General features: G+C 33.9%; 1 protein-coding gene, 4 long non-coding RNA genes and 1 other non-coding gene across 9 annotated transcripts; 5 read left to right on the top strand and 1 right to left on the bottom strand.

The window, feature by feature from the left end:
* The first annotated feature begins 4,852 nt into the window (after positions 1-4,852).
* LOC105791263 (uncharacterized) lies at positions 4,853-8,527 on the top strand. Of its 2 annotated transcripts, none has more exons than XR_008188181.1 (7): positions 4,853-5,455; positions 5,683-5,884; positions 6,022-6,188; positions 6,278-6,511; positions 6,597-6,637; positions 7,402-7,642; positions 8,322-8,527. It is a non-coding gene; the product is annotated as an uncharacterized LOC105791263 (long non-coding RNA). The 2 variants fall into 2 exon arrangements; XR_008188180.1 differs by having other exon boundaries at positions 4,859-5,455; positions 5,792-5,884.
* Positions 8,528-15,865: 7,338 nt separating this feature from the next.
* LOC128042874 (uncharacterized) lies at positions 15,866-22,709 on the top strand. Its single transcript, XR_008198369.1, has 3 exons — positions 15,866-15,921; positions 21,557-21,634; positions 22,480-22,709. It is a non-coding gene; the product is annotated as an uncharacterized LOC128042874 (long non-coding RNA).
* Positions 22,710-29,401: 6,692 nt separating this feature from the next.
* Positions 29,402-29,508, bottom strand: LOC128032245 (small nucleolar RNA R71). The gene has a single exon (XR_008188373.1). It is a non-coding gene; the product is annotated as a small nucleolar RNA R71 (small nucleolar RNA).
* Positions 29,509-41,607: 12,099 nt separating this feature from the next.
* LOC105791261 (uncharacterized) lies at positions 41,608-42,539 on the top strand. Its single transcript, XR_008188200.1, has 3 exons — positions 41,608-41,737; positions 41,804-41,987; positions 42,235-42,539. It is a non-coding gene; the product is annotated as an uncharacterized LOC105791261 (long non-coding RNA).
* Positions 42,540-45,554: 3,015 nt separating this feature from the next.
* LOC105791262 (uncharacterized) lies at positions 45,555-48,608 on the top strand. Of its 3 annotated transcripts, none has more exons than XR_008198393.1 (5): positions 45,555-45,960; positions 46,164-46,226; positions 46,433-46,840; positions 46,975-47,236; positions 48,291-48,608. It is a non-coding gene; the product is annotated as an uncharacterized LOC105791262 (long non-coding RNA). The 3 variants fall into 3 exon arrangements; XR_008198392.1 differs by lacking the exon at positions 46,164-46,226 and having other exon boundaries at positions 45,557-45,960; positions 46,433-46,579; positions 46,667-46,840; XR_008198391.1 differs by lacking the exon at positions 46,164-46,226 and having other exon boundaries at positions 45,557-45,960.
* Positions 48,609-67,627: 19,019 nt separating this feature from the next.
* LOC105791260 (hypothetical protein) lies at positions 67,628-68,308 on the top strand. Its single transcript, XM_012619252.2, has one exon. The coding sequence runs from the start codon at positions 67,697-67,699 to the stop codon at positions 68,006-68,008; it is 312 nt and encodes a 103-aa protein (XP_012474706.1). The 5' UTR covers positions 67,628-67,696; the 3' UTR covers positions 68,009-68,308.
* The last annotated feature ends 3,781 nt before the right edge of the window (positions 68,309-72,089 follow it).

The raw sequence follows: 72,089 nt of genomic DNA, 5'->3' as shown, positions 1-72,089 counted from the left end.
AATTACATTAATTGCTAAGATTAAAGAGTATCTACAAATTAAATCTCTAAGATTACAAAATCATATCTTCTAAGATTGCATATCATATCTAAAATTGCATATCTTTGAAGATTATGTTTCCATATGCGTCAAGCTTGTAGATGGACCTTCAACCTTTTCAAGTAATGGGTCATTCCGATCGGGCCAAATGATATAATTTTGGACTGGACTTGGACTTTGTTTTATTATTTTGGGTTTTTTTTTGTGAGCTCGGGCTAAATTGGCCTATTACACTCATTTCTTGCTTAATTTAGACACTTAACCATATATATTTTGGGGCGTATTTGCTAAAATCACAAAATTAAAAAAGGAAGGAGAGACTCAAACTTGAGTGTCTAGGGAGGGCTACTAATGCTTTAACCATTTAGCTTATAGCTCATTTCTTGCTTAATTTAAACACATAACCGTGTATATATATATATATATATATATATATATTTTTTTTTTTGGGTGTGACTTTACCCTAAGTTGCCAAAAATAATAAAATGGGAGGAAGGGAGCTCAAACTTGGATCTCTAAGAAGGACTCTCTAACACTTAACCATTAAGCTTATAACTCATTTCTTACTTAATTTAGACACTAAACCATACATATATTTTGGGGTATGACAACTGGATTGTCGAAAATAATAAAAATATAAGAGGGATGAAGAAGACGGTGGAAATTCCTAGTAGAAGACTAATTTCCCAAAAATTAGGTAATTTTCCCTTTTGGTCACTCCTTACTGCTCCCCCTTTCTAATTAGGTTGTAACTCAATTAAAATACACTATTTTCAAAATAACTCTCGTAATTAAGTTTCATTTTAGATTAGTTAATAAAATAAAGCCTTATTATATTTAATTAAGTATTCGTGACCCTAATTTCGGTATCCGTCTTAAACTCTCAATTTATTTACAAATGCACAAAGATAACTTTATAAATCAGGACGCAACCACTCTCGATTTTCACAAACCCAATTCTTTTATTCCAATTTTTGGGGTGTGACACCCATTATATGTGAGTCCTATTTAATGGTTATGATTCTTCAAATATATTCTTTGCAACTACAATTATGAGTGTACTAGTAAATTTTAGAAAAAAGTAAACATCCATATATTAATTAAAAAAGTACTATATTATAATATAATGCAATTTATAATTTAATTTAATAATAATTAAAATATTTCATAACTAATTACGTTTTATTAATTTTAATTGAAAATATTTGAATTTAAATATAACTTTATTTGAAATATTTATTAAGGGTTTAAAAGCTGTTCAACTTTTTGAAAAAAGTTAAGTACCTGATTTTTTATATTTAATTGGATACCCAAAATGTGAAAATGCATCAATTAAACATTTTAATTATTGTTAACTCTTGAATTTTAAGCTTGACTAACGTTAATGGTTAAAATTTGTTTTCCTTTGTCTGTTTTGCCACGTGCGATGTCAAAAAAAATTTAAAAACTTAAAACCATTCATCTTCAATCATTAACATCCAGACCAGTAATCAACTTCTACCGATTAAACCCTCTTGGCCTAACTTTGTTTGTTTCATTTTAATTAGTAAAGAATGCTTGTGAATAAGGAAAGAACAATCGTGGTAAGTTCAAAAAGGAAAAATTTGAAGAAGAAACCACCATTGTCACTACCAATCTTGGCCTAACTTCAGTTTAAGGGTTTGTGCATGCCGGCGGTAATCCAATGTTGGAGAAAGGGATACCAAGTTGATAAAGGTGGTGATTAGGAGGCAATTTTCTATTGTAATTATATATATTAAAATTTTTATATTTTATTTGAATTTTTATATTTTTAAATAATTTTTACTGTTATAATGTTTTGAATTTTTTAATAGTATTTATTTTTAAGTAATTTGTTAGAGATCGACCCGATTAAGCAATGAACAAGTAAAAATAGCAAAAAAAAAAGAGAAATTGAACACACAAATTTAACATGGAAAAACTCTTCCAAAGAGGGTAAAAAACCACGGGCAAAGATAATTTTATTATAATGGCAAAAGAACGAAGAGTACAAAATATGGAGATAAAAACTAAACCCCTAAAACCCAAAAACAAAGAACTCTCAAAACGTAAATACAAAATTCTCTAAATGTGTTATGAGTTTTAATTTCTAATGGGTGTATTTTCTAAGGTTGTAAAAGAGCCTATTTATAGGCTAAATTCATATGTCAAATAATAATAAAATAATCTAAACTAATCAGTTTTTGATTGAAACAAGTAAATAAAATTTAACTAGAAGATTATTTCTCAAATTTGACTGAAATAGGAGTCATACTTAACAAATCTCCACCTTGACTCATATTTCTACAACGCCATCTTTACCAAAGCCTGCCACGAGCCTATCTTGAACTATGCAGGGAATTAACTGAGTCGAATCTGTGCTTAGAAACTGGAAGACTTCTAGCCTTCGACTTGTACACTGTCAAATCAAAACTAACCCAGGTCTGATTTTCACGAATACAATGCCCTAACTTTTCAAAACATGCATCCAAAAGAGATCCTCTCTTCAATGAAACGGTCATACATTTTTCCCTCCTATGACCAAGTTGCCTTCGCTCCAAACGAGTTGACTTCAACTCTGTAACGGACGAGGGACGTCTGATTTCACCGGTCACTGTAGAACCTTCCAGAATATAAAGACTATCAGTTCTTTTACCTTTTAATAAAACAAGAGCTCCAAGAGATTCTTTAATGCCTTTCGACTCAATGTTGATTCTGCATCCTTTCAAGTCTAAAATACTCAAGGAGATGAGATTCTTTCGTAAATCTGGTACATACCTGACATCTGAGAGTGTCTTAATCGTCCTATCGCGTATCCTAATTTTAACAGTACCAATACCAAGTACCTTACTAGATGAATCGTTTCTCATGCGCACAACTCCACCTTCAACCGAACTGTATGTGGAGAACTATTCTCTATTGGGACACATGTGAAAAGAACATCCCGAATCTGGGATCCACTCGGACGTGAGCTTGGAGTTTTCGCTCGTTGACACTAACAAGAAATCATCACCGTTTTTATCGGCCAAAGTAGCACTAGCTACATCTTCCTCGTTACTCTCAGCAGCTCTTTTATTTCGCAGTTTATAACAATCTACTTTGACGTGACCTAACTTTTTACAATAGCGACACCTTTTGTCTCCTTTCTTTGATGCTATCAAAATGGAAGCTTGACTATCTGTCTTGCTATCCAAATGAAGCTCATTGTCGAGTTTTTCTCTACTCAACAAATGACCCTTCACATATTCAAACGAGAGTTTGTTTCTACCATAAATCAGGGTCTCCCTGAAAGACTTGTATGAAGGGGGTAAAGAGCACAATAATAGCATAACTTGCTCTTTATCATCAATATGAACCTCAACGTTCTTAAAATCATTTAAAAGAGTAATGAATTGACTGATGTGATCTCTAAGAAGCTCACATTCGTTCATGCAAAACGTAAATAGACGTTATTTTAACACTAAACGGTTAGCCAGAAACTTAGTAGCATAAAGAGTTTCTAACCTTTTCCACAAGGCGGATGAGGTCTTCTCCATCAATACCTCCTGCAATACCGTATTCGCGAGGCAAAACTGTATTGCAGACAAAGCCTTTTCATCAAGCTCTTCCCATTTTGTTTTATTTAGATTCTCAGGCTTTTTCCCGGTAACAATCTTTTTTAAACTGGATTGAACTAGAATTGCCATTATCTAAACTTGTCACAGATTGAAATTTGTCTCACCATCGAACTTTTCAATTTCAAACCTTGTTGCTGCCATATATGAATGTGTTGATATATGAAAATTGAATTAGCTCTGATACCACTTGTTAGAGATCGACCTAATTAAGCAAAGAACAAGTAAAAATAGCAAAAAAATTGAGAAATTGAACACACAAATTTAACGTGGAAAAACTCCTCCAAAGAGGATAAAAAAACCACGGGCAAAGATAATTTTATTATAATGGCAAAAGAACGAAGAGTACAAAAAATGGAATAAAAATTAAACCCCGAAAACCCGAAAACAAAGAACCCTCAAAACGTAAATACAAAATTCTCTAAATGTGTTATGAGTTCTAATCTCTAATGGGTGTATTTTCTAAGGTTGTAAAAGAGCCTATTTATAGGCTAAATTCATATGTCAAATAATAATAAAATAATCTAAACTAATCAGTGTTTGATTGAAACAAATAAACAAAATTTAACTAGAAGATTATGTTTCAAATTTGATTGAAATAGGAGTCATACTTAACATTGTAAATTTTTTGAAAATTTTAAAATTTTTAATAATTTTTGTAAGTTTTGAAATTTTATCGATCTGGTTTATAATTTTTAGATTTTTTAATTTTAGAAAAATTGTTAATAAATTTTATTATTTTTCATATTTTATATTATGATTTTATAGATTTTTTAAATCATGAAAATAGTAATGCCTTTTTATGTTTTGTCGCAATTCATGACTAGCATGACACTTGATGAAAAATAGAATTTAACCGTCAATGTTAAATTTAATGGTTAACGTTAGTAGGAGAGCTTAATTGATGCATTTTACAGTTTGAGTAATCAATTAAGTGTAAAAAAAAAGAAAAAAGAAAAAAAAGATAGTCGATTATTTTTTTTGAAAAAGTTTGATGGCTTTTTAAATATATTTTTGGTGATAATATACCAAATGGTATCTTAGTTTGACTTGAAAGTTCAATATGGTACTTGAATTTTTTTTTATTCTAATTAAATACCTACTTTTTTGTTACACAAAGTTCAGTTTGACGGTGTCCTATAAGATGCTTTCAGCGAATTTCTGTCACCTTAACAAAAAAACGTGTCCTAGGTGTTTCTCTAAATTTACCTTAAAAAACGTGTCCTACACAAAGTTCAGTTTATTTTTTTATTCCAAAAAAACGTTTTTTTATAAAAACGCCACAAAAACATTTTACTTTCAAAAAAATTGCACCTTTTTTTCTCTAAATTTCCCCCCTAAAACCCCTAATTTTTCCCCCTAAAATTTGTATCCTCAAAACACCCTTTAGGGGTTTCTCTCCGCCACCACGTCTTCATCATCATCGTTCCCTACTTTTGCTACTTTAAGCTCCTCTTCTTCTCAACCACCGTCTTTGTTTTTCTCTTGTTTATCCGGTCGGTGTATTTTTTAGGAAAATCCAAATTTTCCCGAAAGATTTCCCGACCGACGATTATTCCATCTTTATCTTTTCGTCAAAATCTCGAAAATCGAAACAATTCCGGTGTTTCTGTTTTTGAAGCTAAAGAGTGATCTTCTTTTCCTTCTCCGGATCGCTTGATTTTGCCGCTAAACCTCTTCTGATTTTGCAGCTAGGTACACTGTGAGATCTTTTGGAATCAGGCGTAATGAGAAGATTGCTTGCTACGTGACTCTGAATATTTCAAGTACAAAAGATGAAAAACAAAGAAGAATCGTTTCAAGTACTCATCTATCTTTTTTTTCCTTCTTACTTTCACTTTTTAGGGTCTGAAATTTCTTGAACTTTGTTCAATTTAGTCGAATCTGAACTGCACTATGGATGCTTATCTGTATGCAAATTAAAATATTGTAGTCTATAAGTTTAAATCGGTATAAATAAATATAATTTTCCTTTTAGCTCGTTTCTCTTTGCCTTACAAGTGTTTTCTCTTCTCCTCCATTTTGGCAGGAAAATTGCAGTCACAGTTCGCTTTCCTTTATTTTCTTCTTGGAAAACCGTTTTGTTAACCTTTATTAACTTGAAATTAGGGTAATTATTTAGTTATTATCTATTGTAGAGGCCTTGTCGTCGTTTCATTTTCCCGGAGCCCGTCGTTTTATTTGGATTTGCTGAAAAACAAAGGACCTGACGTTGCTTCATCGGATAAACGGTGAACTTCTTTTTGGCTCTAATTTTTTTTTCTAAATGAAGAAACAAATTTAACCAATTTCCTGATAAATTAAAGCTTTAAAATTGCACGAATTCTGCTTTATTTCATTTAATTAATGAGTTAATTGTGTTTATCAGGTATCTACAGCTGTATTGTGTTTCAGTAGCTTCCTCACAAGATTATCATTTTTCTTAAAGGTACTAATATAATGACCTTGAATCCGACATCTCCTCTTCATCACTGAACGTGCAGACATTTGGTCATCATTGCCTAAGCTTACATCAAAGTGAATGGAGCTCAACAGGTGATTCATGCCTTGTTCATTTTTGTCATAATATTTCTCAAGCTTCTTTTATCTTACAAATGACTGCATTTCTTTTGGCATTGTTTCAGGGACATTCTTTATATTGTCAGCCTTTTGCCGTGCAAATTTCATCCTATTCGCAATAATGGTGTCCGAGACTAAAGGACGAACACTGGAGGAAATACAAGCATCAGTTAGTCATTCTTCCGTTTGAAATACCATCAGCAATTTGCTTTAAAATTTGATCTGTCTTGCTGGGTTTTTGTGCTGTGTCTTTGCAGAGTATTGGGTAGTCCTTTCAATCCTCAGCCATGGCGGAACAGGTCCACATTCCTCTTTCTCTGCCTTTTATCTGTCTTATTTTTATGTGTTGAAACTGCTTTGATCTTTCTTTTTATTTTATATTAGATGGAGAAAGCATTTCTCAAACACCCCAAGGTGTTTTTAAGGTGAACTAGCTTCTTCCATGTCTTTATTAATTCTTGGTTTTGTTGATTTCATTTTTAAATTATTGGTGTTTTTCGAGATCTGGGTTAAATTAGTGATGGTTTTTTTTTTCTGTTCAGATCTTGAATTAATTTGAAATTTGATTTGGTATTTTGGCGGCTTGAATTTTCAATTCAAAATATCTGTTTTCTTAATGTAAATTTTGTGATACTTGCACTTGGATCTGCAATTGTTTTTCCCCCCAGTTAAATTATGAATCCATCTGTTACAAATCTGTTTTGCATTGTTCATCAAATAACATGCACAAATAATATTATTTGTATATATTTTGAGGAAAATTATAATATTATTATATATAATCAATGCAAAATTTTTAAGGCACCTTATTAAATACGAAATTTATAGGCACGAAACTAAGAATGATTGAAGCTTCTGCAAACTTTTTTGTTGTCAACATGGTGACTTTAGCTTTTTCAGCATCAATAATTACTGAACTGTTAACCTTAATCTCCTCAAAATCACATTCCTTAGCAAGCTTCATAACTAGCTTAACGACACAGTAATCTCTTAAAAGCAAAGAATTTAATTGAAGTTCATATTTTTGCAAGTTAAATTTAGTAGAGTCTGTCGTCATTCATTGTGTGGTTATTTGTGTTTTTCGGCCACTGTATGTTGTTTTTGCTTTTTCCTTTTGTGGTGCTTTGTCGCACAGCACTTGGGCTACATATCCCCACGAGTTTGAAGACTTCGCTATTTTTCTTGACAGACTTAGAAATAAAGTAATCACATTCACTATTTTTCAAGCCTTTCAAGCCACTTGCGTCTTACTCCTCTATGTTGAATCAAATTGAGGAATTGCTAAGTGCTAGAGACTATAAAGCTGCCATGCAGCTATCAGAAAATCTAAGAAGCTTGGCACTGAAGGAAGGGACTTCATTATTTTCGAACTTTTTGAGGATTCACTTCGGCTTTCTCTTCTATTTTTGCTTCTTTGATTCAGCTAATAGGTGCGTTACTATAAAAGTCCCTGCTTTGTTTCTCTTGCCATACGTGTTTGTCTATCGGGTTTTTAACCATGATTTTAAACTTTTAATTAATTTTTAAAAAAATTGTTGGTTAGATAAATTTAGATTATCTGATCATTGAATCTATATGTTGTTGGGCTGCCCAGAAAAAAAAAAAACTTGAAATAGGTTTACTTAGTACTAGTTAAATCGGGCTTGATTTTAGATAAATCTAATTATTATCTTTAAGCATGATATGTTCTAATACTTTGATTTAAGCTGTTGATGTATGTATTCTGACTATGGAATATCATATTCAAATATTCTACAAAGAAGCTAATTAGGAGATTCTGCAATTGTTGATGGTAATTGGAATTTAAGAATATAGGCTTAAGGGTTTAATTGGAATTTAAGCATGATATGTTCTAATATTTTAAATTTATATTGATGAATACTTTCCACCTATATTAACTTAAGTGAGTAGATATATCAGTAGTGTACATTTTTTATTCCACAAACAATCTTAAAAAGTTGAGATATTATTATTTTTAGATGTATTTGTTAATAATTTACTATAATATTATAAGACACCTAATTTACTATAACATTATAAAACAATCTAAAAAAGTTGAACCGATTTACTTATCTTTGCACAGATTAAGTTACTCTTATTTTCATGCAGAGCATGCAGGAACTAAATTTGCAGTTCAAATTTGAAGCCTTGCTCAAAAGTTTTTCTCTAAGGCTCATTGCTTTGAGTTCATTACAAGATTTCCTTGATTAAGTAAATGTATTATATCTTTTATTACCAAGATTTACTTGATTAAGAAAATGCATTGTATATTTTATTACCTTGCATATGTATTATTTATTTTGGTTTTGATTCTAGATTTTTATTTGTACTTAAGTGTTCTAACTTTTGGATTTTAATTGTGTTATTAATTTATTATTTTAAATTCTAAATTTAAATTCATTAATTTTTATATTTATATTTAGTTTTACTATATTTATATTTAGTTTTAAAGTTAAAATTTTCTTAGAAAATTTAATTTAAATAATATTTTTTTATTTATCCTTAAAACATAATATAATATTTATCATAGAAATAAATATTATTTGAAAAAAAATTAATTTTTTAAAAGATATGTTTTTAGCGACGTTTGTGTGAAAAGCGCGGTCGTTAAAGGCCTATTCTATAGCAGCGTTTGTGGAAAAAGCGCCGCTAATGGTAATGGTCTTTAGCGGCGTTTGTGCAAAAAGCGTTGCTAAAGGTCATGGTCTATAGCAGCGTTTGTGAAAGAGCGTCGCTAAAGGTCATGGTCTATAGCGGCGTTTGTCGAAAAAGCGCTACTAAAGGTCATGGTCTTTAGCGGCATTTATTTCTAAAAACGCCGCAAAAGTTTGCGACGCGTTCAATAGCGACGTTTTTTTCAGCGCTTGTCAAAACGTCGTAAATAATTTTAGCGGCGCTTTCAAGAAACCTATTTTAGTGTAATGCCTATGTGTTGTGTTTTCACCCCTCCCTTTTCCAACCAACCCCCCAACCCGTGAAAAATTTCCAGGAACTGGGAACCCCCGTCAAATTTCAGACATCCCAAGAATCTCAGGATATTTTCAGTTACTCGTGATACATATTTTGTTTTTTTTTTTAATTCTTGCCCAACCGGTTGCCTATATAAATGGGGTTTTCCTCCTTCTACTCCGTAAACTCTCTCAACACACCCCTCAACCCTAAAAAAAATCCTCTCAATTATTCTTTTTTAATGTTGAAAATTTTCAACAGAAAGATTTATTTGTGTTTGAGGGAAACAATTTGTTAGCTTTAATGCATGTTTGAGTTTACGATGATGTGGTGGCGCTCAAAGACCCCTAGATATCATCTGCTGTGTCAGGATCAAGTACCAAATGAATTTAATATACCAAAACATGATTCATGCCACGATGTCGTATGGTGGTCGTTCCGATGGGAAAAGGCTTGTAATGTCACTATTTTAAGTTTCTCACAGCCTAGGACAATCATTAGGTTCCTTTTCTATTCCTTATAGTTATTTTCGTTTAGTTTGTTTTCAATGAATATGTTCAATAAAGGAGTTGGTACTATTTTCAAACTAAAAATAAAACATTCATATATTAATATATTTGTATTAAACAAATGTTTGAAAACGTTTTGCAACATTATGATAAGCATTAATATGATGCACACGTCTTACATTAAACCTTGAAAACATTTGTAAGCCGTTGCAACGATAATTCCTACACCCATTGAATCAAGCCACCTTGGGGTGATCATGATCAACTAGTAAGAACATGAATTTCCATCCAATTAGTACATGAACCTAATTCATTAGGCTTTCACACGTACTAATAATTGTGTAACATTTGACCATCATTCTAACTTAAGTATAGCTCCTTGTAGAGTTACTTAACTAGATTATCTTGGGTGTATAACCATCAAATCAATATCTATCGCATCATGCACCACAAATGACTTATCTTAGGACAATATCGTCGAGTAGAATGTTGACTAGTTTTCCTATTTTAAGACAGAATTTCTTGATGTATCGCATGATAATACCTACCATAGAGGCCTGTCCAACTATCATACGACCATAAGAAAATTTTGCTTAATTTTATGAAATCTCTTCAGTCCACATGACAACGTCCACCTTAGGACAGGTTCGTTTCATGTCATCACAAGAGACCATTGATAGAGGCTGTAGGTCTTGTTTAGGGACCTTCTCCTTCTCAATATTTTAATAAACATGCAAGGTTTTTAATTTCAGTTTCAATTATGAATGATCAATATATGCATGACAAGTACATGTGGCATTTTTTCCTAATCTATACGACATGCTTATCTCATATATGCATGAACATATATCCGTTGTTATATAAATATCATAATGCTTATCTCATAAATATAAAAGCATAAAATTCAAATGACTCTGATCAGCCAAAGTTTTCATGATTCCATCCTAGAAAAATAATAAAATTATAAAATTACAAAATTCACCTCAAAGCATACATTGGGTCTTTAATGTTGCCACTACGGTTTTTTGCTGCGGTATTGGTTCACGTTTCCATCATTTTTTTCGTGCCACCATCGGCCACCACCACTGGATCATTGTCGGCTCCACTAGGTCTGGTTTTCGTCGTCTTGTTTCTAGGGTTTTACCGAGAAAAAAATTACAAAAATTCCTATATTCGTTTCTGGCTCATATATTTTATTCTAAATAAATAAATCATAAAATAAAACCCTGTGTGAAGATGATAGTCCACAATCTAAAATATACATGCCTGGAAAACAAATTAAATTAGAAATAAATTTTAGGAATCACAACTTTGGCAAAATTACTTTATCATCAATAACAATAAAATAATTATATACATTCATTTACATACATTCCCTTAAACATGTGAATAATTATAAGAATGTCACATCTTATCAAATATTAATCAAATAAGATGAAGAGAGATTCAATCTCGGTTTACACTATAAATATAACACAATCTGACTCTTAATACCAATTATTGGAAAAAAAAATCCAGTTTGAAAATGGTTTTCTTACACAGCAGCAAATTAAAATTTTGAAAACCGGCATGGTTTGTGATATTTATAACAATAAACCTTAGACCAAAATCGTACCTATGTTTTCGAATAAGTGAATCCTTGATTTTTTTGGCTTTCAACCAAACGATCTTCTTCGCTATTCTCGTATCACGAACTGCTTTGAGTGTGGGCTCGAACCAATTGAACCAAACGATCTTTTTCTTATGGGGTTAAAATGAAAATTCTCTCTCTTCTTTAATAGAAACCAGTAGAATTTCTGTTCTGGAAAAATATATTTAATAGTTGAGAATAAATTTTCTCTACTTTCGACAGATTAACAATCTCTTAAAATTGTGTAAATAGCTCTACCAGTGCCATCTGCTTATAGGGAGAGGAGGTAGAACCCTTATTGAATTGTAGAGTTTTATTTCAAATAGAAAAATAACTTCCTAGTTCAACTAGGAGAGGGAAAGGAGCTAATAGAGCGTGTTTCCCCTCATATGTATTATGATGGGGATTCGAGCCTCTCATTGTATTGAGCCAAATTATATGTGCATTTGCAAATGAATCATTTCTCATTTCCATTTTGAGAAAACAACATTCATTTCTAAATAGTTCTATTTCTCCATTTCGGAGAAAACCATAATCATTTTTAAATATTTTTCATTTTTTTATTTCTATTCATTATGTTCATTTTCGATTCAACATGCAATTCATTTTCAGTTTCAATGAGTTAATTGAGGGACTGATTGGACATATGTAATTAGGGCTCAAATGATTTATAATTAAGTTCCAGTTTTTCACCTATTAATTATAAACGCATTTAGTCACAAAGTTATTCCACTATAGTATCGTGACTGAGCTCTCCCTAACGACATGCCATTACGAAAACATCTACTTAGTTCTCGTCCAATAACCTTGTCATAAGTATGGTACCCTCATAGGATATCCTTGATCTATTTGGGATAATATCTGCTCTCCTATTATGATCCTATTTTATCTCATGGTAACCATTACATCTTTCTTCATGAAAAGCCAATAGCTATCAAATAGCAATCAAGTCATTCATCACGAAGACGAACGACCCATGACCACGCTTACTTTTCATCAACCATGTAATGCCAATAAGAGGATATTATTTACTCATGTCTTGGGCTATGAATTCTATTATTGTGTATGATGCTATGTACTATAGAAGTCATACACCTAATGCACCAACTTTCGGTTCCTTACCTATTTAAACTCAGGCTTTTACTTACATTAAAGTGTACAGTCACACATACATAGTCCACCATCCACTCAGGATTTAGGTATGCCACACTATGAATGTCACAAGTGAATAAGTCCATAAACGGGTCCAAGATCTATTCTACTTGGGTTCTATTTGATGTACTGCCAGTCCAGTCAACCACATCTATGTCTTTATTTTTTGGGAGTCATCCGTTTCGATGCCCAAGACAAGGCATCTCTCCAATTGGACTTGATAGATGACATATTGGTCTTTCAATCAGTTTTTGATCATTTTCGATTAAACTAAAGACATGTTTAGGTTTGTCTACTAATACAAGTTATTTTTTTGTATTACGATCTGACTATTTAATACTGCTTAGTATCAATTAAACATTAGACAACCGATTCCAAGAGCCAATTAATGAGCTAATTAATAACGATGCTTAAAAAGAAAAATGGCCAGAATGGATAAGTCCAAGCCATATATGGACGGCTCGAATCTTGAATGGATAGCCTCTGTGACCAAATGAGCCAATTAATGATGAAGTTTCAAAGGCAAAATGGCTAGAGTCTCTCCAGTAACATGAAGAACAATCCTCAAAGAGATGAGAAGGAGAATGAAAAGGTGATCACTTTGCAACTGGGCTAGGAGTTAGAAATGCCCCATAAGCCCATCCATGAAGAAGAGGTGCTCGAAACTGTTGACAAACCCAGAGAAGAGGAAGAAGTCAAGCACCATGAGCCAGTCGAGGAAGTAGATGAACCAATGTCTGATTCGGTAATCTCAAATCCAAGCACAACAAGTGTATCATTCACGACACGACTAGAGGAAGAGTAAAAGAAGTACAAGGTAGATTTTGTAATTTTTCTCAATTTATTTAAATCCTTTAATGTCAACTTGTCACTCCTTAAACTTATCGATAAAATCCCTAAATATGCCAAGTACTTAAAAGAAATAATGGCACGACATAAGAAAATGAAAAATGGCAAGCAAATTGACATTGATGCCTTGTGTAGGACTTTAATTGCTAAGAAGGTACCCCTAAAATTGAAGGATTTGGATAGCTTAACAATCCTAATAGAGATTAGGGGATCGACATTTTAGCTAAGCGCTTTGCGATTTAGGGCTTGCATAAATTTAATGTCTCTATTGATCTATCAAAAAACCAGACTCAGAGATCTTAAAAATACCTCAATAAAGCTACAATTAGTCGATAGATCCTTGGTACACCCAAAAGGTGTGCTCTAGGATGTATTGGTCAAGGTACGGGGATTTATAATCCCCATCGATTCAGTTGTCCTCGATTTTGAGGAAGATCGAGAAATTCCAATTCTTTTGGGTAGACCATTTATGGCCACATCTAGATCAACCATTGATCTCAAAATAAATGAATTAGTAATTCAAATCGATGGCAAAATAGAGGTGTTCAAATGTGGTCAGGATTCCCAAAGTGTGGGATTATTAGGGGATGAACGTTACGTTTTATTCGATTTAACCCCTAACGACCTTAATCAAAGTTGTTTTCCAAGTTGTGCAAGTCTAGGTAAGCGTAATGCAAGAGAAAGAGATAAATGGCAAGATCCCAGAAGAAATGGAATCGATTGGAATGACAACTAGGTCAAGAGCAACAAATGAATTTGATAGTGAAGTTCAAGAAATTGTTCGACAAGTCCGGTAGCACAACATAGATTTAACCCATCAAAATTTAATTAATTTGTAAATATTATATATTATTTTATTTTTATTTGTTAGAATTAGAAATTGGACTTGTTATTTTGTGTTAGAATTAGAAAGAAACAGGTTTCCAATAACAACAGAGGAGCTAGACGTTAGGGTGCATATACGAGTAATCGAGGGCCTTCTACAAGTCTAAGATAGGCCAAATCGAAGCCATGCTGTCACTTTACAATCCCATGACATGACACAACCCATTTGAGCCTAAAAATGAAGAATTTTATCATTGTGTCATGCCATGCCTTACCTATGGCGCGACACACTCTTGAGTTCAGCAAAAACAAAGGACAAAAGAGAGTCGTGTCGCGCCATGTCCCCTCTATGGCGCGACATGCTGGCCAATTTTGGAAAATTTTTGTTCTTGGTTCGACACGATCTTTAGAGATATTCACCAAGGTTTCACAACAAGCAAAACCATAAATGGCTTCTATATATTGCTCTTACCAGCTGCTACAACCTCCAAGCTATCATAACAAACCAACTTACCATTCATAACCCTTTTCTTCGGGATTTCACGAATTCCCTATCATTTTTTTACTTCAAACTCACCTCAAAATCATGTATAGAATCCTTTTCAACAGTGAATCCATAGCGGATAACCATGCCACCATTTGAGAAAGGAAACTTGACAAAAACCTTCAAGCGGTCCAACGAAAATTACTTTTACAAGAATGAGGTTTCAAATCGCTAAGTGCATTGCAAGGCGAGACACGAGAGTTGATTCAATTTCATTGTTGGGAGAAGTTTAGTACAACCTTGACCAATCTAGTGTACCTTCTGATCGTGCACGCATTTTATGTCACGTTGAAGGAGGCGGATGCGAATAGATCGATGGAGGTACTGTGGATGCGAATATTAGTCCGAGGGAAGGGAATTTCTATCTTGCCCCTCAAGATAGCAAGGTATTATAATATTCCATTATACCTTAGTGATTTTGTACAATGCACGGATTTAATGTATTTTTGAGAGAAAATATGGAAGATATACTTAATCTCTTGACGGACGGAAAGGGTGAGTGGAAACATCACTTAGGAACAAACTATCCTATATCATTCTCCTAGAGGAAGTTAAATTCTAAGGTTTGAATGTGGTTTAAATTTATCAGCACTTGAATTTGCCCTACGACAGACGTGTCCAATGTCGATACATTCCAGGCAACATTGTTGTGTGCGATTTTAACGAAGTAAAGTGTAATAGCCCGATTTTCAAAAATGTCGAAAACAGTGGTACGAGATCACCAATTCAGAAAATAAGCTTGTAAATTTTATTATCAATAATTACGAGCTAAATATGATTTTTAAGATATTTTAAATTAGTAACTTGTATTTTATAAAAATTTATTAAGTCAAGAAATTGAGAAGAAGAGGTATCGAGACTTCGATGTTATAAACCAAGCCGTAAATATTTTTATAAATATTTACGAGTGTCAATATGGTAGTGTTAAAGTTTCACGAAAATTTTAATGTTTTGGCGATTAATTAATTAAAAAGACTAAATTGAAAAATGCGAAACTTGCTAAAGTGATTAAATAGCTTAACAATTAAATAAGGAAGGACTAAAAGAGAAAATGGACCAATTTAGGGCTGAGATGACATACCATTAAAAAAATCTAAGATTTTTATGTATTAAGGACAAAATTGGAATTACAATAAAGTTTATGTGGCCAAATTTTATTTTAAGCATTTCAAGACCATTTCTTCTGGAAATTTCGGTGGGAGACAGCCATGGAAGAGGGTTTGGAGCTGGTATTCCATATTTTGGCTTCAAGTAAGTTTAATTCTTGCTTTGTCCTTGAAATTTTTATATTTCTAGACTTTTACAATTAGGTCCAACTTAGTATTCTACTAGTTTCTCATTTTGTCTAGTTTCTCATTTTGTTGAAAGTTTTGGAAGATACTAATGATAAGTTCATATGATTTTTGTTATTTTTTGATGAAATTGAGATGTTAATGGATGTTTAAAGGTGTTTTATTAAAGAATTTTAGATGAAAACATGTTTTAGGGATTAAATTGAAAAGTATTGAAATCATGGAGAAATTCTAAAATTTCATGGAATCTATGGGCTGTTATTGATATGTATGAGAAATACTAGGCTTGAATCAAGGATTATATTGCAAGAATTTCATTTTCCAAGCCTAGGGACGAAATTATCATGTATTAAAAGTTTAGAGTCAAATTGGTAATCAATATATTACACTAAACAGTTTTGGGCAGCAACAGTGGTCTAACTTTGAAAAATAACCAAAAATTGTGGGAATTGAATTAGAGGGTGAATAAAATATGAAATTAAAGCTTATTGAGTCTAGTTTCTCATAGAAGAAATTGTGTACGCAATGAAATTGTAAATCATGAGATATAATAGATTTTGTGAGACAAGGTCAGAATGAATTTGGGTTCCCCTGTTCTGAATTTGGAAAATCATTAAAAATTTTAGAAAAATGATTATGAGTTATAATTTATATGGTTAGAATCCTTAATGAGTCTATTTTTAGAAGAAACAAATATAAATATCATCCAAATTCTTTACAATGAGATAATTAATTTTTAGTGAAGAGTGGTCGGAACTGTCAGACAGCAAAACAGGGGAAACTTTAAAGAATAAACTGTACTATTTGGCTGAATCAAAAATTCTGAAAATTTTATGGTAAGAAGGTATGTGAGTCTAGTTTCAGGGAAAATTAACGGATCTTAATTTTGAGCTTTGTATCTCTGGATAAAAATACTTTAGTGACTCGGACTCGGATAAACAGTTTTGAATATACATGTGAGTGAATAGTGAAATTATAGCTAATGTTGTTTAAGTGTGTTATACACATTAAGGATGTGGAATGGGGAGGAGGAGGAGGAAAATTGGGAAGTATATGAATGATTTGTGTACAATTTGTCATATGCTTGATTATAATTGATAAACGATGAAATAGAAATAATGCTTATATTTGTGCATTATTGGTTATGATTTAAGCTCATGTGTGAAAATAAAGTTTCATAGTATGTGTGTATCGTATATTCGGTATATGATTTGGCATGAAATAATTTCATGAATGGTTTATCATGTGGTTAGTTCCAAAAGAATTATGTTTAAATATACTAGCTTGTGACTATGGTTGAATGATATGTTTATATCTTGTGTGATGTGCATAGGAAACAAGGGTGGTAAGATAATGAAATAGTACGTTCATATGGCCGAAATTTAATGATTAAATGTTAATTTCATGAGTTATGTAATGTATGATGAGATATATTTATTGATGAAATGAGAATAAAATAAAAATGCGAAAACTGAATAAATGATCAAATTGAGCGGAACGCCGGATTTGAGTACTTCTGATCAAGTGAAAAGTGAAAAGTGATAGCTTCGGCTATACTTATCTGATCAAGAGACAAAGTGATAAGTGATAGTTTCGGCTACACTTATCTGATCAAGTGACAAGTGAAAAGTGATAAGTGATAGCTTTAGCTACACTTATCTGATCAAGAGACAAAGTGATAAGTGGCTACACTTATCTGATCAAGAAACAAAGTGATAAGTGGTTACACTTATCTGATCAGGGACAAGTGATAAGTGATCATACGTAAGACCATAGTTATACTATGGCAAAGTGAAAGTGAAGTACTCAATTTTCCGTAACCGTTCCCTAATTTGATTAAGGATGGTAAGTGACAAATGGGCCCAAAAGAATTAAAGTAAATGGATAAGTGGTAGTGTATTTATATCAGGACGATGTTGTTATTCAAGCTAAAATGATATTTTCGTTGCAAAATTGAGAATTTCATAAATTTGTTATTGAATGGTATAATCAATAAACATTGAGTTAAATGGTAAATACGTATTAGTGTTGAACTTGATGTCATTGAATTGTACGTGAATTAAATGGAAATTGCTAGTGATATGATCTAAATCGTGAGCATGAGAAATTGCGAATTGAGGGAAATGGAAATGAAGCATTGAATTTCATGAGTATGTATCGGGTCTCGTAAGCCCTAATTATTATGATTATAACATTTTGAGGATATACTGTGAAAAGTTATAGAAGCATGTTAATTATTTTGAAAGTTTTAATTTAAATGAAATTTTATAACTCGGTTAAATACGTTTATAAGTGCATGTGTTTTGGTAATGCCTCGTACCCTATTCCGGTATTGAATACGGGTAAGGGGTGTTACATAAAGAGTTTGTGTGGGAACTTGGATATATCAGAGCATGCTCTAATGTGCTAGGAAAAATGAGGTGGAATTAATTTTCCCGCACTTAGTGACAGTCTTATGCCGATGAACGAATGAGCCAGTGGGACAATCAGGTCATGTCTTACAACCAATCGAGTTTCTGTTATTGGAACTGAGTGTGGAGTATCTTATAGGGAATAGGAAAAGAAAGAGAGCGATAAAGACAAAACCACATGTAGGCGAGAATGTGCTACCTGATTCAAAATGGATAGTTCGATGGATGCAAGAAGCTGGACTGATTTTTTAAGATTATACGAATAAAATTGGGTTGAATCTGCCACAATTCCCATGAACTAAGTACAAGTTAAAGACATAACCGAACAAGATGAGGAAAGAGAATGAATTAGAAGAAGAAAAATATCCCGAAGAAGATCCGGAGGAGTTGGAAGGTGAACCAAGCAAAGCGGATAAAATGTTGGATCCTGATTCAAACTAATTTCAAACAATTCCATTAATTTTCATTTTTTTTAGTTTGGAATTTGTATTTTGTTTTTGTTTAGGATGATTTTAATTTTTTTTTACTTCTTAATTATTTAAGACTTTAATATTTTATATATGTAGTGGTGGTTAGTTTTTCTTAGTAGGAACCCCAAAATTTTGAAGGCACAACAATATAGAGTTAAAACTGAAAGGAGGAGTAGTTCCCAGCAATTGTATTGCATGAGTCATGCCAATCGGGTAATCTCTTTCCTTTATATTTTTATTTCACATTAGGGACAATGTGTTGAATAAATTATGGAGGTGACTTAGGAAAAATGTTAATATATTCTGTTATTTTATTTTTCTAGTTTTTAGTAGTTTTAAATTTTTATTTTGCATGTTTTTTATGTGCTTGAGCTTATAGAAATACAAGTGATTGGTTAGGAGCATGTTAATAGGAATTTGTGAATAAATTTCAAATTTAGTTTGATAATAATTGATTCTAAATTTTAATTTTAAACTACTTACTTCAATTTATTACACTGTGAATAGATTCAAGATGTTAAGTGTACCACATGATAAATAGATATATAAATAGCATGCATGTTTAATTGAGTTATAGGTTGTAAAAATTGATAGACTTGGTCGATTTAAGCCATGTATAGAATTACCTAGGGACAACCTAAGACATTGTTTGGTAAACAACTTTTTGACGCAAAAAGCTATCCCGTAAATATTTTCTCTAGTACTTATTTTGAGCCTGGATCTATTTTTTTGATGAACCATGAATGAAACCTTAAGCCTAAAGAATATTCTATTTAATTCTTTATTTCTTTGTCCTTGCACGGATTTAAATGTCTGATTATTGATATTGAGAGATTAGGTAGATACATCACAGTGGTTTCAAAAGAAAAAAAATGAGTGACTAAGGAATTGTTTGATATAGTGAGTATAAGATTTCTTGAGCTTGTAGAAAAATAAAGCAAAATTCCAATCGAGAAAATTTGATGAAAAAAATATAAAGACAAAGTGAGTTGGAAAAAAAGTACGCTTACATTTGTTCCAAAAAACAATACGAGCTCGGATGATTGTACTCATGAATATTATACTGGCCATAGAAATAGAGAAATAAGGAAGGTGAGAGAAGTGGATATAAGGTGGTGAGTATATGTATACGCAAGAGAGTATCGAGGTCAATATAATGTGCGAAACTACTTTTGTGCTTAGCTATTTTATCGAGCACGTTCTTTGAATTCCAAACCAACCTAAGCCGCAGAACGTTACAAGCCGAAAAGTCCTATGTGACCTAGGTAGTACCTTATATGGATGACAATTGCCATGTTTTGATGTTTTTACCACATGTATTCATTTGAACATAATTTTCTATTTGTATATTTGTTTTGATGAAAATCTATACTTATCATTCTTTTTTTTTTGCTTTGTAATTTATTGAACTAACCCGTCTAATTTTAGAAATTGTGAGTCAATTTTATATCATGCTAGTATTATATGTTTATTTTCATTATATTGTTAATATATTTCTATCCATTTTCCTGTATCAAGCTAGCTCAAGTACATTTTCTTTTCTTTAAATGTTTATTTCTTGTTTTTAGTTTTTATTTTGTGTTGTTTAGTTTGCTTAAGGACAAGCAAAGACTTAAGTGTGAGGGTATTTGAACTGTCTTCAAATGTAGTTGTAATTTTGGTCTATTTTCGCACTTAAGGAGCTTGTTTTCTAACCAATTTAGTGTTTAGTATTTTGTTTATAGTATCCAGTAGTTAGTATGAAAAGTTAATAAAAAGAAGTATTTTAAACAAAATTTGTGAGTGTTGTGACCTATTAGACTGACACGAACCTTAGGTAGTGCTAATGTGTTGAATTGAGTGTGTAGGATGATGAATTATAGGCCCAATTAACATGAGAGTAAGGGACGAGTAATGCACAAGCTTCTCAAGCCGTCAAAGCATGAAACGAACCATACAAGGCATAAATTGACTATCGTGTTGTGCCATAGATCTTGTATGACGTGACATAGATCGACGTGCTACCCAAGTACAATAAGATTATTTTTGTCCACACAATCAACTTTATACGAAGACTTAGGACGTGTCGAAGACCTAATTTAGGTTGCCAACACTCCTACAAATAAGACGTTAGAGGTTTGATGTAACTAAGTTATCTTAGACGCCTTCAAAAACCCTCGTAGTTAGGAGTAGGATTAAACAAAGTTTTCTTTCCATTTTCTTAAACAACTTTGTTCTTTCCTCTTGGAATCAATTTTGATCCAAGAGTTCTTTTATAATCTTAGACACTTGGAGAGCCTTGTAGGATTTGATTAATTAATGGAAGCGTACGAGAGCGAGTAATGATTAGAGATAATCCTGATTAAGATATGTATGTGAGCTATCTATAAATAGGAGGGCTTGATAGTTGAGAGAATATTTCAAATTCATCTTATTTACTAGACATTGTTATTATCGAAGAAACCATGTGAGTTCTTCTTTGTTAATGAAGGTGTTGACTATAAAAGCATAAGAGAGATTTTATACCAGTTGTCTGCTGGTAAATTCTTAAACCTTCTTTTAAGCTTTACCAGATAGATAGAAGCTAATGCAAGAGAGGTTCAATAGGATTTCTTTGAATACTGGATATGAAAGAAACTTCTATCTAGAAATTATTTGCTTGTCTACAGATTCTTGCTATATTGTAAAGTTTTGGTCATTTTTTATGTTTAAAAAATTTGTTTTACTATTTTAGCTAAAGAAATGGGAGAAGCTCCTAATATTAAAGGGAAGGAACCAACAGAGTAGACAAAGCTTTGAGTAAGGTATTCTGGTGAGTTCCTCTATACATTGTGTCTGATATTTGCATTATCTTATTTAATCCTTATCACTGTACACCCAGGAAAGTGGCTTTTTCCTTTGTCTCAAGTGTTAATGTCTAAGGAAACATATTCAAAGAGACTTTGCATGCAAGGTTATATATGATTAAACAGACCCAGAAAACTTGGCATATACATGGTATGAGTACTACTTCCTTAGTGCATAAAATCAGTATCTAGACAGGTGTAAGGAGGCAACGGAGGGATGTTGTCTATAATGATAAAAAGAAGACATGGGATAAAATGTTTTGCCTCCGGTATGACACTTTGGTGAAAACTGTGATTGGTGAAAACCCGACCTTGCGGGGTAACACATATGTGTTCAAACAAGGAGGGAAGTTAAGGGGATACGAAGGTGATGTCCATTAAATAGCTCTAACGAGTAGATATGAAGATACATGAAAAGTTAGTTCTTTGGAACAAGGATCAAAAGTTAGCACAATGAATGTAGTACATAAGAAAAAGGGTACATGTGATAGTGCTCATTGCATAAAATGTAAAATAAGTCAGTCAGTCATAAAAAGGGTAGTCACACATATGGCGTTTCCGCGGAGTAGTTGTGCCTGTGACCATCATGTATGAGTTTAGAAACCAGTGTTGTCTGTCGGAAGGCTGAGTTTATCGCGGTAGTATCCGCTAATTGATTTATGGATCAGATGGATGTATATGCTGAATATGGTGAACTAGTCTATCAGTTTGCGCCCTATCTCTTAATGCCTTATAGTAATATTAGTGGGTTTTATTTCCCCAGGAGCTTACTAAGTTGTCATGAACTTACTCAGTTTTTTCTTACTTTTAGGTTCTTAGGTTGAGCGTGGTGATTGAAGGGATACAGCCAGATCTGTTGCCATTTGCGAGACTTCTTTTTTCGTAGGATCATGTATTTTCCAAGGGTATTAGGACGTTGTTGGATATCGACGCTTTTAAAACCATTAATTTGTACTTGAAACGTTATGTTGGATACTGCCAATGTTGATTAGTAGCCTCATTGGCTTATCTTTATTTGTGATTTATAAATATTGTTAAGTAGTCGCCAAATGCTATTTCTTGTATCTTTAAATCCTTAAGTGTGGCGGTATAACATTTTAAAATTTTGCTTTCAAATAAATGTAGTCTTAAATTAATGGAACATCGTACTAAAAAAGGGGTACGCACCAAAATGGATAGTTGTTTTAAAGGGGAGAGTTTTGTGTTTCCAACAGGTCGACCAGTGGCACTCCATATCCGAAACCAACGATTGGGTCGGGTGTGGGGTGTTACAAGTTTGTTGGTATCAGAGTTTCAGTTTTGCCGATTTTTAGAAACCAATTTCAGCTAGAAACTCCGCAATACATGTTACACAAATCTGGCTGGAACCTTCATAGTATTGCTAACAAAATTTGTTTTATAGTGAAGAAAGAAAGAAAAATGTCGATAAACTCAAGGAATGCTGAGGGGGAAGAAGTGGAAAGCAATACCCCGCCATTAGTGGATAACCCTGCTCCTTTTTTGAGCCGGGGAGTATTGGGAACAAAGGCTAAGGATGCCTTGATGGAAATGGTGGGACATGTTATGTGGCAATGGTTCGAGCGGTACATGGGAGTTGCTCCAACCTCATCTTATAAACGTCGTGATGAATCAGTGAGACAATAGGAGACGATTAGGAAAACAGAGGTTACACCACCGGGAAACCTTGCATCTCCAATTCCAGCTGTAGCGATGTCTAAAGGAGACCCGGTAGAGATCATCCATAAGAAGGGTGGTAGAGAGTTTCGAGGTGGTAAAGAGGATGATCCAGTTACAGTAGAAAAATGGCTTTCCCAAGTCTGTCGGGTAGTTGAGGAACTGCAGTGCTCCTCAGTTGAAAGTCTAAGATGCACCATCTCCCTACTTGAGGATGAGGCATATCAATGGTGGACTACAGTATCCAGCATGGCCCCAAGAAATCAGGTGAATTGGGACTTTTTAAAACTCAAGCAAAGATAAACGACAATGTTTGAGTATGAGAAGGAGTTTATCAGGTTAAGCAAGTACGCTAAGGACTTAGTGCCAAACAGGGAAGGTTTGTGCATTAGGTTCAAAGGGGTTTAAATAAGGAATTGAGGGTACTGTTGTCTGCTCTTGAGATTAGAGATTTTGCTGCCCTGTCTCTGAAGGCCTAAAGAATGGAGACAACCATTCAAGAAAGAAATAAGGTCAGGGAAAGGGAAAAGAACAAGCATGTAGCTTCTAACACAGTGTCTAATGCCGGGTTCAAAAGACCCAGAGAAGTTAGAGGGTATTCTACTACCTTAACAAGGGAGTCACAAACTGTGGGCTTCCAGCGAGAACAAAGTGTACACCAAGCGATGCCTATGGCCAGCACGAAAGGACCCGAAAGAATGAAAATTCCAACTTGTAATAGTTGCGGGAAGAACCATACCAACGTATACCGGAGGGGCACTAGGGATGTTATAATTGTGGAGCCCAGGACCATTACAATAGGGATTGTCCCATAAACATAAGAGGAAATACCGAACAATTTGTGCAAGTAGTTAAGGAGTCCAAACATAAAGTGAAAATGAGGGCGATAATTAAATTAGAGTTGGTCTAGGGAGCCACAAGAAGAAATATAGTCAGACACAACTAGAGTATATGCCATGTAGAAGGAGTCTTAGAGTTGTCCTCATAGAGGTTAGCAAGGTAGTCACAGATCCTTTAGGCTAGGACACTATAGTAAATAAGGGGGTAAAGGACTATTCATTGAGTTTTGGGGGACATGTATTCTTGGTGGATTTAATGCTTTTGAGTTTTTGAGTTTGATGCCATATTGGGGTTGGATTGGCTTATGAGACATAATGCAGTAGTTGAGTGCAAGTCTAGAGGGGTATAGTTCGTATCCATTGATAGAAATAAAGTGTTTGTCTGGGGAATGAAGCGGGACATCATGAGCAATTTAGTCTCAACAATTTTAGCTCACAAATTGTTGGTTAAGGGTGGAGATAGTTATTTAGCATATATCCTGGTTTCTAAAATGGTGAGGGAAGAATTTGGACAGGTACCAATTGTGAATGAATTTCGAAATGTCTTTTCAAAAGAATTATCGGGGATTCAGCCAAATAGAGACGTGGAGTTCTCTATTAATGTGACACCGATGAATTTTATCTCAAGTACGCCTTATAGAATGACTCCAGTAGAGTTGAAAAAGTTTAAAACTTAGCTGCAAGAACTATTGGATAAGGGGTTCATCAGAACAAGTGTTTCACGTTCGGGTGCTCCAATACAATTTGTTAAGAAAAAGGTGGAACCCTTCGATTGTGTATTGACTATAGCCAATTGAATAAGGTGACTATTAATAACAAGTATCCGTTACCTAGAATTGAGAACTTGTTCGACCAGCTAAGCTGGGCTAAGCTGTTTTTAAATATTGATTTGTGGTCTGGATATTATCAGGTAAATATTAAAGGAGATGATATTAAAAAAACTACTTTTTTCATGCGTTACGGGCACTATGAATTTTTAGTAATTCCTTTTGGTTTAACCAATGCACCAACAGTATTTATGGACCTGATGAGCAAAATATTCTAGCCTTACCTTTATTGTTGTTTCATTGTCTTCATTGAAGATATTTTGGTTTACTCAAAGAGTGAGGCAGAGCATGAGGAACACTTGCGGATAGTTTTAAGTGTTCTTCGGGAAAATAAATTCTACGCCAAATTCAACAAGTGCAAATTCTGGCTAAAGGAAGTCCATTTCTTAGTCCATGTCATCACCGTAGAAGGAATCAAGGTAGATCCTGTGAAGACCTGTGCTATTCTTGAATGGAATCAGCTGAAAAATGTTACTGAGGTGCGCAATTTCCTTAGTCTAGAGGGTTATTATAGAAAGTCTGTGTAGGGGTTCTCAATGATGACAATACCATTAACTCGATTGTTAAGGAAAGATGAAAAGTTTTGTTGGTCTGAAGAATGTCAGCATAGTTTTGATGAGCTGAAGAAAGCAGTGTTGTGTTAGCTAGAACCGAGAGTAGAATATGTCGTGTTTATTGATGCATCATTGAACGATTTAGGGTGCATACTTATGCAAAAGGGGAAGGCAATTATATATGTGTCATGCCAGCTCAAGCCCCATAAGAAGAACTACCAAACTCATGACTTGGAATTGGCAGCTGTAGTATTGACCCTAAAGATTTGGAGGCATTATATTTATAGGTAGAAATGTCATATATTCTCATACCACAAGAGCTTAAAGTATCTACTCACTCAGAAGGAGCTGAACCTACGCCAGCGAAAATGAATAAAACTGTTAAAAGATTATGACTTGACCATCAAATACCATCCTCAAAAGTTTTGGTGGTAGATGCATTGAGTAGGAAAACTATATCGACTCTTGCTTATTTAAGAGTGAGAGTGTGTCTAGCTGATGATGGTTCAAGTCTCGCTAAATTGAGGGCGCGACCAGTATTCCTTTCTTAGATATTGAAGTCACAACTCACAGATGAATGATCTAATGAGATAAAAGAACGTATGACAGCTGGTGATGCTAAGAATTTTAGCCTAGGAAACGAAGGAGAATTTCGCTTCATGGGAAGACTATATGTTCCCAATGAAGAAGAGCTAAGGTAGGAGATTATTAAAGAAGCTCACTATGGACCATATTCCCTTCATCTAGGAAGTGTAAAGATGTATCAAAATATGAAGAATTTATTTTGGTGACCGAGAATGAAAAGTGAAATATCAGAGTTTGTAATGAAGTGCTTAACCTGCCAGAGGGTCAAGGCTGAACATCAGGTTTCTTCTGGTAAATTGTGCTTGCTTGAGATCCCAGAATGGAAGTGAGATAGGATCACGATGGAATTTGTGTTGGGGTTGCCTTTCAATGCAACTAAGAAGAATGTTGTTTGGGTAATTCTGGATCTATTAACAAAGCCAGCTCACTTTGTAGTAGTGTGAACCAACTACTTATTGGAAAAGTTAGTAAAATTACACATTTCAGAAATAGTTCGCCTGTACGGTATTCCTTCTTCAATTTTGTCGAATCAAGACCCTAGATTCACTTCGAGGTTCTAGAAGGAGTTACAGATATATCTTGAAACCAAGCTTCAGTTCAGTACTGTCTTCCATCCACGGACTGATTGATGTCAAAGTGTTGAAGATATGCTCAGAAGTTGCGTGATTGATTTTGGGTTGAATTGGGAAAAATATCTACCCTTGGTGGAGTCTACCTATAACAACAGTTATCACGCTAGTTTGGGCATGTCACCTTTTGACGCACAGTATGAGAGCGGAAACACAAAACTATATGGACTTTTTTAGCACCTTTTGAGACCTAATTCATGCAGTTTCATAGTAAATTTTGTCAAAATTCATAATTTAATTATAAAACAATTAATCTGTAGTTAAATTATTAACATATTGAATTTTAATTATTTTTATAATAAATTTTCACAAATTTAGTTTATTTTCGACAGTTTTGCACAAAACGTGAAATTGGCTAGACAGACACCTCGAAAGGCTTGAACTGTTAGAGAAATTTTTGCATCGAGTGAACCAAGAGCAATGCTGAATATTTTTCCATCCAAGGATGGTCCAAATAATGATTATTTTATGCACTTTATATTTATTTTTATCCAAATTTAATTGGGTTAAAAATTAATATAAAGTCTAAAGCAGAAAATGACCCAATTGTGTTAATAAAATAAGACTGATCCAACAAGAAAAATGGTAGCCCAAAACCGTCCAACAAGCTGACCCAATCAGCTGAATTTTTCTGATTTTTATGCTTGCAAAACAAACCTTAAAGTTTCCTTAAACTCCATTCAAACCCCTCCACTTTTTGTGCCTTTGAAGATTTGCCCTTAGCTTAAAATAGCAAGTTTGAAATATTCAAACTTGATTATTGTATGGCTGGCCAAGAAGGAGTGTGTGGCTGCTAATTATTTGCTATTTTTAGCAGTCATTCCCACCTATAAATACCCTATTTGCTACTTCATTCAACACATCTTCATTCCTACACATCTCTCTCTCTTTCACTCACTTTCTTCTATTTGTTTTTCCCTTTTTCTTGTCCAATTTCCTTCCCGATTTCCCTCTTGAAAAAGAGCCTTCTTCCACCTTGGAATAGCATATTTCAATTGTTAGTAGAGGCCTTAGTTCAACAGAACGAGCAGAGAAGAAGAGGAGTGCACTAGTCTGACTTCAGAGATACATTGGATTTGCTTTCTAGTTCCCTTCTCTTTAATTTTCTTTTTTATGTTGAGATTATGAATATGAAGGATTGTTATGTTGTTGTTCTTGTTCTAATTAAAATGGTTTAAATTAATTTGTGTTAGATTGATTGCATTCTGTCCACTCGAATTATTAAAATCATGTTTGTGTTGTTATAGGCATTGGTGAGCTGTTCAATTAAATAAAACCATGCTTGTGTTATACTTGCATTATAAAATGTAAGGTAACAAATGAATTAATTATTAAAGGTATTGAAATTATAATTAATTGACACAATATTTAATTGGTGCATGTTTAATCTTCTAAGGTAGCTGAAGGTTAAATTAGCGACGGTATTAAACGGTACATTAGCCTTGCATAACTTGCAAGATTATTGTGATTAAACTATTTCAATATAGAAATATGTTGTTACCTCACTTAATCTTTTATGTGCTTATGAAGATTAATTAATTGTTTGAATTGACATTGAAAAATGTTTAAGAGATTAGTTAATTTAGTAAGTGCGTATGAGCAGTAGTTAGCAAATTACCAAGTTGCCGTGAAAATATTCGTAACAACATGAATATGGGTTTAATAATTCTAAGTTAAGGAATGTAATTGATCTAACACAATTATGTCATCTTGATTAAAACCATATTTTGAAATCGTGCATTGAAATTTTTATTTTATTTTATTTTAGTTAGTTAAATTTTAATTTTAATCACTTCCTCAAAATCAAAATATTTTTAATCACCAAAGTGTTTGATTTACTTTTCATAAATATTTTTCTTTCACAATCCCTGTAGGTATGATAACTCGACATTTACTTATCAGTTTATTACTTGTTGTGATTGTGTACACTTGTACATTTCTGTCGTTTCAAGTTTTTGGCGCCATTGTTGGGGACTATTTTAAAAGTCATTATTTGCGAAATTGTTAATTTTGCATTTTTGGTTTATTTTTTTGTTTAATTTTAATTCCATTATTTTTCTTTGATTGTTTCAGGTGTTTATGAGTATTGATCGAATTATCGATTTACTCCTTGTAGATCCTAAAATTGAAAGAACTTTTCGACAAAGAAGAAGACAAGCAAGTCAAATAAGGACCGAAGAGATGAACTTTGAAAATCCAAATCAAGGAAATGGAGGAAACCTTGCTCAAAATCCTATCCTTATTACTGATGATAGGGATAAAGCTCTAAGACAGTATGCCGTGCCAGTGTTTTATGAGCTTAATTCGGGTATTAGGAGACTTGAAATTGAGGCATAGCAATTTAAGCTAAGGCTAGTTATGTTCCAGATGCTTCAGACAGTGGGCCAATTCAGTGGAATGCCGACCGAAGATCCTCACCTTCACTTAAGATTATTTATGGAGGTGAGTGATTCTTTCAAACTAGCTAGAGTACCTGAAGATGCACTACGATTAAAGTTGTTCCCATATTCACTAAGGGATAGAGCTCGGGCCTGGTTGAACTCATTGCCACCAAATTCCATTACCACATGGCAAGAGCTAGCAGAAACAGTCATTATGAAGTATTTCTCACCTAGCAAGAATGCTAAGTTGAGGAACGAGATTACTACCTTTCAACAGTTGGATGATGAGTCCTTATATAAGGCATGGGAAAGGTTTCAAGAGCTATAATAAAGATGCCCTCATCATGGAATCCTTCATTGTATCCAATTAGAGACGTTCTATAACAGTCTCAATGCTCACATGAGGATGGTAGTGGATGCTTCTGCTAATGGTGCTCTCCTTTCTGAGTCTTATAACGAGGCTTATGAAATCATTGAGAGGATTTCTCGCAAAAATTATCAATGGCCAACCAATCGAGCAATGTCAGGAAGACGAGTCACTGAAGTACATGAAATAGACACTCTCACTTCACTCGCAACGTAGGTATCTTCAATATCCTCAATGCTTAGAAAATTTACTACTAATAAGTTTAATAATTTTGCAGCTCAACCACCAAATCAATTCGAAAATGTAGCCTGTGTTTATTGTTGGGAAGGGAACTTATTCGAAGAATGTCCATCAAACTCAGAATTTGTATATTACATGGGTAACCAAAACTAAAACTAAAACCAAGGAAGGAAAGGAATGTAATCAAATTTTTATAACCCATCTTGGCGAAACCACCCTAATTTTTCTTGGAGTAACCAAGGGACTAGAACCAGTAAAACTTATGCACAACCTAGACCGACCCAGCTACCTGTTTTTACCCAATAAGTTCAGAAACCAACTCAAGCTGAACCTGTCAATAGCTTAGAAAACCTATTGAAGGCATATATGGCAAAGAATGATACTACTATAAGGAATTTAGAGAATAAAGTGGGTCAAATTGCTACTGAAATTAGGAACCAACCACAAGGTGCTTTGCCTAGTGATACGGAAAATCCAAGAAATTTGAGGAAAGAGCATTGTAAAGAATTGACAGTGAGGAGTAGAAAGACATTATAACCCAACACTGTCGAAGTTGAAAAGGAGCCAGCTGATGCTCAAGATTTAGTGGAAGTTCAACCAAGTGTTGAAATTTCAGCTTCACCAGAACCAGAATTTGCAAAACCCGATAAGGTAACTTCTTAGCCGGTCAATTTTAATAAACTAACAACTTTATTAGATGCAAAATTGCCACAGAAGACGAATCAACCAGTTCCAGTAAAGAATCCTCTACCACCTTACCCTCAAAGACTTCAAAAGCAGAAATAAGAAGTCCAGTTCAATAAATTTTAAATGTACTTAAGCAAATTCACATCAACATTACGTTAGTAGAAACATTTGAGCATATGGCAAACTATGTCAGATTCGTGAAGGATATTCTATCTAAGAAACGGAGACGTGGAGAATTTGAGACGGTAGCCCTGACAAAGGAATGCAATGCATATATTCAAAATAAACTACCCCCCAAAGATGATGGACCCTAGATGTTTTACCATACCTTGCAACATTTGAGAAACTTATTATGGTAAGACACTATGTGATTTGGGTGCAAGTGTCATGGGTTGCGCATGGGAGCACGCAACCATGACAAACTTGTGCGATCCATCATGTTTGAGGGAGGTCATTTGGCCCAACCAAACTGGCCTGTTGCCTGGAGAGATTAAAAGCCCATCTCAAGAGCCTGATAAATATGGGAAGTGATCCAAGAAGATATGATTATAAAATCTTAGAGTTCTAATTGTATACAACTTCTAATTGTGTCTTAGAGTTCTAATTGTATACAGCTTTTAATTGTAGCCCTTGATGTACTTTGAGGCTCAACTATAAATAGAGACCTCTTTGCTTATTGTAAGGCATTCAGTTGTTTATAAGAATTTTGAGAGTGTTCACTCAAACTTTTCTCCCAAGCGTTCTTGCTTTTGTTCATCTTTCAAAGTTTGTTCTTACTTCGTTATTCTGCTGTTCTTCGTGGGTGCCTTGAGGGAATTCTGTTGAATCCTTTATCATTGCGAGATTAAGCTGACTTAGGTGTTTTTACTGTTGAATTCATTATCATTGCAAGTTAGGCTGACTTAGGCGTTTTTAAGCAAAGAAACTGCCTAAGGCCACACGGATCGCATGAAAAAATTCTAAGTCCGTGACAGTTGGTATCCGAGCTAAGGTTCGAAATGACCATTGAAAGATGTCGAAAGAAGTTTCTGGGAATGTTGAGGGAATGGAGACCCATGGGAGGGCTAGGAAAGCTAGTCGCTCGAGGGACATATTGTCAGCTTTAGGGGATCGTGTTGTCACTCTCGAGAATTCCGTGGGGGATATCAAGGAGAGGATTGATGATGTTGATGATAGGCTCCATGATGGATTGCAGTCCATGCAGGAGCAGCTCAAAGTGTATGTCTTGGACATTGTGGAACAGTTGACGGGTAGAGATGATGCCATTGAGACTATGGTGGCGGCCTTGAAAGGGGAGATTACAGAGCTCAAGGGTGAACTCACAATCTACAAGGCTACTTTGGGCAATGGTGGGTTAGCTGCTGTCGCACCCAAGCCCAATATTGATGTTCCTAAGCCCAAGGAGTTCAAGGGAACAAGGTCCGCAAGAGATGTGGACAACTTTTGGTGGGGAATCGAGCAATACTTCCGTGCCAAAGGGATCACAGAGGATGTCACTAAAGTAACTACTACTGCGATGTATTTATCTGACGTTGCTTTGTTATAGTGGCGTCGTAGGTCCACTGATGTGAGACGTGGTGGGACCAAAATTGAAACTTAGGAGGAGTTTCGATGTGAGTTCAAAGCATAGTTTTACCCAGAGTATGCCGAGGATGAGGCTCGGGCAAAGTTGCGTCGACTTGCGCAACAAAGCACTGTGAGGGAGTATGTGCAGGAGTTTAGCGAACTTATGCTTCAAATCTCAAATATGGGGGAGAAAGAGGCATTCTTTTCCTTCATGGACGGATTAAAACCGTGGGCGAAGTAGGAGTTGCAACGCCGAGGAGTTCAAGAACTCACCAAGGCTATGTCCGTCGCAGAATCGCTTGCTGAATTTGGTGGGAGGAAAGACAATGCCAATTCTTCTAAAGCCAGATTTAATCAAAAGGGTAATACTGGGGGAGATAAAGAAAGCCCCACTAGGAACGGCAATGGTAAGAAGCCTTGGGACAAGAAAAAGAGTGGGCCTATAAGTTGCTTTCACTGAGATGATCCACATATGATCAAGGACTGCCCAAAGAAGGCTGCTCTCGCGGCTATGGAAGCAAAGGGGGAGTCCAATGCGGAGGATAACAATCTTGGTTTGATACTAAGGGGTGTTAAAGATAGAATGAGCCATGGTTTGATGTTTGTAGACATCATTGTGGTTGGCAGGAAATTGAATGCGCTCATTGACACAGGTGCTTCTGATTTGTTCATGTCTGAGGAGGCTGCTTGTAAACTAGGCCTCAAGATAGATAATGAAGTGGGTCGGATCAAAATAGTGAACTCAGAAAGTGTTCCAATTAAGGGGGTTGCAAAGGGAGTGGATCTTCAGCTCGGCAAATGGTCTGGGAAGGTATCCATTAAGGTAATACCGCTTGATGGTTATGATTTTGTGGTTGGACTAAGCTTTCTAGATCAGGTAATGCTCTTATTGCCCCTTCGAGTAATTACATGGTGATTTCGGATACGAAACATCAATGCATGGTGAAAGTAACAAGGAAGAGAAGCTTTGAAGGAAAAACACTGTCGGCAATTCAGTTTGCTAAAGGTGTACGTAGAAATGAAGTCTCATATTTAGCAACCTTGAAGATCGAAGAGACCGCTGAGACTGTTAGTGAGACCCCGAAAGAAGTGGGTCAATTGTTGCAATCATTCCGAGATATAATGCCTGCTCAATTGCCCAAAAGTTTGCCACCCAAGAGGGAGGTGGACCACAAAATCGAGTTAGTGTCCAATGTGGTGTCGCCAACAAGGGCCCCCTATCATATGTCTCCGCCAGAATTAGAAGAGTTGCGAAAACAATTGAAGGAAATTTTAGATGCGGGATTCATTAGGCCATCTAAATCTCCATACGGTGCCCCAGTGTTGTTCCAAAAGAAACATGGTGGGTCCTTGAGAATATGCATCGATTATCGAGCTCTAAACAAGATCACTATGAAGAATAGGTACCCTATTCCTCTTATTGCAGATTTGTTTGATCAGCTTGGTAGTGCAAGATGGTTTACCAAGTTAGATCTGAGATCGGGGTATCATCAAGTTCGGATAGCCGAGGGAGATGAACCAAAGACAGCTTGTGTGATACGGTACGGTTCGTATGAGTTCCTGGTGATGCCTTTCGAACTCATGAATGCCCCAGCTACATTTTGCACCCTAATGAATAAGGTACTTCAACCATTTCTTGATCGTTTTGTGGTTGTTTACCTTTATGATATCGTCGTGTATAGCAAGTCTCTTGAAGAGCACATGGGACACTTGAGGGAGGTGCTCCAAACTTTGAGGGAAAATGAGCTGTTCATCAAGGAGGAGAAATGCTTATTTGGCCAACAAGAGGTGTCATTCCTAGGCCACATTGTGGGAGGTGGTAAGATCCGAATGGATAAGAGCAAGGTACGATCCATTTCAGAGTGGGAGCCTCCAACCAAAGTAACAGAATTGAGGTCCTTCCTTGGGTTGGCAAATTACTATCGACGCTTTGTTGAAGGCTACTCTAGAATTACCACTCCCTTAACGGACATTTTGAAAAAGGGGAAGGTATGTGATTGGAAACCGGAATGTGAGAAGGCCTTTAATCAATTGAAGCAAGAAATGATGAGGGAACCCGTACTTGCCTTGTCGGATTTTACGAAGCCTTATGAGGTACGCACGGATGCATCAAATTATGCTATAGGGGGAGTACTGATGCAAGATGGGCACCCAATTACTTTCGAGAGTCGAAAGCTTAATGAGACGGAGCGTAGATATACGGTCTAAGAGAAAGAGATGACTGCGGTAGTACACTACTTGCGCACATAGGGACATTATCTATTGGGTTCCAGGTTCGTGGTCCTTACTGATAATGTTGCCAATAGTTACTTTCTAACCCAGAAAAAGTTGTCTCCCAAGCAGGCTCGTTGGCAGGTTTTACTAGCGGAGTTTGATTTCACAATGGAATATAAACCAGGAAGTGCCAACATTGTGGCTGATGCGCTCAGTCGAAAGATGGGATTTGCAGCAATTAGTCAACCTGATGGTTCTTTGTTGGAACGCATTCGAGAGGGATTGTCCCATGATCCCACGGCCAAAAATTTGATTGAGATTGCCAATGAGGGAAAAACAAGAAGATTTTGGCTTGATGAGGAGCTGTTATACACTCATGGACACCACCTCTATGTGCCCCATTATGGGAAACTCCATAAGGAAGTCATGAAGGAGTGTCATGACACGAAATGGGCAGGCTATCCAGGGATGCATCGCACTTTGGCCCTTTTGGAGGAAAGTTATTACTGGCCTCACATGGGTGCTGATGTGGAAACCTATGTGAAAACCTGTCTAGTGTGCCAACAAGACAAGGTTGAGTTAAAGACTCCAGTCGGTTTGCTTCAACCCTTGCCAGTTCTGAAAAGACCATGGGAGAGTTTATCCATGGATTTTATTATTAGTTTGCCTAAGTCTGACGGGTTTGGGAGTATTCTTGTTGTGGTGGACAGGTTTTCAAAGTATGCGACATTTATTCTGGCGACCAAGGAGTGCCCTGCTGAGGAAGCAGCTCGGTTGTTTCTTAGACACGTGGTGAAATATTGGGGAGTGCCACTTTCTACTATCAGTGATCGAGATGGGCAATTTACGGGCCGGTTCTGTACGGAGTTGTTCAAGTCAATGGGCTCAGATTTGAACTTCTCGACGAGCATGCATCCACAAACCGATGGGCAAACTGAACGAGTAAATGCATTGTTGGAGACATATCTTCGACACTACGTAAGTGCCACACAAAGGGATTGGCCAAAGTTGTTGGATGTGGCCCAATTTTCATACAACTTGTAGTGAAGTGGGGCCACGAATCAAAGTCTATTTGAAATAGTGACGGGTCAACAACCACTCACACCCAACGCTGTTGTGACCCATTATACAGGACCAAATCCGGCAGCCTATCGATTCGCAAAAGATTGGCAAGAGAAGAATGACTTGGCTAGAGCTTGTTTACACAAGGCAAGTAAGCGTAGCAAGAAGTCGGCTGATAAAAAATGAAGGGATGGGCAATTTCAAGTGGGTGACTCAGTCCTCGCTAAACTACACTTGATTTTGCGATATACTGGCTTGCACAAGGGTCTTGTGCGAAGGTATGAGGGGCCGTTCAAAGTTGTGAAGAGAGTAGGCAAGGTGGCCTACAAGCTTGAGCTGCCAACAAAACTTAAAGTCCACCCGGTCTTCCATGTAAGCATGCTTAAGCCATTTCATGGGGATCAAGAGGATCCGAATAGAGGCAAGTCCGAACGAGCACCGACAGGGGTAAAGGTGTCGTACGATCGTGAAGTCGAAAACATTGAGGCAGATCAGGTAATTAGACAAAAGTACCACCAACCACAGCATGAGTACTTAGTTCGATGGAAGGGACTTCCTGATAGCGAAGCAAGTTGGGAACCTGCCGAGGCATTGTGGCAGTTCCAAGGGAAGATTGACCAATTCTATAAGGAAGATGCGACGAGGGTGTCGCTAGAACAAGTGGGGGAGAATGTCATGGGTTGTGCATGGGAGCACGCAACCATGGTAAACTTGTGTGATCCATCATGTTTGAGGGATGTCATTTGGCCCAACCAAACTAACCCGTTGCCTGGAGAGATTAAAATCCCATCTCAAGAGCCTGATAAATATGGGAAGTGATCCAAGAAGATATGATTATAAAATCTTAGAGTTCTAATTGTATACAGCTTCTAATTGTGTCTTAGAGTTCTAATTGTATACAGCTTTTAATTGTAGCCCTTGATGTACTTTGAGGCTCAACTATAAATAGAGACCTCTTTGCTTATTGTAAGGCATTCAGTTATTAATAAGAATTTTGAGAGTGTTCACTCAAACTTTTCTCCCAAGCATTCTTGCTTTTGTTCATCTTTCAAAGTTCGTTCTTACTTCGTTATTCCACTGTTCTTCGTGGGTGCCTTGGGGGAATTCTGTTGAATCCTTTATCATTGCGAGATTAAGCTGACTTAGGTGTTTTTACTGTTGAATTCGTTATCATTGCAAGTTAGGCTGACTTAGGCGTTTTTAAGCAAAGAAAATGCCTAAGGCCGCACGGATCGCATGAAAAAATTCTAAGTCCGTGACACAAGCATCAACTTGATGCCCATGTCTATATTGAGGAAGTTGGGGATAGGTGAAGTTAGACCTACTACGGTTACACTTCAACTAGTAGGTCAATCCTTAGCACATCCAGAAGGAAAAATTGATGATGTATTGGTACGTGTAGACAAATTTATTTTTACTACTGACTTAGTTATTTTAGAATTTGAAGCAGATAAAGAGGTTCCAATCATCCTAGAAAAACCTTTCCTAGCAACTGGAAGGACCCTTATTGATGTGTAGAAGGGCGAGCTAACTATACGTGTTCAGGACGATCAAGTAACTTTTAATATTTTTAAGTCTATGAAATTCCCTGACATAGTTGATGGTTGTTCTACAGTATCTGAGTTAGAGGATTTAGCTGTAGAATGGGAACTCAACTCTGTTGAGGACCCATTAGAACAAATTTTGATGTCAGACCCTCCAAGTGATGAAGAGGGGAGGAATACTTAGCTTTGCTAGAAGCAAATCAAAGGGGATTTAATCTGCATTCTCGCTCTGAATCTTTGGAGTTAGAAAGTAGAGATTATGTCCAACCAAAAGCATCAATCGTAGAGCCACCTAAATTAGAACTTAAGGTACTTCTCTTGCACTTAAAATATGTTTATTTAGGTAACGCTTTGACTTTGCCTGTGATTGTTTCAGTAGAGTTAACTAAAGAGCAATAAGAGAAACTCATTTCATTTTTGAAACAATTCAATAAGGCTATTGGATGGACCATAGTCGATATTCATGGTATTAGCCCATTCATTCGCATGCATAAAATCATCCTAGAAGATGATAGGAAAGGAATGACAATGAAGACTGAACCCCATTATGAAGGGCATGGTGAAGAAAGAAATCATTAAGTGGTTAAATTCGAGTATAATTTATCCCATCTCAAATAGTTCATGTGTAAGTCCAGTCCAGTGCGTGCCAAAGAAAATAGGTATTACGGTTATTGAAAATGAGAATAACGAGTTAATATCGACCATAATGGTTATGGGATGAAGAATCTGCATAGATTACCAAAAGTTGAACAAGGTGACTAGGAAAGATCATTTTCCTTTGCCGTTCTTGGACTAGATGTTGGATATACTCGCGGGGCAAGACTATTACTATTTTCTTGATGGTTACACAGGGTACAATCAGATCACAGCAGCACTAGAGGATCAACATAAAACAACATTCACATGCCCGTACGGTACATTTGCATTTAGACGCTTTCCATTTGATTTATACAATGCATCTATTACATTTCAAAGATATATGATGTCTATTTTTACTAACATGGTTGAGAAGTATTTGAAAGTTTTTATGGACTATTTTTCAGTGTTTGGAGACATTTATGATAATTTCTTAGCCAATCTAGACAATGTACTAAGGCTGTACGAAGAAACAAACTTTGTACTCAAATGGGAAAAGTGTTACTTCATGGTACAATAAGGTATTGTTCTGGGATAACGAGACATAAAATCGAGGTAGATAAAGCAAAGGTAGATGTTATCGAGAAACTCTCACCTCCAACATCTATAAAGGGTGTTAGGAGTTTTTTGGGACATGCCGGATTCTATCAAAGATTTAATAAAGACTTCTCCAAAATCGCTAAACCTTTATGCAAATTATTAGAGAAGGACACGATATTCCACTTTGATGAAAAATGTTTGAAGACATTTAATGATTTAAAGAATCAATTAGTTTCAACACCCATCATCGTCACACTAGATTGAGATTTTCCATTTGAATTGATGTGTGACACAAGTGACTTCGCGATAGGAGTTGTGATAGGGCAACAAAGGAACAAAGTTTTTCATCCCATCTACTATGCAAGTCAGACTCTCACAGGAGCTCAATTAAACTATATGGTAACAAAGAAAGAGTTACTTGCTATTGTGTTTGCTTTTGACAAGTTTCAATTTTATTTTTTAGGTACCAAAGTGACTGTCTATACGGGTCATTTGAAAATTAAATATTTACTTGCCAACAAAGATGCCAAGCCGAGATTGATCCTATGGGTACTTCTACTCCAAGAATTTGATCTAGAAATTCAAGATCGAAAAGGGGTAGAAAATCAAGTAATAGATCACCTATCTAGATTGGAGCCACAAGAAGGAACTTCATCTCTCATACCCATCCAGAAGACATTTCCAGACGAGCACATACTTAAGGTAAATCATGTCCATAACACCCCTTGGTTTGCTAATTTTGCTAACTATTTAGCTTGTGGTTTAATGCCGATTGATATTACATATCAACAAAAGAAAATGTTTCTTCATGATGTGAAATACTATTTTTGGGAAGAGCCATATTTGTTCAAAAAGTGCGCAAATCAAATGATTAGGAGATGCGTGGCAAAAAACGAGGTACATAAGATCTTATATCGTTGTCACACAACTTTGAGTGAGGAACACTTCGGAGGTACACGCACTGCATCCACAGTATTGCAAGCTGAATTATTTTGGCCAACGTTATTCAAAGATGTGTATGCATACATAAAGAGTTGTGATCGGTACTAGAGGGTTAGAAACATTACCAACAAAAATGAGATGCCCCGAACAAACATCATTGAGGTAAAATTATTCGATGTTTGGGGTATTGAATTTCTAGGTCCTTTCCCTCCGTCTTTTGGTCACAAATATATATTGGTAGCAGTAGACTACGTATCTAAGTGGATTGAGGCTGAGGCATATCCGGTGAACGATGCCATGGTTGTGATGAAGTTTTTGCAGAAACATGTGTTTACAAGGTTTGAAACTCCTAGGGCTATCATCAGTGATGAGGGCTCCCATTTTGCGAACAAATGGTTGAAATGGTTACTCGACAAATATGAGGTGAAGCACAATGTTACCACAGCTTACCATCCGTAGACAAATGGGCAAGTTGAACTGGCAAACAAAGATATAAAAGGCATACTTGAGAAGGTAGTTTGTCCAAACCGATGAGATTGATCCAAAAGATTGGATGGCGCTTTATTGGCCTACATAATAGCATACAAGACACCTTTTGTAACACCTAACCCGAATTCATTGCCGAAACAGGGTTACAGAGTATTACCAAAGATTTCAAATTAAACGGGCAAAAATTTCAAACATTTCATAACATATTTTTATTCATATCAAAACCAATCAAAATCATACATACTATCCCTTATACAAGCCCTTGAGGTCCTAAATACGTGTTAGAAACAAGTCGAGACCAAGGGTCCGTTTGTTTGGAAGTAAAGCCTTTTCCGGTGTTTGTTTGGCTGAAAATATTTTCCCAAGGTAAAATCAATTATAAAACACGAGAAAAGAAGCCCTTAATTTTGGAAAATATCTTATCCTTTCTAATTCGGTAAGACATTTTCAGGAAAATTAGAAGCCAACACCGATCTTCCCTTTCCCTTTCCCCCCTTCCCCCGTCCTTAACACCTGATCTTCTGCTTGCCGTCAGCCAACACCGATTCTCAACACCAGACACCAGCGTTCATCAAAGCTTTTCCCCATTTTCGCCTTTCATTGTCAAAATCTGCACTGGCGTTCATCTTCCTCTCTCGAAGGTAAGAATGAAAAAAATTGAAAGCTGAAGTTCTACTCTTTTTTACAGACAAACATGACCATAAAACAAAAATCCTCTGGTTCTGGTAATGAAACAATTGTTCACAATTTGATTTCTCCATTTTTATTTTGTTTTTGCTTCAGTTTCAGTCTTTCCTTCATCATATACCCAACAGATTCCTTGAGAATGAATGTTAAAGTAGCTTTTTTTCCCTTAATGCTTTGTAGCATGAACTGTCACAAAGCAAATCATGTTTCTTGAGAATATAGGGACTTCAGTCCTTGTTTCGAAAGATCAGGTTATTTGATGTTTAGAAGATTGTTGTTTAAAGTTGTTTTGATCGGTTGTATCCAACGCAAACTGTTTCAAATTATTGACTTTTAATTTCTTGTATCAGCTTCCTAAACTTCATAAAATGATGATTGAAGCTGCGGGAATATTGAATATTGAATCTCCTGATCTTTATGTTCGGCAAAGTCCTGTTCCAAATGCTTATACACTAGCTATAAGTGGTAAAAAACCATTTGTTGTCATTCATACTAGTATTGTGGAGCTTCTGACGCGAAACGAATTGCAGGTCTTCACTCCTTTCTCGTTCTCTTTTACTAAATGACTTAAACTCGCTGTCCATTTTGGTTTTCCCTTTTACTGTACTGACTGCTGCTTGAATCCTCTAAGACGCTAGTTTTCTATTACAAAATGTTTCCATATTCATATATGTGATTATAAATGTCTAAATCAGATTAGATGTGCTTTATTTTCCATAGTAGTGCTGTGTTTTAAAAGATAAAGTACCATTAATTTAGTTCTTTTCAACTTTGAAATAGGCTGTTTTGGCTCATGAGTTGGGTCATCTCAAATGTGATCATGGTGTGTGGCTTACCTTTGCAAATCTTCTCACTCTTGGAGCCTATACTGTTCCTAGTATGATTTTAGTTCTTTCCATCAGTTGTGGCAACTTAGCTACTGTGATACAATTTTAGTTTAGCTAGAGCACATTATACTCGAGAAAACATCTCAGTCAAAGCAAAGGAGCTTATGGCTTTTAGGATAAGTGATTCTTTGGTTTAGTCTATTGCACTTGACTTTTGGAGGAGGGCTTCATATATTGTTGTGGAGTACATTATACGATTGAGAAAACAACTTGGCTGGTATGCATCTTGTGGTGTTCACTGAGGAGAAGAACAAGAGAATCTTGAGGATGATTGTCCTTACAAGAACTAGGATTAACGTTTAACTTTGGTGGCACATTATCCTCCAAAAGATTTATTTTTTCCCTAAACAACTCAAGCTTTTGGCTATGAGCCTGTGGCATATATCTGTGGTGCCTTTCTAGCTCAGACTTTAGAGGAACAGTTATTCCGTTGGCTTAGGGCAGCAGAGCTTACTTGTGATCGTGCAGCCCTTCTCGTTGCACAAGTTCCCAAGGTATGAAATATCATTCTCTGAGCCAACACAATCTGCAATTATATAGTTGAGATTTCGTTATCTGATTTTCTTTGTGGTGCACCTACAAGAGGTTGTCATCTCTATTTTAATGAAATTAGCTGGTGGCTGCCCATCAATGGCTGATCAGCTAAATATGGATGCATTTTTACAGCAAGCTCGCTCTTATGATAAAGCTTCTTCGAGCCCAGTTGGGTACTATATAAGGTAAAGCATTAAAAATTGGCCTACAATTTTCATTTTGGTTGTGTCTAATTAACTAATGATGTCCAGAAATGCTCAAACGCGGCAACTTTCACATCCTCTGCCTGTTCTACATGCACGTGAGTTTGATGAGTGGTCAAGAAGTAATGAATACAGAAGCCTTCTTAAATGTGCAACTCAGATGAACGTTGTAGAAAAAGTTTAGCTCTGGTCTGGACCTTGAGAAAGTCAAAGTTGAAAATAGCTTTAATAGGTATGTGTTGCATGGTTATTTTCAGAATATTGTACCAGCATATCTTTTTCTTTCCTATGTTTTACAGTACTGTCTATTTTTTCTTAAATAACAAAGAGCCTGCAACTCACCATTCACAGTTTTTTTATTGCTATTACCTTGCATTTGTTTCATTTTATTACATGACCTATAGTAATAAACACATACAAACTGCAACTTATGCTTTTTCTTATATTAAATTAGAATTTTCTTTTGGATGTTTTTCCAGATTTTGACTTTGCCTTGCAAGATTTGGTTCCCTTTATGTTTATAGAAGATACTTTGCCAGACAGAAAGAACACAGTAAATGGAGGAAGCTTTTGCCCAAAGCATCTCTAGCTGTGGTAAAACATTTGTCTGTAAAGAACCACAATTAGTTAGAGTCTAAATTTATGGTAAGAGAATTATATATAGTTCATCTTTGTAACTATGATAGAGATTGTTTTAACATATGCTTCATACTGAAAAGAACAGAAAACTGTATATCGTCGTCCAAAAGGATAAAGCAAATATAGCATTTTTTTTTCTTTTAAATCCTGTAGTAAATACGATGCTTGCTTGATTAATATTTTCTACGGTGTGCCTTGAATTTTCCACTGTTCCCAACTTAATAGATACCACAGAAACAACTGTTACTCCATTCAGGGATTGAGGTTCTTTGTTCCACTACAGCTTGGTGCAAGTTCACCAAAGGGTTTCTAATTCACTTCGTGAAACAGAATTTTGATGTCAACAGAAAAGGCTTGCTCAATAGCTTTTTCGAAAAATATTTTCAGGAAATCTGCTAAAGAACAGAAAATATTTTACACAGATTCATCCAAACACCAGAAAAGTAAATCATTTCCAAAAAATTAAATCATTTTCCAGAAATCATTTTCCAGAAAACATTTTACTGGAAAAGAAACGGAGCCTAAATCGGAAACTCAAAGAATTTTTCGGAAAACATTGAAAATTTTCAAAGCTGTAGGGGTCACACAGCCGTGTGGCCAGGTCGTGTGACTCACACGGATGTGTGGCCAGGCCGTGTGACTCACACGGCCAAGAGACACACCCGTGTCTTAGGCCATGTGGGCATTCAAAATAGGGACACACGATCGTGTCCCAGGCCATGTCCGTGCCCGTGTAACTCACTGACTTGGGCCACACGGCTAAGCCACATGTTCGTGTACCAAGCCGTGTACCCTTCGAAGTAGCCTCACACGCCCGTGTGCCAGGCCGTGTGCTAGGCCGTGTAACAACCTGGCTCGTAACCCTTTGAAAGCTACAGGGACACACGGCTGTGTCACCTGGTCGTGTGTCACACACTGCTGAGACACATGCCCGTGTCTCTACCGGTATGGACAAAAATAGGCCATTTTACAAGCCATATTTCTCACCCAATTTGGCATAAACCTACACCTAACACTATGCATATAAGCAAGCCATAATAAGGTACCAAAACCATGCATTTTCTAGCCTTATACAAATGGTATGATCACATACAACCAATATGCCCTTAGGCACCTCAAATGACAATTTATAAACATGACTAATCATGTGTTCAATATAACCAATTGATCAACTAACATAAATGCATATTTGCACCAAAACTTACCATGTAGATCAATTATCAAAATATACCATTTGGTACCAATTATACCACTTAATCACTAGCATCAAATGGTTATATAATTCACATATAACTTGTACACTTAAAACACCAAATAAGCCATTCAAATAAGTACCAATTCACAACAATTCAATCAAGCTTCAAAGCTTATACAAAATGCATATTCAAACGACCATTTTACCTTCCATCATTCTGCCATATCCACTACACCAAAACAGGCTTTTAGCGGCATTTTTAGTGGCGTTTGGACAAAAAACACCGCTAAAAATCGAGCATTAGCGGCGTTTTTTGGAAAAACGCCGCAAAAAACCTAAGCCCAACGACACCGTTTTCTGACCTTTCGGGGCTTTAGCGGCGTTTTTTCAAAAGCGCCGCTAGTGCTCTAGCTTTTAGCGGCGTTTTTTCAAAAGCGCCACTAATGCTTTAGCTTTTAGTGGCGTTTTTAATAAAGCGCCGCAAATGCTTAGAGCTTTAGCGGCGTTTTTAGAAATGCGCCGCTAATGCTCAGACCTGAAAAGCGCCGCAAAAACATTTTACATGTCTATTTACTATTTAATTTGTTTATTTATATTAATTAAAATTCAATTTATTTTAATTGAATATTTGTTAAAAATGGATAAATTTAAAATAATAACACGAGAAATAATTTGAAATAAAAACATAAAAATATTTGTTAAAATGGAAAAATTAAAATACTATTATTTAAAATAATTTTAAAATTTTTGGGTACATGACTGATTGATTTTTAATTTATATATTAAATAATTTCATATATAATTGTAAAAGATACGATAGTATTAATTTTAAAATATTTAATTAATTATTATTATAGTTTAGGGTGTAATATATATGGTTTAAGGTATATGGTTAATTTAGGATTTAAGGTCGGTTTAGGAGTTACAATTTTAAGGTTTATAGATTATGGAATTAGGGACTATGGATTAGGAATTTTGGTTTAAGGGTTGTGATTTAGGGGTTAAGGGTTAGGGGTTAGAGATTAATAGTTAGGGATTTAAGGTTTATGGATTCGGTGTCAGGTTAGGGTTTAAGGTTTAGATTAATTAGTGTGTTTTAATTTATATTAATAAGGTTTAAGGGTTAGGGGTTAGGGATTCGGGTTAGGGCTAGAGTTTAGGATTTAGATTAATTAGTGTTTTTTAATTTATATATTAAATAAGGTTTAGGGCTTAATAGGTAGGGGTTAGGGGTTAGGGGTTAAGAGTCAATGATTTAGGGTTTAGAAATTTGGGGTTAGGTTAGAGTTTAAGGTTTAGATTAATTAGTATTTTTTAATTTATATACTAATTAAGTTATTATATAATTGTAAAAGAGGGGTTAGGGGTTAATGGTTAGAGGTTAGGGGTTAGGGTTACGAGTTTATGTTTTATGATTTAGGGTTTAAGAGACATGGATTTAGGGTTTAGATTAATTAGTATTTTTAATTTATATATTAAATAATTTCTTATATAATTGTAAAGAGATAATATTAATTTTAATATATTAAAATTATTATTATAGTTTAAATTATTTAAGAGATAATAGATCAATTATATATATATTAAATGATTTAGGATTTAAGGTTTATTTTAGATTTGTTTTATTATAGATCAATTTTATTATAGTTTAAATTATTAAATGGTTTAAATTATTAAAATATACTATATTTATTTTGAGAGTACTTGGTTTTTTTTAATAAAAATCCAGTTTATAAAAAATAGTTATAAAAAATATTTTATAAAATCACATAACTAATAATTTTTAGCAGACAAAATAAAAAATTTTTAACAGAGCAAAACGCGTCGTATTGATCAAAATGAAATAATTTTTTGCGGCGTTTTTATGAAAAATGCCGCAAAAGATAAGCAATTGCGGCGTTTTTTATAAAAACATTTTACTTTAAAAAAATGGCGCCATTTTATCCCTAAATTCCCCCCTGAAGCCCCTAATTTTCCCCCTAAAAATAATCACCTCAGCACACTATTACTCCCTCAGCTCTGCGCGAAATCCTAAAGCAATGCCTCCCAAAGTAGCTAAATCCCTAGAAACAACGAACTCACCTTCAACCTTCTTCTTCAAACTAGGTCCCCCTCTCTCTCTTGCTCTCTCTTTGCTTTTTTGCCTGATTTTTTTGTTTTTTTCTTAGATGAGTCCCTGGACGGTTGGAGTCTTATTGTTTCAACGAGGCAAGTGGGTGTTCCAGATCCGTCATTGAAGCTGGAAATACATATTTCCAGGATTTTAGGCAGTTTTTCTTGGTTGTTTTATGGGCTTAAATCGAAGCCGTTTAAGATCTTCTGCTCCGTTTCACTCCAAGCCTTTGTTTCGTAGACATCTTCAATCCATGAAGTAAGTTTCTTTTTCCAAATCTCTGTCCTTTTTCATTTTTCCTGATTTTTGAGGCACTTATTGTTTGATTATTTGTTGATTATGGGATCTGGGTACTCGGATATCTATAGCAAAGTCAATTTAAGCATGTGTTCTGTTTATTTTCTTTGGCCTACTTTAGTGGACTAAGATCATGCACTCTGCTTATTGTTGAAATACGACAGGATGCTGATTTAATTATGTTGGCCTTGGCCACTCATGAAGTTCACTTTTCAATCCTTCGAGAGGTTCATATATTTTACATTGCAAAATAATATCTATGATCTAGTTTTCTTTAATTTTGTAACTTCTACCTAAGGTTGGCTATTTTACTTGTTTGTAGGAGTAAGTAGATGTTGCCACTTAAATGAATTTTCTTCGAAGGATGTTTTATCATTCTATTATCATGTTTCCTTTTGGCTCAAAAGTAACAGGGTTTATGAAATATTTTCAGATTGTCTTCACCCCTGGGCAAGATAAATGCTTCATATGCGGTCAGATGGACCATATAGCAGCAAATTGTGAAGGAAATGCAAAGAGGAAGGAATGAGAATTTGATGAGAAAGCTGATGGAAAAGCTGTGGCCAGAAAGCCATATCAAGTTACTTTGCAAATGAATTTACAGTTGGAATTATTATAATGAATTCTTTGGAAAAATTAGAACTTGTTATTTGCTTCATCTTTGCAGTTCTTGAACATATGGACCCTTAGGGAGTATCTGGAATATGAGATGAGAATCCCCAATCCTCCTTTTGAAAATGACTTGGAAGACTTGGAATGCATTGTGGATGATTTTATATTCATATGCTTCTTTATTGGCAATGATTTCTTACCTCATATGCCTACACTCGAGATTCGTGAGGTTTGTATGTTGAAGTAATTATTCTATTGTTGGGTTGTATTTTTATATTGTGATTTTGAATGTAACTTTAGGGCTTTTATATGAAGCCAAGGTTTTAATTGAAATCCTTCCCCTTTTCAATTTGTTAATTTCAGGATGCAATCAACTTGTTAATGGCAGTATACAAGAAGGAATTTAGATCATTTGGTGGTTATTTGACTGATGGAAGCAATGTGCCTATTGATCTTATGCGTGATGGCCACTTATTATTCCAGTCATCAAATTTCATCTAGTAAACTAAAGCTTTTGACTGTATGATTTTTATTTCAGCCTAATTTGAGCAGGGTAGAGCATTTTATCCAAGCTGTGGGGTCCTATGAAGATAAAATATTCAACAAAAGAGCACAGTTGCATCAGGTTTGTTTGAGTTTAGGATCAATATGATTCTCTTTAACTGAAACAAAAAATTAGTTTGTATTTAGCTTTTATCTGTGATCCAAATTATTTTGGAAAACTTGCGAATGGTCTTACCTTGTGAGTCAGTAGTCTCTTTCTATTTCATTCTGCATGTGGTCTTTCATATGCCAACTGGTTTAGATTTAGACAATATTCATTTCAATGATGAAGTAATGTTAGGTTTTTCTTCTTTGTTAGCTAATATTAATTTTAATCTGCTGATTTTAGCTGCCTGTTATTTGATTAGATTGTTGGTTATGCTGGCTTGAGTTGTGAATCTGGTGAACAAAGAACTTGCATAAAATCTCTTTAGTTTCTTTCTTTTTAAAAATCATTAACTATAACTTTACTAGTAAGAAATGAGATATATCAAACCCACCACTTCTCAATATCTGAGCATTTAACTTTACTAGAATACCTTGTGCTCTTGGCAACATCTGGCTGGCCCTACATTTTTTGTAAAATTTTTTCTAATTCAAATTCATATTTACTGTTTTTTGAAGAAAAATTAATAATAATTTTGTTATGTCATTTCTTCTAATATTAATAACTAGCTACTTATACTATATTAGAGAATCAAATATTCACCGAGTCAATGGAGTATATAATTTAAATAAATTATCCTTGAGGTAGTACCGAACCAGTTTTCCTCTTTGAAATTGCTTTAACTAGTGAAACGCTTCGGTAGTTTGCTATCTTTGTGGTGGAAATTATTGATGTCTCTTTTGGAATTTGGAGCTATAATTTCATTTTTATATGCAATTTTATTTTTATTATTTTTCTTTTATACAGGATGAGAACCGGTATAGTTTAAGCAATCTCATTAATGTCTTGTTTTATTCTTACTGAAATTCGAAGAATCAGTTATTTAAGTGTTTCCATTCAGTTTACATGTTTACCTATGTTTCTCTGAGTTTCATATTTAACTAATCCATCTTAATTGGTGGTAAATTCATGTTTTAGGCACTAATCAATTTTAACCAAATTATCTAACTGTAATTTGTACTGCTTGCAGACTTTCAGCAGCATGATCCCAAAATTGTCAAACAAATTAGTCAAATGCAGGTGAATCACCTTGGACTAAATTTGACCAAAGATGATCTGCAAAACGTGGTTGATTTAATGGAGCGATATGGTCAGATAAGCAATGGAATAGAATATCTAAATCCTCCCCTTGATATCAGTAACTAACTTGCTTGTCATTTTAAATAAGCAAGTCAATTGCTATTAATAATTTTCTGTTGGATTCTTTTTGGACTGAAAAATAATTTCTGGGGATAGTCTAAGAATCTTAAATTTTATAGAAAGCCAATAAAGTGCTTGCTGGATGAAATGTGGTGATTAATTGAATTGCAAGGTCATACATGCTGTTAAATTTTTAAGAGCTGATAAATGAGTATGACATAGTGCTCATAAATGTTCTAAGGATGTCTTTAGATGAATGGAATTGTTTGATAGTTTGAAGTTATAAATCTTTGTATTGATTTTTCTCAACAATCTGAAGCCTGTCATACTTAGCAAATTTTTGTGTGAGAATGGGTGTTTAACAGTTGTGAATGGTCTTGAAATATATGCGGTTGAGATGGTTGATATATTATCAAGCATACAATATATATCACAGTTGTGACAAGTTTTTATAGGATATATTTGAGATGGGTACGAATTTATATCTCTGTTACATGGAAATGTATATTTAGCTTTAAAGTTAAAATTTTAATAGAAATTTTAATTTAATTAATATTTTTTATCCTTAAAAGTATATAGTTTAAAGTTTAAATTTAAAAAAAAACATAATATAATATTTATCATACAAATAAATATTATTTAATTAAAACATTTTTTTAAAAGTCATGTTTTTAGTGGCATTTGTCAAAAAAGCGACGCTAAAAGTCATCTTTATAGTGGCGTTTGTTGTAAAAGCGTCGTTGAAGGTCATGATCTTTAGCGGCGTTTGTGGTAGAAGCGCCGCTAAAGGTCATGATCTTTAGTTGCATTTGTGGTAGAAGTGCCGCTAAAGATCATGACCTTTAGTGGCTTTTGTGGTAGAAGCGCCGCTAAAGATCATGATCTTTAGTGCAGTGATCAAGCCACACATCAACATGATAATGTTACCTATATATATACCAAAATATACTAAAACACAAGCTACATCCTATGGCCACAATCACAACAACACATATAGGTCAACATTAGCCAAAATAAACTATACATGCCATTATAACCAAAATTAAACAATTGAATGTACCGAAAGAGCCGATGGATAGTGTGATATAGTTCCGACAAGCTTTCAACTCAAACGAGCTTCCAATTCACTATAAAACATGAAAAATACACAGAGTAAGCATTTAAGCTTAGTAAGTTCTTATAACATAGAATTTAACTTACCATTTAGTCACAATTAAGGTAAGTAAACATAGCATATCCCAACTCAATTTCGCCAAAATCCTAAGCACATATTCACCAACATGTTAGCCATGTAAAACACCTATAATAACCAATAAACATGGATGAACATAATAATTAAGCAAGTTTCATATACATGTATCATCCATTTCATATTTCAGTATATCATATTATTTCATCACTATATATTTCATGTATATACCTGTAATAGTTCGTATCAAACTCATATCATCTCGTAACAAAACATTTCCCGTTGAACCATTTAGAATATCGTTGGATACTCGGGTTAGCTCATATATAGTGTGCTAAACTATAATCCGTCAATTCCTGTACATGTATGCTCATACGAGCTATGAATCGGTATGCTCTCACGAGCTGTAAATTGGTAAGCTCATACGAGCTAAGAATCGGTAAGCTTTCACGAGCTACAACTCGGTAAGCTCATACGAGCTAAGAATCGGTAAGCTTTCACGAGCTACAACTCGGTAAGCTCATACGAGCTAAGAATCGGTAACCCTAATGACATGTCATTTGTATCCTACGAATTCTTAAGGTTCAAACGTGACTCAATAATCGTTGTACGTCGTCGGATATGCGATCGGTATTTATACATGACAATTATACAAATTACATACATATAATTCAATTAAAACATACAAATACTCAATTTAATTACAAGAACTTACCTCGACGAGTTTACGTAGATACGGAGGCGATTAATCTGAGTTTTCTGTTTGCCTCGATCTAACTTCATACGAGGTCTGACTGGATCTATATGGATAAATTTAACCCAATTCAATATATTTCACATTCAATTTAGTCCAACACATATTTTGGAAAAATTACCGTTTTGCCCCTATACTTTTAATTTCTTTACAATTTAGTCCTTAGGCTCAGAAAATGAAACTCATGCAATTTTTTCCCTACCCAAGCCTAGCCGATTTTTATACATGCTTATAGAAGCCCACATATTTCACAAATTCACAAATTTCACAATGAATTTATCACATTTTTCAATTTATCCCATAATTGATAATTTCATACAAAATTCCTTTACAAAAGTTGTTTATATAACAACAACCATTCATTTTCTAGCATCAAAATTCAAAACTCGTATATATTCATCAATGGTAAAACCCTAATAGTTTAATATTTTTGCAAATTAGTCCCCGGGCTAGCTAAATTAAGCTACAACGATCCCGAAAATATAGAAATCATTAAAAACGGGACAAAAATGCATACCTAATTGAGCAAAATAAGCTTGCCAAAACTTCAAGCTTCCATGGCTAGGTTTTATCTTCAAATTCAGTAGAAGATGATGATAATGGATGATAATAGTTTGTTTTATTTAATTAATTATAACTTTAATTACTAATTTCCGAAATTAACCTTAATAATTCATTGAAATTTCAATAATGCCAAATCATTAAAATCCACTATCAACTCTAATGGTATAATTATCATATAAGGACCTCCACTTTATAGTTCTAGCTATTTAATACCTTTAGCTATTAGAACTCAACTTTTACACTTTACATGATTAAGTCATTTTTATCAATTTAAGCATGTAAGCGGTAAAATTTCTTAACGAAATTTTTACACGAAATTTCTATCATGCCGTAGGCAATAAAATAATAATAAAATAAATTTTTTGACTTCAAATTTGTGGTCTCGAAACCACTATTTTTATTTCACTAAAAATAATTTGTTACACCTTTAGGGATGTCTCATTATCGGTTTGTCCTTGGGAAAACTTGTCATTTGCCTTTGGAGTTAGAACATAAAGTTATTGGGCTCTCCAACAACTCAATTTGGATCCCAAGCTTGCCAAAGAGAAACAAATGCTTTAACTTAACGAGTTAGAAAAATTCCAAACTTTCTCATATGAAAAAAGCCAAGTTATTTAAGGAGAGATTAAAGAGATGGCATGATAAGCACATCTGAGTTCGAGAATTTGAAGCAAGTTAGCAAGTTTTATTGCTCAATTCCAGATTAAGGTTTTTTCTAGGTAAGTTGAAATCACGTTGGTCTAGTCCATTTACTATTCACCAAGTTTTTCCATATGGAGTTGTCGAGCTTCAAGGTAGGGGAGGTAATTTTCGAGTTAATGCTCAGCGCTTAAAACATTACTAGGGGGATAAAATTGAGCAGGATAAAGTCTCGTTCATTTAATTGGATACTTAATTTTTCTTGTTTTCATTTAAATAAATGACTTAGGGTATATTTTCTGGATTAGTATGTTAAAATAAATTTTGTCTAGGAGATTGGAACTTAAGCAGGACCACTTGTGAACCCTCCGGCCTTTCCTGGGAATTGATTTTAACATAATCTTTCGAGAAATTATTTCCTAAATGGCAAAATAATTTTTTAGTTTTTTCAAATAAAAGGGTCAATATTGATCCAAGTTTTAATTGCAACTCAATTTTCAAATTTTCTTTAAGTTTAGGGACTTATTTAAATTATTTGCAATTTTTTTGGTTTTTTGTAAATATTGAAATTAATGTCTCTTTTTGTAAATACCTTTAAAAGTAGCTAAACTAAAATTTGTAATTTAATTTTTAATAAATAAGATGATGATAACTAATATATAATTATATTTTATATAATATATATGAATTGTTATCAACTTTACATAGGATTAGAATTGATTTAACATTTTATTTAAGAGTTTTTATTTCAATAAATAAAGTAATAGCAAATAATATTTTAATATACATTATATTATTTATTAATTGTTATTAACTTTATCTGACATTAGGACTTAGAATATTTTATGATTAATTTATTCTAAGAATTCAAGTTGAACTCCCCTATACTCACACTTTAAATACCACATTTCCATGCACATTTTCTTCCATCACTCTTAAAACATTCCAACCTCCAAGCTATCTAGTGTCGCAGCTCTTATCGGTAACTGTCAAAGGCACCACTAGTAGCATCACACACCCAGCAGCCACCATCGCACACACCTCGCCAACTGTTCCATCTCGCACATCGCTAACTAACCTGTGCACATCCTTGCCCGCACACAAACAAGCCGACCACCAGCAGCTCACCTTGGCCCTGCTAGTGCACCAGCTCTGCTTGCACCTTACTACCCATGTACCTGTTTCCTGGCACACCTGCCCCTACTCGCGCCTTGATTGACACACACCAACCCTTGCTTGTGCACTATTGTTGTTGATCCCGCATGTTGCTGCTGCTTAAGCCCCTAGCCATCGCACATTGTTGTTTACACTTGCTAGTCGCACGCCCCTTGTCTCTTTAGCACCACACTACTATCACAACTAGCCACCAACCAATTACCCTCCAACCAACCCTAAACAAACTCTATTATCTCCATATTAATTTTATTTTTAAATTTTAAAATTTTATACAAAGGTGGTAATTAAATTTTTCTCCTAAATTCCATTTTTATTTAAATATTTAATTTTTCAAATTATTGAATTATTAATATTTTATGCAAATTGAATTTTTGAGAAAATATTTGTTCCATCTTATGTTCAGGTTAATCATGCCTCGCAAAAGAACTCGTGCCTCTGTCCAAGTAGAAGAATCACAAAACAAATTCCACTGTGAATAAGCCAAAGCTAGATACGATAGCATCTTCAAAAATCAACAAATACACCTAGAAAAAGGCTTTACATTGAAAGAAAACAACTATACTAATTTCATGGCGAGAATTCAACGAGTTGCTGAAGCTTTAAATTGGGAAGTGTCTTGTGAGAAAAGAACAAGTGCAGATGAAGAGTTAGTTTGAGAATTTTATGCGAATTTGACCTCAAGCAAATTAATAGAAGTCTTTGTCTGAGGAATCAAGGTACCAATAAATTCAACTATAAATGAATTCTTTGATTTACCTGTTTTTGAAGATGATGAATCTTCTTCCTTAATGAAAAATATTGAGACTAAAAATTTGCAAGAAATTCTCAAGGAACTTATAGTTCCAGGTTCTAAGTGGACTGTGTCAAAGCATGTAACTCACACTTGTCTCAGAGAATATTTGACACCACTAGCGAAGGTATGGTGTTATTTTGTTCGGTTCAGCCTTATGCCTATTTCACATAGGACCACAATTTCATTAGAGTGAATGGTCTTGTTATACTCCATTTTTACGGAAAATACCATTGATGTGGGAAAATCATTCTGAGAGAAATTTAGAATTTTGCCGCCAAACATTCTGGCCCAACATATTCGCTTTACGATAACCATTTTGTGCTTGAAAACTAAAATTCTTACAAACGTAAAGAAGACAGGTTATAGCCAAGACACAATCACATATTGGGACCTCTACTGAATAGCTGGAGATTCTGTTCTACAACAACGAGTGGAACTGAATGAGGATTCTGAAGAAGAATAAGAAGAAGAAAAAGAAAAAGAAAAGAAGAAGAAGAAGAAGAAGAAGAAGAAGAAGAAGAAGAAGAAGAAGAAGAAGAAGACGATCCCACAGAGATCGAACCAATGCAGCCAGTTGAAGTCCCTAATAAGGCAAAACCAATTGAACCAATGATCAAACCTGACATGGCGACCCCAACATTTAGAACTCATTTGTCTCGCCCAAATCTTCGTGGTAAGCTATCAAAGTTGATGGACCTAATGCAACATATGCAGTGGTAGCAACAAGCTTACTGGAGATATTAAAAAATACGGGATGACTCAATGAGAAGCGCTTTTACGAAAATATTTCATGACCCATTTATTTTTGTGCCTGAGTTTCCAAATTTTATAGTTGACCCATGGAGTCCAACATCGAAGAGGGAACAAAGCGATTCATGCAAAAACAAAGACGATGGAGCAAAAGATGAGTCAGATTCTGAGGGATCTGCAAATAAATACAAATGGGCGATCTTTACTTTATTTTATTTTCGTTCTTAGGACATTTAAAGTTTTTAGGATTAGAAATTTATTTCTCGCATAATAAAATAAGAGGTGGAAATTATCAAAAAAATTGAACAAATTGCAAAATAAGAAGTGCGACAATAGATATGTACATGCCTAGGTTTGGATTTGCCTTGGAAAAGCTTGGTATTTAAGCAGTCAAACTTGACTTATCTCCTTTTCCTAGGGTCCTACTTGGTGTACAGTATCTATTCACTTCTATATTTTTATTCTCTCTATTGTTTTTAACAATGGGGACATTGTTCATCTTAAGTTGGGGTGACCAAAAATTGAAATTGTTTTTCAAGGTATTCTTATAATTTTGATTAAGTTATATTTTGTTAAAAAATTTGAATTTTTGTTAATTATGCTAACTTCTAGTATAAATAAAGTTCTATTATCTCAATAATTGCTATGTTAGTTGAACTATGACATAATGTTACTCTTAATAAAGTTTGAAAATCATACCATAAAATTTTTAATTCTTTAGGAGTGCTAGACATGCATGAAAGTTTAAGTCTTTAGAATTGACTTAGTAATTTCTTGAGGTGAAATCCTAGGAAGTATGAAATTTTGAAAATGACTTAGGCAAACTTTTGTTTGGACCGTTTTAGCCTTTCAAGCCAACCTAACGAACTTTTATCCTTTGAAACCCAACTTTGAGACTATATGGCCTAATTTTATTTGAACCTTTGCAATATTTAGCAATCACTTCTCTCATAATTATCTTTAAATTGTCCTAAACACTAGACTCAGTATTATTCAGAATATTCTTTGAAAATAAGTTTGGGGGAATTGAAAAGAAGTATCAAATGCTCAAAAAATTGTAGTACATACAGTAAAATGCTCATGTTCTAAAAAAAAGAAGAAATAGCATATGTACTCGAAAGAAATAGGCATGCAAAAGAGCATGTAAAAGAAAAATGAGTTGGTGTATTGGAGGTATTTATTTCAAAGGTCTGATGCAAGCTGAGTCTAGGGTTTTTAGCTTAAAATTGTCTATCTTTTACCTACCCCTAACCTAGCCACGTTATAACCTATTTAAAAGACCTTTCAATCCAGATTTCTGTGTTGCCTACATTAGTGGAGAGAAATTGCTAAGTTTAACATATGAAGACAAAAGTTAAATTTAGTGATTGCAATTTACTTTTAAATAAAGGAATAAAAATTAAGTGGTAAGAATTAGCATATCTTTATTAAGAAAACATTTAGTCCATTCTTGCTAGCATGATAACAATTGAGAATAATTCGAACGATATGTATACTTCAGTTGCACAATTGCAAAATTCTTGTTCTTGAACATAATTATACTAAACTCATAATTGTGGGGGAATGTATTCTAAAGACTATTTTTCAATCATGATTTCAAGCACTTCCTTTTTACAGTTTGTGCATTACTTAGGATGAGCAATGAATTAAGTTTGGGGGTGTGGAAACACAAAAATATATAGACTTTTTCAGCACCTTTTGAGCCCTAACTCATGCGGTTTCATACTAATTTTTTTAAAAATTCATACTTTAATTATAAAATAATTAATTTTCACTTAAATTATTAACATATTGAATTTTAATTATTTTTATAATAAATTTTCACAATTTTGGTTTATTTTCGACAGTTTTGCACAAAATATGGAAATTGGCTCGGCAAACACCTCGAAAGGCTTGAACCGTTGGAGAAATTTTTGCATCGAGTGAACCAAGAGCAAGAATGAATATTTTTCTAGACAAGGACGGTCCAAATGATGATTATTTTATGCACTTTATATTTAATTTTTATCTAAAGTTAATTGGGTTAAAATTAATATAAAGCCTAAAAGAGAAAGCGACTCAATTGTACTAATAAAAGAAGATTGATCCTGTAATATCCCTAAACCAAGTCTAGTAATTTCAAATATATTTTTCGGGTTCCAAGTGTGAAATTAGGAATTTATAAGGTTTCTTGTAATTTTTAATTTAATTTAGGAAATTAATTTAATCTAAAATCGATTAAATAATAGTCCAAAAATTTAAAAATATATTTTCAAAAAATTAATTTTAAAGATTTTAAAATAATTATTAGTGAAAATAATCAATTTGGGTTGACAAGGAATTTTAAAATAATTTTTATTGGGGTAATTTGAGTAAAATTTAAATATTAATTAAATAGGATTTAATTGTAAAATATGGAAAAATTTAGAGTATTTATATGGCAAATAAACCTTAAAATTTAGAATTTTTGAGGAAAAGATTAAATGGTAAAGTAAGGGAAGTGTGGGAGTGACCATTTGACAAATTTCCCAATTTTTAAATTTCTAGTGGGTGGTTTCAGTTTTAAAAATAATGTATGTAGCCCATTTTTCACATATTTTACATCACATTAGAGAGCTTTAAAATTCGTTTTCTTTATATGATTTTAAAGATCTATCATCAGAAAATAGATCCAAGCAATTTCCTTCTCAAAATAGTCTCTCAATTCACCCGAAATTATTCTCAAAAGTAACCAAAAATATTTTGAAATTTCTCAAACTTCTTGAATCAATATTTTCAATCCACGAATTTAAAGCGAACAAAGGTAATATTCAATCCTAAACTTGTTTTTATGATGATTAGAAACATTTTTACATGATTTGAGAGTCAATTAAAGGATTTTTATCAATGTCAACTTCTTCCAAGAACTCATGGTTTTTTAATGGTGGATCTTGAATTTTGAGAGGAAATCCACAAATCAATGGATGTTCCAACTCAAAATGGATCTATTAAAAGGTTTTTGATCTTATTTATCAAGATTAAACATTATTTGTGAAGTAATTTAAAGAAATCTAAATTTTATCATCTTTATGAACCGATTTTCTGAAATTTTTGTGAAATTGATCTAAAGATGAAATTGATGCTTAGAATAAGTGTATTTGGTCTAGTATTGATGATTGAAAGTGTTTAGAAGGGCTGGAGAGATCAATTTTGTGAGGAATCGAGTTTTTGACTTGATGTTACAAAGCTGGTAAGGTATCTTTGTGAGAGGATTTTGATTAGTATAGTTAATTAAAGTTTGTGTTTATTATAGCATTGGAAAGGTGGTAATGCCTACTTTATCTCTATTGAAGCTCCGAATCTTGAAGAGGACCGAGATAATTGGAATTGAAACTTGAATTTGCTTGGTTGATCATTTGTTTGTGGTAGAATAAATTGTGTGGTGATTGTTTTTAAGGGCGATTTGGTAAATTGACCCTCATTTATATTTAATTAGTAGCTTAATTGATGATTACAATTAATTAATTATGGTTGAATGACTAATTTTGGCAAGATTGATATTATATATACAAGAGTTGAATTTTTATTAGATAATGGTAAGTAAGCATTTAGGTTGTTTTTTACAATTTAATTAGGTTAATTATATTGATGATTAAAGAATATTTACTGGAGTTTTTTTTATCATGATATATTGGTGTTACAATTGGTAATTAAACATTGGAAAATGGCAAATGAAATGCTTGATTTACTTGGATGTTAAATGGCTATGTTACATGTTACACATAAGCATTTTGTCACATTAAATTGAGCACAATAATGACTGAATTATATGCTATGTTTGACTGAATATATTGGTAACATGCATGGTGGATCCATTGGATATAGCTGGCATGCCACAGGATTTGTGAGTACTTACCTTTATTTGTGACATTGTGAGCATATTGCTCTAGGTGGACTGATTTGTTTGGAGTAGATAAGGGAGTGTTAAGCATGAGTCTCCACTCAATGGGTTATTTGAGGTGCTATAAGGGAGCGTGTGCTTCAACCCGCTCAACTCGATGGACTGTATTTGATATTTGTGGGAGTTCGAAGATTCGTTTATCCGATGTATGATCACCCGATTAAGCCATGAGAAGTGTATGCCAATATATTTATGTGTGATTATTGTTATACCATTCGATATTTGTAAGCAATTAATAATTTATTCTTGATATTGATAAAGCATATGGAAATTAAATTGACATGTTTCATTATTATGAATGATAATTGGTGATTGATTGAATGTGATTTAAGCATGATTTGGATGTTGATTTACTAGTTGTTTTTATCAACATTCGCTTAGCTTTTTAAAGCTCACACCCTCACAATTCGTGCAGATAATTGTCGGGTTTGAGGAGCTGAGGAGCCGACCAAGAGAGTTCCAAGTGATTTAGGCTTGGTAGAGACTTTACTACACGTTTTAGAGACTGTAATCAGGCGTTGTGGAACTCCCAAGAATTAGTTTAATTTTGGCTGTAATTGGACTTTGGACATTGGACATTTTATTTTGGATGGTTTTATAATAATTTTGAGGCATGTTTGAGTTTAATTATTGAATGATTTACTGTGTATTCTTGATTGATAACACGGTGTGTGAGGCATGAAATCTATACTAACGATATTTTAAATGAAGCTTCCATGGAGTGGTTTACTAGCGGCTAAGGTACACCACTTGATTGATTTATTCGATGTTTGTTATGCATTAAATTGATTGCCTAATTCTATATAATTGAGGTTTAATTGATGTCAATAAATTCAATTGAAGGTGTATATATAATTATGTTAATTATTCATAATTCAATCGAGTTTAATTGGCCATTAAAATATGCAAAATTGGGTTTTAAAATGAGTTTTTTACAAAAATAGGTGTAGTGGTTTTCACACGGGCGTGTGCTTGTCCACACGGGTGTGTGAGGGGTTGCACACGAGCATGTGGCTAAGTGACACGAGCGTGTGCGATCGGCCTACAAATTTTTCATGATGCAAACACGGACAATTAATGACACACGGTTGAATTTTTGTCTTTTTAAATTGGTATTCTAATTTGTTTAAGTTACAATTTAGTCCTGAAAATTGATTAGTCTAATTAGAGCCTTAGATGATAAGGAAACTCGGTAAAATTTTAGGATCAATCTAGTAATGGGTAAAATTCGATAGGAGCGCACTTAATTTATGATTCAAAATAGGTCCTGATAGTTTGTATTTGTTACAATTTAATCCCTAGTAATAAAACTTGAATTAAACATAGTAAACGAACTCAAATTAAGTTGAAATTGTTTAGGCTTGCATAATTTGGCTAAAAGAAGGTCAGTAAACACTTAGATCTAAAATTGAGTTACCTTTACCATAGGTGGTAAAATGACAAAAAGCCCTTAGATTAAATTACTTAGGAAAAGTTTAAAATTGGCTCATAAATTACTTCCACGTTAATAAATAACTAATAATTAAATAAGATTGAGGTGTTATAAGGTCGGGGTGTGCCTTAGGTGGTCATTCACCGGAAAGTCATTTAGATTACTAATGTAATGCTTCGAATTCAGGCCGATCTGTCCCGGTCAGATTTGGGGTGTCACAGATCCAACAAGAGAAATAGCAGCCCAAAACTGTCCAACAAGCTGACCCAATCAGCTGAATTTTACTAATTTTTATGCTTGCAAAACAACCCTCAAAGTTTCCTTAAAATCCATTCAAACCCCTCCACTTTTGTGCCTTTGAAGATTTACCCCTAGCTTACAATAGCAAGTTTGAAATATGGCTAACCAAGGAGAAGTGTGTGGCTGCTAATTATTTTATATTTTTAGCAAGCACTCCCACATATAAATACCCCCTTTGTTACTCCATTCAACACACCTTCATTCCCATACATCTCTCTCTCTCTTTCATCCACTTTTTTCTCTTTGTTTTTCCCTTTTTCTTGTCCAACTTCCTTGTCGATTTCTCTCTTGAAAAAGAGCCTTCTTCCACCTTGGAATAGAATCTTTCAATTGTTCGTAAAGGCATCAGTTCAACAGAATGAGCAGAAAACAAGAGGAGCGTATTAGTCTGGATTCAGAGAAATATTGGATTTGCTTTCTAGTTCTCTTCTCTTTAATTTTCTTGTTTATGTTGAGATTATGAATATGAAGGATTGTTTTTTTGTTGTTCTTGTTCTAATTAAAATGGTTTAAATTAATTTGTGTTACATTGATTGCATTTTGTCCACTTGAATTATTAAAATCATGTTTGTGTTGTTATATGCCTTGGTGAGTTGTTCAATTAAATAAAATCATGCTTATAAAATGTAAGGTAATGAATGAATTAATTATTAAACGTATTGAAATTATAATTAATTGACACAGATTTAATTGGTGTATGTTTAATCTTCTAAGGAAGTTGAAGGTTAAATTAGCGACAGATTAAACGAAACATTAGTCTTGCATAACTTGTAAGAATATTGTGATTAAACTGTTTCAATATAGAAATATATTATTATATCGCTTAATCTTTCATGTGCTTATGAAGATTGATTAATCGTTCAATTGGCATTGAAAAATGTTCAATAGATTAGTTAATTTAGTAAGTACGTATAAGCGATAGTTAGCAAATTACCAAGTTGTAGTGAAAATATTCGTACCAACATGAATATGGGTTTAGTAATTCTAAGTTAAGGAATGTAATTGATCTAACACAATTATGTCATCTTGATTAAAATCATATTTTGAAATCGTGCATTGAAATTTTTTATTTTTATTTTATTTAACTTAGTTAAATTTTAGTTTTAATCACTTCCTCAAAATTAAAATATTTTAATCACCAAAGTGTTTGATTTACATTTCATAAATATTTTTCTTTCACAGTCCCTGTGGGTACTATAACTCGACATTTACTTGTCACTTTATTACTTGTTGTGATTGTGTACACTTGCACATTTCTATCATTCCAAGGAGGAAGTGTCGATCAATGATATGTTGGATGGAGCTTAGTGAGAGAAAGCTAGCTGGCCTAGACCTAGCCCATGAAATAGAGGAGAAATTAATGGTCATCAAGAACCATTTGAAGGCTTCCCAAGACCGCCAAAAGGTATACGCTGACAAAAAAAGGAAAGATATAACGTATGAAGTTGGTGACAAGGTGTTTCTTAAAGTCTCCCCCCGAAAAAAAGAATATTCATTTTGGATTAAATGGGAAACTTAGGCCGAGGTTCATTGGACCATATAAAATCTTGGAGTGTATTGAGCCAGTAGCATATTGATTAGCTCTTCCACTAGAACTACCCAAGATTCACAATGTGTTCCATGTGTCGATACTGAGAAGATATTGCTTTGATCCAGACCATGTAGTACAATTGGAGACATCATAAGTTGAACCAAATTTTTCCTACGAGGAAGAGTCTTTATGTATCCTGGACATAGAAATTAAGAAACTTAAGAATAAAGATATTCCTTTCGTTAAAGTGTTGTGGCAGAACCACAATGTTAAGAGGCTACATGGGAAAGAGAAAGCACCATGAGAGAGTAGTATCCGTATCTCTTCATAGGTACGAAATTTTGAGAACGAATTTTTTTTAAAGGTAAGAGTTTTCACACCCTAGTTGGCGAGTTGGCCCCATTTGGGAGACTACCCTAGTGAAAATCGCCTAAGTTGCAAGGCTTAGACAGGATATAGAGGCTAACCTCGTGGCGAAGTGCTTCGTAGAACTTTGCCAATATAGCAGAGTTCCACTTCACAGTGTGGCGAGTTCCTGATTGTGGTGCGAACCTTATGAGGCAAACTTTCCCACTAATAAGGTCGCCACCTGTGTTTTTGTGTCGCTATTAAAGTAAGCATGTTAGCTTCTGGGACACGTTTAAGTCACCTAGCATCCTAGTGAAGGCAACATGTCAGTAATTAAGACACTTGGAGAGCCTCGTAGGATGTGATTAATTAGTGGAAGCGTGCGAGAGTGAGTAATGATTAGAGATAATCCTGATTGGGATTTAGACGTGAGCTATCTATAAATACGATAGCATGATAAAGGAGAGAAGATTTTTTTTATTCATCTTCTCTGCTAGAAATTGTTATCGTTGAAGAAACCAGGGGAGTCCTTCTTTGCTAAAAAAATGTGTTGAATATTAAAGCCTATGAAAGCTTCTATACCAGTTTTCTATTGATAAATTTTTAAACATTCTTTTAACCTTTACCAAACATATAGAAGCTAATGTAAGAGAGGTTCAATAGATTTTTTTGAATATTGGATATGAAAGAAACTTCTATCTAGAATTTTTTTGCATGTCTACAGATTCTTGCTATATTGTAAAGTTTGGGTCATTTTTTTATGTTTAAAGAAGTTTTGTTGTTTTAACTAAATAAATGGGAGAAGGTCCTAGTATTAAAGGGAAGGAACCAACAAAGTAGACAAAGCTCTAAGTAAAGTATTCTGGTGAGTTCCTTTGCACCTTGTGTCTGGTATTTGCATTCTCTTATTTAATCCTTATCACTGTACAGCCAAGTAAGTCGTTTTTTCCTTTGTCTCGAATGCTCATGTATAAGGAAACATATTTAAAGAGTGATTGCATGCAAGGTTATATATGGTTAAACAAACCCAGAAAACTTGGCATATACATGGCATACGTACTCCTTCCTTAGTACACATGCTCTATATCCAGACAGGTTTAATGAGGCAACGGAGGAATGTTGTGTATAATGATAAAAAGAAGACACGTGATAAAATGTTTTGCCTCTGATATGACACTTTGGTGCAAACCGTGAGTAGTGAAAACTCGACCTTGTGGGGGAACACGTACGTGTTCAAACAAAGAGGAAATTTAAGGGGATACGGATGTGATGTTTGTTAAATTGCTCTAATGAGTGGATATAAAGATACAGAAAAAGTTAGTTATTTGGAACAAGGATCAGAAGCTAGCACATGGAACAGAGTACGTGAGAAAAAGGGTGCATATGATAGTGCTCGTTGCATAAAAAGTAAAATAAGTTTGTCTGTCATAAAAAGAGTAGTCACACATATGGCGTATCCGTGGAGCAATTGTGCTCATGGCTGTCATGTATGAGTTTAGAAACCAGTGTTGTCCTTCAGAAGGCTAAGTTTGATCATGGTAGTATTCACTAGTTGATCTATGGATCAGAGGGATGTATCCGCCAAATATGTTGAACTAGTATTTCAATTTGAGCCCTATTTCTTAATGTCTTATAGTAATATTAGTGGGTTTTATTTCCCCTTGAACTCACTAATTTGTCATAAACTTACCTAGTTTCTTTTTACTTTCAGTTTCTTAAGTTGAGTGTGGTGATTGATGGGATACAACAAGATTTGTGGCCAATTGTGAGCCTTCTTTTTTTCATAGGAACATGTATTTTTTAGGAGTACTAGGACGTTTTTAGATTCCGTCGTTTTTAAAACCATTAATTTGTACTTGAAACGTTATTTTGAATACTTTGAATATTGATCATTAGCCTAGTTGGCTTATCTTTATTTGTGATTTATAAATGTTGTTAAGCAGTTACCAAAGGCTATTTCTTGTATCTTTAAATCCTTAAGTGTGGCGGGGTACCATTTTAAAATTTTTCTTTCAAATAAATTGATGTGATTCCTAACCTCGAAGTCAAGACTGGTCTTTTCAATGTAAGGAATGATGAATGAGGTTTTTGTTTTCAAGGTCCAACCTCTGATGGAACGCCCAAGTCTACATTTGTTCAAGAGTTAAGCGGGTCTTAGCTTTAATATAGCTAAGGTTGTTTAGCTACAACTACTACAGGTCGAGGTTTCCATCTGTTAAACCATTTCAAGACTATCTATCCCATTCGAGCTATTTTCCAAACTATCCAAGTTCGGGAAATCGCATCATAAATGAATTCTTAAATTAACAGAACACTGTACTGGAAAAAAGGGTACCCGCCAAAATGGATAGTTGTTTTGAAAGGAGAGAGTTTTGTGTTTCCAACGAGTTGACCTATGACGCTCCATACCCGAATCCAGTGATCGGGTCGGGCGTGGGGTGTTACATGTGTCATGTCAACATGAAGTGCACTTGGATTGTCACACAGGTTATTATATCAACAAAGTTAAAAAAGATAATGTTTTTGTCAGGATTTTCATTAAAAAAATATTTGACTCTTTTAGGAAAGTTAATAACCAAATTTAGCTAAAAAGGAACAATGGCCAAATTGACAAAAAAAATAAATATTTAGGGTTAAATTTGACACTATGCCAAAAATAATTGACGGAATGACCTAATTAGAATAATATTGATAATTTTGATGAGTCAATTAAAATATTTTAAAATTTGATATATAGTTTCAAAATGTTTGATGCAATTAACCCTTTTATATAAGGGTAATATAATTTTTGGCCTATGAACTTGGCGACTAGGTTCACTTTGGTACTTGTATTTCTTTTATCCACTTTGGCACTTAAAGATATAAAAGTTTGATAATATAGCACTCTGAAATTGTGTCACATCTTCACTTGAAAATTTCTTGTGGTACAATATCTGAATGTCACATTTAGTGTTTTTATAATCATATCGATGATTGAATAAGTAGACTATCAATTATCGTTTCAACTAGTTTGATTGATTTAACTGTTGGACCAACAATAATTAAATAAATAATAAAAAATTTATAAATATCTAAAAAATAAAAAAAATAAACTAGTTATACTTGTTCAATTGTAGACTTTTATCTCAACTTTAATTTTTACCAATTTCAAGCAGTTCTTGAGTCAATTGGTTCAATCCCTTTGTTCATACCATTACATTGATCAGTTTTAGGTCCATCAAATCCTATTTTGCTCCAGTAGCACTGTCCATATCACCAAATCTTACCAAAATCCATATTTAGGGATCGAAATTTATCTAATTGCTAAGTTCAAGGACCAAAGTGGACAAAAAAATTACATGTACCAAAATAGATATAATTTCCAAGTTCAGGGGCCAAAATTTATATTGTGTAAAATTAACATGATTTTATACCCTTTCATAACTATTTCTACAATTGATATTTTAACAATTTATTTGTTGAATTTATTAATATAATTATACTTGCTATGCATGTAAAACTTGAATCAATCAAATCTCTATCATATCAATCAAAAATATTGATTGTATTAATATATTTAACGGTTGACTATTTCATGTAAAAAATAATTAAAATCTTTCTTTACGTTAAACTTGACATGTAAAATCTACATGAATAGAATATTAAATATGTCGATTAAATTATTAAAATATGAATCGTAGAAAATAATAAATATAAAACCATATTATAATTAATATCGATTTAAATAAAATTATTCTATATATTTATTGAGGTTCATAAGTCGTCATCCGACAAGCTAGTGGGTCCTAGGATGGCTCACTCCATAATATTAGGACGAGCCTAAAGAAAAATTACTAAAGTTGTGGGCCAAAGTTCACGTAAGAGATCCTTTGACAATTGAGTCACGCGTAACAGTGACCGGTTAGAATGTACGTATGGACAAATAAAATTGACATTTTATGTATATTAAAAAGTTTCCGTGTTTTAATTATTAAATTATGGTATCTTTCTTTATTGAGTGAAAAAATATAATCTATACTTATAAAATCAGTATGTTAAAATTTTGGTTGAAATGTAAAATCAAAATATTAAAGTGATTAGTTTCCCAAAAAAAAAAAAAGAAGAATAGCAACATTACCATAGTTAAATTTATGGCTTTATAAAACAAAATCTTACTTTAACAATCTTTTAATTGAGTTTATGTTTAATTAATTTATGACATCAACTCAAGAATTTAAATATTTATATTATATTTAAATATTAATTAAGTTAGTGCTGTCATTCAATTTAATATCAACTCCTAAAAGAAATTTCAAAAAAAAAAAAACTAAATTGGGTATGATATCAAATGTAATCGTCATTGTTTTAGAAAAATCTTATATTTTTAGGGTAAATTATACCCAATGTCACTCAACTTCAAAATGTTACAAAATGGTCATTAAGCTATTCAAAAGTTTTTTTTAAGTCATTGGGATACTAAGATCGCTTATGCGTGACATTTTCTTTTTGCATCACTTGCACCAATTGAAAGCTCTCTTTCCCTTTCTCTTTTACAGTTCAATCTTTTTTTCACGAAACAATTTTGAACATCACGAATCCGTAAATCAAAATCCAAATAACTTTCTTCTCCAATCTCTGAGATTGACTATCATAGTGATCGTCGATTCATCGCTTGGAGCTCGCTAGTCGAATTTAAAAAGAAAAAGTTAACAACCAAGTGAAATAAAAACTTTCGAATAGTTTAACAACTATTTAATAACTTTCTAAAGTTAACTGACTAAAACGTAAATTTACTAATAATTCAATAATTCAATGACATTAAATATAATTTACCTTTATTTATAAATTATAAATTTACCTTTCTTACAAAATATTATTATTTTGAAATATTATTTTCCACCCTTTGCAAGAAAACTATAGTTTTATATTAATAATTTATGTTTCTTAATTTGATAATTTCCTGTATTTTATATTATGATTATACTAATCTATAGAGTATATACAAAAGAAAGGCTCTAAAACCTTTCACAATGGATCTTATTCTTCTTCTTTTACATGAGAACAATGGGTGAATTTTAATTCTAATCCCTTTATTTTTTAGATTATAAGAATAGTTCGATTTTAATTTGATCCTTATATTCCACTCAAATTTGATATTCAATTTATATACTTTAATTTTGGCATATATAATTTAGTACCTCAACTTTTATAACATCATTAAATATTATATTCTAACTAACATGATGATATGAATTATTGGAACCTTTAAAATTCATTATCAAATTCAAGTCTGTTACAATATTATTATTATTTTTGTTATATGGATATCAAGTGAATTTTTTAATTTCAAAATATCATATCAGTAATTTTAAAATGTCAACAAATGAACTTAAATTTTAAATTCAAAAATAGAGGAACTAAATTTCTGAAAATAAAATTATGTACATTAGATTTCAAACACACAAAGAGTACAAGAACTATAAGTAAAGTGTAACATTTAAATTTTTACTCTATCATTTAATTAACTTGGGAAGCAAAAATGAAATCATACTGTTTTATTAATATGATCTTTTATATTATATTTTTCTTAATCTTTGATCATTTTCAAAATGGTTGGGGATAAGACTTAAGAATTGAAAATTGAAGGTTCAAAAATTGAATTTGCAAGCAAATATAATAATTAGAAAAAAGAAGACGACGACGAAACAAGGCGAAGCAAACTAGATACATTGAACCTGGACACTTTTGGTTGGAGCGTCGTAGGCCTATAAGAGAATCTATTCCTCCACATTGGTTGATCCACAACTCCACTATTCTCCACTAATAGAAGAAAAAATAAAAAAAAGAACAGCAAGCTATCACATGGCTCCAACAATGGCGGCACCAGAAGAAGAGCTGAGGAAGAGGAACCAGGAGTTAGAAAAGGAATTGAAGGAGAGTAGGGAAAGAGAGGAGCAGATGAGAAAGGAATTACGAAAGATGTGGGAAAGGCTGAGGGTGGCGGAAGAGGCGGAGGAAAGGCTCTGTTCTCAGCTGGGTGACCTGGAAGCAGAGTCCGTCAATCAGGCCCGTGCTTTCAACGCCCACATACTTTCCCTCATGGACCAGCTCTCCAAGGGTAGCAACCTTCTCATCAACAGCCACCCATCCCCTGCATCCATCTCCATCCTCTGATTTTTCTTTTGGCTGGTGTTTTTTTTTTATCTATCTAAGCAAAGGCATGGGGCTTCTAAATCCGTTAACTTTGAGTATGGTATGGATCCGTACATAGTATTTGTTCTAGTTTTTTGCTTTAATTGGAAAATGTTAGGCCGAGAGGCAGTGGCGGATATGCCTCAGTTTTCTAGCTGTTTCGAATTGTGAAACTCAAACAAGCAAACGTTGGGCCGCGTAATATCATATTTCTTGTTCGTCATGTATTTCAGTATACGAGTTGCGTTCGTATTATGGATTTATTGAAAACTATTTCTTTTATGTTTTGTGTTTATTTAATGAAAATAATTTGATTAGCGGGTAACAACTCATTTTTCGGAAAAAAAAAACTTAATTATGAATAATTTTATGTTTATATAAAATTTAATTTAATTTAAATTTAATATTATTATATTAATAATAAATTTTTATTTTTAAAGATATTTAGAATTATAAAATATTATAATTTCAATATTTAATAATATAAATAATATTGATTGTTTTAATAATTTCAATATTATTATATAATTTATTAAAACATTTTGAATGTCATGTCGGGATAGGACCATTACCTCAAAAACTCATCCTATGGAAGTCAGGTTTCAAGGCGACAGTACTTGATATGGTCACAGGTCGAAGTCTAAGTGGAGGTCCTAGGCGGCCGTGATGCGGTCATGGGTTTGAGTATAACTGAGGGCTAGTTGACGATGGTTATGCGGTCGCGAGTTCAAGTTTTTGGATACCTACAAATGATGCCTTATATATACTATGTAACACCCCTTACCCGATCGGTCACCATATCTGAGCAATAGGATGCTACAACTAAATACCAAACAATTACAAACAAATTATAATTTTTAAAATATCAATTAATTATTAAATAAATCATAATTAATTAAATTAACATGTGATTCAATTAATTACAGGTTAATATCGAGCTTACAAGAGGTTAAAACTAAACAGGCAATCATTTTGGATCAATTTGAAATAAATTTAAAAAGATAGGAAAAATCTGAAAACAAGGGTCGCACAGTCTTGTCCCTTAACTGTGTGCGAAAGCTCAGCCCGTGTGGGATGAACCATACAATTGTGTCGCTAAACCGTGTACAAGTCGTGTCTATGTGAGATAGGCCACATGGCCGTGTGAATAGGTCAAATGGCCATGTGGATAGGTCAGATGGTCATGTGAGCAACTCATGTAGCTCCTTGTGCCCGAGTGCACCAAATTCAATTAAAATTTTATAAACCACACAGTTGCGTCACGAGCCCGTATATGGCACACGACTGTGTGCCAAGCCGTGAGTCAGGCCATGTCTCAGGTCATGTGTAACTGGAAATGCCTTTCAAAACAAGCAATTTACCCATGTAACACTTATGCCACAAGCTATCCTTTAAGCCATATTTTAACCTATTCAAAAGCATTTAAATCAAAACAAAAATAATCATTTTAAGCAACCATCCTAAACGCCTAACCAATATGCCACAATTGACACATCAATCAACAAATCAAAACTAGCCAAATGATCATATTCATTCATCCCAATATACTTTCAATGAGACATCAAATATTAAAGCCAATAATAAACACATTCAACCTTATAGCCATTCCACACTTGATTACCATTTTAGCTTAATAACATTGATGGGCGTCAAAACCACCAAATATAATTTCATACACTCTAACTTAATTAAATAGTAGTATAGAGTAGTAGGGTCGGTCCCACAGTGATTGAGACTCTTAATTTTCCTGTTTACGTAACTAGATTCCTAAGTCTGGACAGCTGTCGTGCCCACAACCTGTGCGTTGCAGAGCTAGAAAAAAAATAAAATGGGGATTTTAGTTGATAAAGAAAAAATTAAAAAAATATAATGTAACAGCCTGTTTTCAGTGGTGTCGATAACACTGATTTTTGGACCACAATTTCGATGAATGAATTATTAATTTATTATTTATTTAATGTCTACAGGATTATATTAAGGTCGTATTAAAGTTTCGTTAAGAAATTTTGAAGTTTAAATGGTTAATAAATGAAAAGGACTAAATCATAAAATGTGTAAAAGTTGAATTCTATCGTTAAAAGAGTCAAATGGTTATGAAATCTTAAACTAGTGGACTAAGATAGTAATTATACCATTTAAGGAGTTAGTGGACAAATATGGACTTAAATTTGTTGTTTTGTTAAGTTAATAACCAAGGTTAAAATGGTAATTTAATAAATAAAACTTAAACTAAAATATAACAAAAAGGTATCATCTTCATTAAAGGTTTTCTCCAGCGAAAATTGAAGAAGAAAAACACTATTTTAGGGTTTGAAGGTTCGGCTAACTTAAGTGCTTGCATGGTATGTGATCTCGATCCCTTTTTTAATGATTTTTATATTTTTGTTATCGTTTTAGCTTAATCTAGCTAGCACAGGGGTTAATTTGAAAATTTGTTAAAATTTTGAAAGACTTTTCATGGATGTTTTTGAATAGGTTTTGATGTTAGTTGGTAGATTATTAGTTTTGGTTGTAAAACAAACATGTTTTGTTAAGTGATTTTTGATGAAATTGCAATTAGGGATTAAATTGTTAAAAGTAAAAATTCATGGGTTTTGTTGTGAATTTTTGGTAATTATGGATTGTTTCAAGGCCCCTTGTAACATTGGTTAAGTTGGATTTAGGCTAAAATGAGTTATATTCAAGTTGTGAGCTTAATGACTAAATTGTGAAAAGTTAAAATGTTAGGGGAAAATTCATAATTTTGCATAAATATGAACTATGGATTAAATTGAATACTAGAAGTATTTAATTTATTGAAATTATCTATTTAGATCAAGATAAACCATATTTGGACTTAAATCGAGGAAAAGCTAAAGCTTCAGATTAGTGTTCGATTCTACTTCTACACCCTAGTTATAGAGGTAAGTTCGTATGAACTATGATTGTTTTAATGTTAGTTAAATTGAATATTTTCTAAATTTTTAAAAAATAAATGAATCTATGAATAAATTTATCCATGCTATAATGAATTGAAGGATAACGAGTCCTGTTTGAACCTTAAGAATTCTTAAAATACAAATGACATGTCATTAGAGATTTCATGTTTCGAGTGCTGGTATTAAATGTCCTATTGATGGCTGAGGACCTTCATTTGTTGCAGATTCTCCACAACTTGTGTGAGAAGCATTGTGTAGCTAACATTCCGACCCACAGCTCGTGTGAGCAGGCCCATTTCACAGCTCGTGTGAGCCTTGATGTAAACGAAAGGTTACGGTTATATGGAAAGGCACACTATGTGTGAGCATTCTCGAGTATCCGATGTAATTCTACTTGGTTCAACTGGTAAGAAAAGGAAATGAAATGGTAAGTATGCAAATGGAATGAATCAAGATCTTATGATATCATTGATAAGTTAAATGATGTATTTATATATGGTAATCTACTTATCTTATGGTTGAATTCATTTGTATCATGGACAAGTGTACTAACTTGTGAGTTGATGATGTTATATAGGCTTATGCTAAGCTTATGGCATGGGTAACGATTTATGCTTAATCTATGAATTGTATAAATGAAATGGTAAGTTATGTTTAAGTTTATAAGAGCTTACTAAGCACTTGTTGCTTACGTAGTTACTTTCCTTTGTTTTATAGATAATCGGAAGCTCGAACGATTGGAAGCTCGTCAGAGACCTATCACACTATTCATCAACCAATTTGGTAGTTTTTGAGTATTTTGGCCAAGGTTAATAATGACATGTATAGGTTATTTGTAATGGTATTTTGTGAATGTGTTAATAGTGATTTGGTATGTATATACTTTGAAGTTTATGTTTGGTTTGGTGAATCTTAACACCTCACCAGTTACGTCATTTTGGTCACTTTCAAATGCTTGTATATAAGGTCTTTTTTTGTAAGTTTGTGGTGATATACAAATGAACATATCTGAAGTTACTTGGTATTTAAGGGACTAAGTTGGTATGTTTGGAAAATGGCAATATTGGCATGTTTTGGTAAATGATGATTGATACAATTGTGGTGCCTCTAAATGTCATATTGGTTAGGTGATTTAGGATGTTTGA

The sequence above is a fragment of the Gossypium raimondii genome, chromosome 8, assembly GCF_025698545.1.
Source record: "Gossypium raimondii isolate GPD5lz chromosome 8, ASM2569854v1, whole genome shotgun sequence".
Taxonomy (NCBI): Eukaryota; Viridiplantae; Streptophyta; class Magnoliopsida; order Malvales; family Malvaceae; genus Gossypium; species Gossypium raimondii.
This window is presented reverse-complemented; position numbering and strand designations above follow the sequence as displayed.

What these genes read in the sequence shown, in the direction of transcription:
- LOC105791260 (XM_012619252.2), top strand. Translation starts at nt 67,697, where the DNA reads ATGGCTCCAACAATGGCGGCACCAGAAGAAGAGCTGAGGAAGAGGAAC.